Source organism: Salmo trutta, chromosome 33 (genome assembly GCF_901001165.1).
Source record: "Salmo trutta chromosome 33, fSalTru1.1, whole genome shotgun sequence".
In the NCBI taxonomy this organism is placed as follows: Eukaryota; Metazoa; Chordata; class Actinopteri; order Salmoniformes; family Salmonidae; genus Salmo; species Salmo trutta.
Genome location: NC_042989.1, coordinates 17,761,645 through 17,830,363, shown reverse-complemented (window position 1 = coordinate 17,830,363; position 68,719 = coordinate 17,761,645). Strand labels below are relative to the sequence as shown.

The window sequence follows — 68,719 nt, the reverse complement described above, 5'->3', positions numbered from 1 at the left end:
ATCACTCCAGTGTTTAATTGGTATATTGTAATCACTTTGCCATCATGGCCTATTTATTGCCTTACCTCCCTTATCTTACCTCATTTGTACACACTGTATATATATATATATTTTTTTTATTTCACCTTTATTTAACCAAGTAGCCTAGTTGAGAACAAGTTCTTGTCACGTCCTGGCCAGTATAAGGTTAATTGGTATTGTAGTTTGGTCAGGACGTGGCAGAGGGTATTCGTTTTATGTGGTTCGGGGTGGTGTGTTTGTTGAAGGGGCATTTGATTTAAGTATTCCGGGGTTTTTGGGCACTGTTTGGTTTTCATGTATTCTATGGTTAGTCTAGTGTGTGTGTTTCTATGTTGAGTTAATTGGGGTTGGACTTCCAATTGAAGGCAGCTGTTTGGTGTTGCCTTTGATTGGAAGTCCTATATTAGTTGGGTGTGTTTGTCTTGTATTTTGTGGGAGATTGTTCTGTGTTGAGCCTTATGCTTTGCCAGACTGTTTGTTTGTTTGTTTGTTTGTTTGTTTGTTTGTTTGTTTGTTTGTTTGTTTGTTCATTTCGTTCGTTCGTTCTCGTGGTTTTGTTATTTTGATATTCATTTTGAAAGTAAATAAACATCAAGATGAGCATACACATACCTGCTGCGTTTTGGTCCTCCATTACAGACGACAACCGTGACAGAATCTCCCACCAACTAAGGACCAAGCAGCAGAGGAAAGGGGATTTTGAGTTGGACTGGCGGGAGAGATGGACCTGGTAGGAAGTTCTGGACGGGGCTGGACCTTGGCACCAGGCTGGGGAGTACCGTCGCCCTCGGGAGGAAATTGAGGCAGCCAAGGCAGAGAGGCGGAGGTACGAGGCCTTGGACGCGCTGAGGGTGAAGCACGAGAGGCACCCCCAATAATTTTTTGGGGGGGGGCACACGGGTAGTTTGGCTAGGCCTAGGAAGAGCCGGAGGCCAGCTACCCGTGGTTATATGGAGGAGCGTATGAGGTGGGGAGCGCCATGTTTCGCTGAGGAGCGCACTCTCTCACCCATACGCACGCACAGTCCGGTGCGTGTTATTCCAGCCCCTCGCAGGTGCCGTGCTGGAGCGGGCATCCAGCCTGGTAGGAGGATGCCTGCACAGCGCATCTGGTCGCCGGTACGCCTCCGAGGACCAGGCTACCCAACTCCCGCTCTACGCACGGCTACCATCAGGCCCCTGCACAGCCCAGTCCGCCCTGTACAAGCACCCCGCTCCTGCAGGGCTACTAGTTCCATCCAGCCAAGGCGGGTTGTGCAGGAGGTAAGATCAAGACCGACTGTGCGCCTCCATAGCCCTGGGTTTCCAGCTCCTGTCTCTCGTGCGAACCCGGAAGTGCGTCAACCCAGTCCGACTCATCCTGTTCCCGCTCCCCGCACTAGCCTGGAGGTGCGTGTTCACAATCTGGTAAGCCCAGTACCAGCACCACGCACCAGGCTTCAAGTGCGTAAACCCAGCCTCGCCAGTCAACAGTCACCAGAGCTGCCCGCCAGTCAACAGAGCTGCCCGCCAGTCAACAGTCACCGGAGCTGCCCGCCAGTCAACAGTCGTCGGAGCTGCCCGCCAGTCAACAGTCGTCGGAGCTGCCCGCCAGTCAACAGTCGTCGGAGCTGCCCGCCAGTCAACAGTCGTCGGAGCTGCCCGCCAGTCAACAGTCGTCGGAGCTGCCCGCCAGTCAACAGTCGTCGGAGCTGCCCGCCAGTCAACAGTCGTCGGAGCTGCCCGCCAGTCAACAGTCGTCGGAGCTGCCCGCCAGTCAACAGTCGCCGGAGTGGCCAGACTGCGCTGAACTGCCGGAGTGGCCAGACTGCGCTGAACTGCCGGAGTGGCCAGACTGAGCTGAACTGCCGGAGTGGCCAGACTGCCCCGAACTGCCGGAGTGGCCAGACTGCCCCGAACTGCCGGAGTGGCCAGACTGCCCCGAACTGCCGGAGTGGACAGACTGCCCCGAACTGCCGGAGTGGCCAGACTGCCCCGAACTGCCGGAGTGGCCAGACTGCCCCGAACTGCCGGAGTGGCCAGACTGCCCCGAGCCGCCGGACTGGCCAGACTGCCCCGAGCCGCCGGACTGGCCAGACTGCCCCGAGCCGCCGGACTGGCCAGACTGCCCCGAGCCGCCGGACTGGCCAGACTGCCCCGAGCCGCCGGACTGGCCAGACTGCCCCGAGCCGCCGGACTGGCCAGACTGCCCCGAGCCGCCAGACTGCCCCGAGCCGCCAGACTGGCCAGACTGCCCCGAGCCGCCAGACTGCCCAGACTGCCCCGAGCCACCAGACTGCCCCGAGCGGCCAGACTGCCCAGACTGCCCCGAGCTGCCAGAGTGGCCCGACTGCCTGGAACGGCCAGAACCGGAGCCACCTCCTGATATAGGTGGGTTGGGGAGGGGGGGTGTAGCACAGTGCCGTCGTTGACGGCAGCCACCCTCCCTTCCCTCCCTTTTAGTAGAGGGGAAATTTTGTTTTGTTGTTTGCGGTTGTGGTTTGTTTTTTGTTTTTTGTTTTTGTAAGGTGCTTCCGGGGTTAGCACCTTTAAGGGGGGGGGGGGGGTGCTGTCACGTCCTGGCCAGTATAAGGTTAATTGGTATTGTAGTTTGGTCAGGACGTGGCAGAGGGTATTAGTTTTATGTGGTTCGGGGTGGTGTGTTTGTTGAAGGGGCATTTGATTTAAGTATTCCGGGGGTTTTGGGCACTGTTTGGTTTTCATGTATTCTATGGTTAGTCTAGTGTGTGTGTTTCTATGTTGAGTTAATTGGGGTTGGACTTCCAATTGAAGGCAGCTGTTTGGTGTTACCTTTGATTGGAAGTCCTATATTAGTTGGGTGTGTTTGTCTTGTATTTTGTGGGAGATTGTTCTGTGTTGAGCCTTATGCTTTGCCAGACTGTTTGTTGTTGTTGTTATTCGTTCATTTCATTCGTTCTCGTGGTTTTGTTATTTTGATATTCATTTTGAAAGTAAATAAACATCAAGATGAGCATACCTGCGGCGTTTTGGTCCTCCATTACAGACGACAACCGTGACAGTTCTCATTTACAACTGCGACCTGGCCAAGATAAAGCAAAGCAGTGTGACACAGACAATTCCAGAGTTACACATGGAATAACATGGAATAAACAATAAACAAGCCAATAACACAATAAACAAGTCAATGACACAGTAGAAAGTAGAAGTCTATATACAGTGTGTGCAAAAGGCAAGACTTTTTTATAGACTTTTTTTCTACTGTATTATTGACTGTATGTTTGTTTATTCTATGTGTAACTCTGTGTTGTTGTATGTATTGAACTGCTTTGCTTTATCTTGGCCAGGTCGCAGTTGTAAATGAGAACTTGTTCTCAGCTAGCCTACCTGGTTAAATTAAGGTGAAAGATATATATATTTTTTTAAACTTTCATCTGTGATCTTTGTGATATGACTTTCTTTAAGCACGTACTGATGAAACTGTCACTTAATATTTTTTTCTTAAAGTCTACAAACGCTCTACTCTGTGATAGGGTTGGATCCTATTTGCTACTTTTATTATTGTCCTGTAAATGGTTCAGTGCCTATAATTTAGGCTGTGTGTAGAATGGGGCATAAAGGAAATTACCTCTATTAGATTATAGTGATAAGGAAATCAGCATACAATTTTGGCCTGTGTATTCATTTGCCTATAACTATTCAGAATTCCATTATGTTTACATAAAAAAAGAGAATACTTCAAAATGAGAAGATCCTGCCATGGAAAAGACGACTGGGTGGACATAAAGTGGAAAGGAGGGGAAATACCTCAAACCATGCAGCAGGACACCTTCAGTTGCGGGGTCTTTGTAGTGCAGGTTTGATAGTTATATTTTCAATAATTAATGGTTAGTTGTTATGTGACAATTTGGTCAAAAACTCTATTTTATTTTTTGGTGTAGATGGCCAAGGAAGTTGCACAGAACTTCGCCAACATCCCCCTCCCAAATTGATATAGAACCTTCACAAAAACACATGGAGCAACTGCGAAAATAAATGGCTAAGGATATACTAAAAATGTCTGGTATTTAATGACATTTAATTCAAAGTAAATGTAAATTATTTATTTTCATGTAGTTGTGTGGAACAGCCATATGTTCAGTTCATGCCTATGATTTCAGAGTTCAACAAAGCCAGCAACTGCTTCATTGTCACGTCCTGACCAGTAATAGGGGTTATTTGTTATTGTGGTTTGGTCAGGACGTGGCAGAGGGTATTTGTTTTATGTGGTTCGGGGTGGTGGTTTGTTTAGAAGGGTGTTTGATTTATTATTTCCGGGTTTTGGGTTTTGTTCTATGTTTTTGTATTTCTATGTTCTTTCTAGTTTAGTATTTCTATGTTTAGGTATTGGGTGTTGGACTCTCAATTGGAGGCAGGTGTTTTCTAGTTGCCTCTGATTGAGAGTCCTATAATTAGGTATGTGTTTGTAGTTTGTGGGAGATTGTGTTAGGTATAGCTTAGTTGCCTTACCAGCCTGTTTTGTGTACTTGTTTATTTTGGTTTCCCTTTTCCTAAATAAAGAAGATGAGTACACATGATCCCGCTGCGTTTTGGTCCGACAATGATTTTTCTTTATCGTCTGACGAAGAAGATTGTGACATTCATGTGTGCCACTGATAAAGAACCTGGATGTGGTCCAAAGACTGACTGGGTTAGTAACTTTATTTAACATGTTTATAATCTTTTGACAACAGTGACGGCATGTAAGACAATTTATGATATAACACAATGGATGGCTAATTCGTCATACTGCATTGATATTTGATATTATTTATAACGTCTTACGCTTTGTATTGTTTTTGAATGTTTTGCATGCCAACAGTGGTTCCATGTGCTGTGCCTAGGAACGAAGACAAACGAGTTCAAAGTGAAGAACACAAACTAGAAGTACTGTCTTTGTTGTTGAAAATGTATGCTATACCCCATCCACACTGAAGAGGCTCTGAATGTACATTAACCAGGGATAAAGAGAAAGTTAACACAGAAATGTTTTGCACTTATTTGAAGTCAAGTGTCTGACACGTTGGAAAAGATTAAAGGTCTACAATTTCTGTTTAATTTGTCAACATTCCATTTTTATTCATTGATTTTCGGGCCACCGTTACTGTGGTTATGTTCAGTATATGTATTGCCCAGCAAACTCACTGCAACCTACTTCACTAGCTCACTCTCCATCCCAGCTTTGGACAATTAATAACATGACTCTCGTACTTTGCCCTTTTCCTTTATGGTTGATATTAATGATGAAAGGAGATATTATCTATTGTTTACCGCTGTTAAATACTGTGGCAAAATAAAAAACAGGGAAAATAAGTACTGTTCAGCACAGATTCTAGTTTTGGGAACAGAAAACTGTATTGAGATCAAATGTTTTATTGATGAGAAAATGTGCAGAATGTCGGCCAAAATCCATCTCGTTACGTCTTCTCCCACTGCAGGCCAATTGGCTTTCTCTCACTACCATATTTGGGAGTGAGTGGAAACGCCAAGCGGATGCTTCACATTTATACGTCCAGTGAAATATCTATGTCACTGTTCTATTTGTGGCCAAATGCTCGCTGGCTTCCTTTGATTTCAATGCTACGGCTGCAACAATGTCATACTCGTTCGGACCAGACAGTATCAAATAGATGGCCTACACGCAGAGAGACAGAGGGGCACTGTTTCTCTCGCCCGGGTGCTTTCTCCTGTCAGATACTTTTAGCCTCTTGCGAATTGAAGGAACATTTTACAAACACAGAGAGATGAAAGATAAATTATTTAATGTTATTTTTGGGGGGTACATGTTTTGGGGAAGCCTGGCTTCCCTTAGCGTCTATGAATACAGGCCACTGCTTACAGTGTATCTATATTGAAAAACTCATCATACAATGATACCAGTGGCAACTGCCTGGAGTTCTTGATCATTAAGGGACTGGTGTTGATACCTGGCTTGGTCCCTAACAAAGTTGCCCATACTAAGGTAAAGTCAGTGTCTGCAAATATGAAGTGCACAAACTGTACAAGAAAGTGAAGTCATGCAACAATCCATATTCTTCTGGCTGGTGTGAAAATGTTATGAAAGACAGTCACAACACAAGAACGATGGTCATCTGCAGCCCTTGTGACCACTGAGCTTAAGAGAGGAAGAGGTGAAGAGAGAGACCCAACTCAGTGGAAAATCTGTCTCCCTCCAGCAGTTGGCATTTTTTGTTTTTAGGAGGTCATAAAACGTTTTGATAACTGTATAAATCTCTCTTGGACATAGTGACTTTTATCAATATTTGCCTGTATTTAACCCCAACAAGTTAAATGCTAATTAGCTACTAATGTGGCTATCATAAACAACTACAAAAATGCCATGATGATCTAGAGGAGGCTGCCATATTGAGGCAAAGGTAAAAAACTCTGGATTAACTAAATTGGCTAAAACATTTTTATATGTACCTGTTAACAAAGGTGGCAGCTGGAGAGGACATGGAGGGGTTTGTAGTCTTGCATGATGTCTACTTTGATGCTAATTAGTATTTTTGAATTTGAGACTAAATATTGCCTAATATATTGATAAGTCCCCTTGTCCAAGAGATTTACATGGTTATCAAAAGGTCATGCCAGGATAAGCCTACACGAAATACAGCCCTTTAAGTTTTCTAAAATCCTCTATGGGGAAAAACTATTGGAACCAATTAACTGTTTGATCACTTGGTTGTATGTGTATTATGACACCACTGTGGGGCTCTATGCTTAGGTTGTTAGGAGTGTACTGATATAAGTAGGACGTTGCATCCCCACAACTTTGAGATTTTTTAAATGTTTTATTTCAGAGTTGTTTCGAGATGGCTATGCATATTCAAGGTATGAGGCTAGTAACATAGCATCTTTTTCCTTTGAATACAGGCGGTTGACCCCAACAACCCTCATTGAATATTTAAAAACGGATTACAATAATGACATGTATAAGGCGGGAGCTAGACAGCCCGCAGTGCCGCTTTGTGGACATTGAACAACTACTCCTATTGTTGGGGCGGAGAGACATGTATCTTCTTGTTAGTTGTGTCGTGCATAAGAACACGACACAACTGGTGTGGCATATTGGCCATATTGGCCATATACCACATCCTCTCGGGCATTATTGCGTAAATAACGCATGGTATATTTGCACCATAGAATTTAATGGCTATCGTTCCTTTTTACATGTTTTCTTTGAGCTGTTTTTGAATGCAACATTTGATTTGAAAACAGCATTGGTATTGTTGAATTCAATTTTCATATTAGCAAGCTAGGACAGATGGTTTGGTTAGCTGTTTGGTTACCACGGCAACTACTGTAGCTATCTAGAAAACTTGCTGGCTACTTCAGTGGATGTTGAACACATTTCTAGTGGCTAATGTGTTAAATTATAGCCATGGTATAAAAGGGTTAACTCGGGGTTCTATGATTTCTATGGAAAATAATGCAACTCCGTGGACGGTCAGTTCCACTCTGTTGGCGCGTTATTCAGAACAATTGGGAACTGTGAACTCAAATCTCCGAGTTCCGACTTCAGTGCCTTCAAAACCACTGAGAACTCGACTGGGAAAAATCGATTTGAACGGTCATCCAACTCGGGAAATCGGCCCTCTTCTGGGGTTCCGACCTGACGTCATGATTCGACATTTTATTTTTCCGAGTTCCCAGTTGCTTTGAACGCGGCAGCAGCCCTCCTTGATTAGACAGTCTGCCGTGCCGCTTTGTTAACGACTCCCATTTTTAGGGCGGAGAGAAAAGTATATTATCAGTATATTCATAATATGTGGCTTTAGCAGAAAATAATTTCTCAATAACCCGGAAGCGACTATTAGAAATACAAAACACTTCTGGTTACATTTTACTCTTATAGAAAAAAATTATCTCGATTTTTAAAAAATAATTTTCAGTTTGAATAGACACGATTAATGCTGATATTTGGCGCACTGTGCCACTTTAATAGAGACGGAGAGTGATACAAATTGTGACTGAAATAAATGCATACTGAGAGCATTTTGAATCCAGCCCACAGATATTTCCATACTTAATGTATTGGCTTTATGTTAATATGCGTGCTCGCCTTTACAATGTTGAATCCATAGAATTAGGAATTAAAATACTAATAATAGCAGTAATGTGTGTAACTAGTAATTTAATAGGATCTATATGGTTGAATCAATGTATGGGCTTTTGTGTTGATTACCAACTGCCTCATAGGGATGATGTAATGCTTTCAAGCACGCAACCTGCAACATCCGGGTATTTTCTGAGTCCAGCGTTTGGTTTAGCTAGTTTGCAGGCTGTGTCAAATTCAAGTGAATAGGCTGGGGCTTGACACTAATTTGGCCATAACAGCTCCGGCCTAAAACTTCAAAGGAGGGACATTTTAATGATACTTTACGTCGCCAAATGATAAAGTAATGCATCCCTGGTTTAGTCAGAACAGGGAGTTCAGCACTTTCACAAATTGATGCACTGTGAGGTGATTGCTAGCTAGCTAACGTTACCAGCAAACTCCCTCCATCTCGTCGGTGTTTCTGTTTCGGTCACAGCACCTCTGCTCTGTTGCTGTCTTTACAACTTCAAAACAGGTCTTGCGGATTTCGGTAAGTCACGGTGGTTTGTGCCTGTAAGAAATCTCTCTCTGATTATCTACCAGGCTAGTCTGTTAGCATTACTGATTAGCTATACACAGCGGGTGTTTCGCGACGAGGATAGGCCGTGGGTCAGTGTAACTAAGGCCTGCCAAAGCTATGGAGCCAAGGCCCACAACGACGCAGCTGTTTGTTTATTTTGGTTTTCATATTATTGCGACGGGAGGATTTAAGCTAACTAGCTAGCTACCATAGCCAGCCAGCTAGTTAACGTTGTTGAAAAAAATGTTGTTCGTAATTTTGTGATCATCAAAAATGTGACTTGTTATGTAAATTTAAGTAGCCCTGGCTCTGTCATTGACTTAGTTGGACGATGTCTACAGTAACTACCTAGTTGGGATAGGAGGCTATTTGACGTAACTAGCATGAGTTAGGTAAGATTACCTACTAAGTTACTTCATTGATGGCTTACATCACTAAAACGCTAAACGAAATAGCTAACTACACTGTATTCTAGCTAGCTACAAAACAATAACACGTAGTTAGCTAACGTTGGCTTGGGCGTAAGGTAAGCGGAAAATAGCAAGCGGGAGGATCTTGTTTTGCAATTTGGGTAGTTAACGTTAACTATTTGCAGTGCTGACTTTATTGTTGAACTCACACAATCAATGGCCAACACCTACAAAATAGGTTGTTTAGCTAGCAGCTAACGTTAGTAATTCATTGATGGATGTTTCTAACTAACGTTAGCTAGTGTTTAAAATATGTATCTACAGTACTCACCTATTTTTAGACTAGAGGGTGCAACGTATGAGTGCAGCCCAAGGTGCTATCTAATCTTTTTGCCATAAAAGGATTGTATCTGTGTCATCTGCTTCGAAATCATCCATATCTTAACTAATTATATTTGGCAAATATTTTGGCGTTTAATTAGTAAACATGTAGCCGAGTTTAGCAGAATAACAAGTTAACATATTATATTATCCTTTGTTTTATTCCTGTTTTGAAGGTTTTAAGAGCTACAATGGGGGCGTTTTTGGACAAGCCAAAGATGGAGAAGCACAATGCTCATGGTGAGGGGAACAGTCTGACCTATGGCCTGAGCAGCATGCAGGGCTGGAGGGTGGAGATGGAGGATGCGCACACGGCAGTCATTGGCCTGCCTCATGGGCTTGACCCTTGGTCCTTCTTTGCTGTCTATGATGGGCATGCTGGCTCCCAGGTGGCCAAATACTGCTGTGAGCACCTGCTGGAGCACATCACCAGCAACCCAGACTTCCAGAGCGGTCTGGAGCCCAACGTAGAGAGTGTGAAGACCGGCATCCGCACAGGTTTCCTGCAGATTGACGAGCACATGCGGAACATCTCAGAGAAGAAGCACGGTGTGGACCGCAGTGGCTCAACTGCGGTGGGGGTCATGATTTCCCCAGGCCACATCTACTTCATCAACTGTGGAGACTCCCGGGGTCTTCTGAGCCGTGGAGGAGCTGTGCACTTCTTCACACAGGACCACAAGCCCAGCAACCCACTGGAGAAGGAGAGGATTCAAAACGCCGGAGGCTCTGTCATGATCCAGAGAGTGAACGGCTCTCTGGCTGTGTCCCGGGCCCTGGGAGACTTCGACTACAAGTGTGTGCATGGCAAGGGCCCCACGGAGCAGCTGGTTTCACCAGAGCCTGAGGTGTATGCCATTGAAAGGTCTGAGGTGGAAGATGAGTTTATTGTCCTAGCCTGCGATGGCATCTGGGATGTCATGGCCAATGAGGAACTGTGTGACTTTGTCAGGTCCAGACTAGAGGTGACCGATGACCTTGAGAGAGTCTGCAATGAAATTGTTGACACTTGCTTGTACAAGGTGAGACCTGTCAATTTATTGTTCACAGAATCAGTAACAGTTAAGCATTTGCATGTACCTGGATGTTACCACAGCATTTTGTCACATGAGTAGGCGTCATAGATGCCTTTTGGATTACTTGAATATGCTAAAGCAAATGTAAATGTTTTCCTTTTTAAGTGTCTGTATTGCTCTCGCTTTCTCCCTTTGAACAGGGGAGTCGGGACAATATGAGCGTTGTGCTGATCTGCCTCCCAGGGGCTCCAAAGGTGACTGCCGATGCCGTGAAAAGGGAAGCAGAGCTGGATAAGTACCTGGAGAGCAGAGTAGAAGGTGCAGCATCTAAATATGCCATATAGAAACCTAGATAATATAAGAGCATTGTCATGAATTTGATGTGGTTGAAGCTCACTTCACCCAGTGTGATATTGTTTTCTACTCACAGAGAATGTGGTTCTGCTATTCCCACAGAGATCATAAAGAAGCAGGGAAACGAAGGGGTTCCAGACTTGGTCCACGTGATGCGGACGTTAGCATCAGAGAGCATCCCTAACCTCCCTCCTGGGGGTGAACTGGCCAGCAAGTGAGTGCGCTCTTTTAACTGGACCTCAGCCAACTCAAAGTTTTTGAGGTCAATTAAGTACTACGGATAATAGTACCATGCTTTACAGGCTAAGGTTTAATGACTTTTCACTAAAGTGGTTTTGATAGTTTGGACTAGCGTGGAAGTTTGGGCTGTTAGTTGGGCAAATTGAATTTTGCCCTTCAATTCCAGCCTTGTATGCTCAGCATTTAGCTTTTCTGTAGAAACTTTTGTTTTTATTGGGCTTATATACATTGGTATTTTTATTGCTTGCTAAGCTAAACCTGCATGTTAACTTTTATGTGTCCTAGGCGAAACGTTGTTGAAGCAGTGTACAACAAACTCAACCCATACCGAAGTGACGACACAGTAAGTATCTCCTGACGACTGCTATCCACTCACAAAAGCTTGTTTATTTGAATGTATGTAGATACATGTTTGTATTATAGTGTGTTTGTGCTGATCCGTTTGTATTTCAAGGGCAAAATACAATTACATGAATATTTTTGTTCGTTTTCTAACTTTCATCAACTCAATTTGTAACATTCAACATATCAATAACTATATTTGTTTTTAAAGATTAATCAAGGGGAGGCAATATGGATTTCTGTATGTTTTAGTTTATTGTAGCATCATCCTTGTTTGTAATTCACTTTACTTGTTACCATAACATCACAAAACTCATTTAGTTCTTCCCACAGTTAACAGCTGTTTCATGATGTGTATGGTTTAGTTAACTCCTGAATTAACACTGCAGCCAATATCACAGAACAGTTAACACATCTAGGCTGTGTTTACACAGGCAGCACAATTCTGATCTTTTGCCTCTAATTGGTCTTTTGACCAATCAGATCAGGTCTTTTGCCAATGATTGGGCTGCCTGTGTAAACATGGCCAATTCAAATCGTCAATTTACTTGTTAAGATAGAACGTTACATTGTTGCTGGTCCCTTCAGATAACCTGACACAGGTTAGCCAAATGCTAACCTCACCAGCTGACAGTGAACATTTCCTGCAACAAATTCCACATCAGCCTATCAAAGATCTTTAAACTTTATCCACTAATCAATGGCATTTCTTAAAATACAGTACCAGTCAAAAGTTTGGACACATCTATACATTCCTTTGTTTTTCTTTATTTTTACTATTTTCTACATTGTAGAATAATAGTGAAAACTATGAAATAATACATATAGAATCATATAGTAACCAAAAAAGTGTTAAACAAATCAAAATATATTTTATATTTGAGATTCTTCAATGTAGCCACCTTTTTTGCCTTGATGGCAACTTTGAGACGCAGAGTCGGGAACCATCCACAACGGATGATTCTAAGAAGTGGCAAAGTGTGGCTCCGGCAGCTCTAACACCCCTGTATAGCAGTAGTCTCAGTCTGCAAGAGGGACTCCAATAAGCTACTCATTAAATATATTTGTAATCTTCATTTACAAGGTTTTGGCTATACCCTTCGCAACACACTAGCACAATAAATGTAATTATACATTTCCCAAAGGGAAAAACAATGTCACCTGGGATTTGAACTTACCATGAACCCCCCCCCCCCCCCCCCAAAAAAAAAACTGTCTCAATGCTGTGAGCTATATGTCCAATTGAACTTTTGTGCATGTTTTAGTAACTTTGATTAGAAGATGGTGCCATGTGACTTCTGTTCACCTGTTAAATGTAATGTCAAATTGTAGATTTCCACCTAAATAGACATACGCAAAAGTAATTATTTATCATGAGCGTCATAAACAATACCTAGTGGCGCTTATAAAATATTAAAATCTCACCTTTCTGTTTTAAAAAATATATATATATATTTGCTTAGGTATATTCGTAAAGTATTCAGACCCCTTGACTTTTTCCACATTTTGTTTAAGTTAGCCTTATTCTAAAATGGATTAAATAAAAATTTCCTCATCAATCTACACACTACCCCATAATGACAGTGAAAACAGGATTTGAACATTTGTAGCTAATTTATAAAAAATGAACAAACACCTTATTTACATAAGTATTCAGACCCTTTGCTATGAGACTCGAAATTGAGCTCAGGTGCATCCTGTTTCCATTTATCATCCTTGATGTTGCTACTACTTGATTGGAGTCCACCTGTGGTAAATTCAATTGATTGGACATGATTTGGAAAACACACACCTGTCTATATAAGTTGCCACAGTTGACAGTGTATGTCGGAGCAAAAACCAAGCCATGAGGTCGATGGAGCGCGCGACAGGATTGTGTCGAGTCACAGATCTGGGGAAGGGTACCAAAAATGTTCTGCAGCATTGAAGGACCCCAACAACACAGTGGCCTACATAATTCTTAAATGGAAGAAGTTTGGAACTACCAAGACTCTTCCTAGAGCTGGCCGTCCGGCCAAACTGAGCAATCGGGGGAGAAGGGCCTTGGTCAGGGATGTGACCAAAAACCAGATGGTCACTCTGACAGAGCTCCAGAGTTCCTCTGTGGAGATGGTTGTCCTTCTGGAAGGTTCTGCCATCTCTGCAGCACTCCACCAATCAGGCCTTGATGGCAGAGTGGCCAGACGGAAGCCACTCCCAAAAGGCATCTAAAGGACTCAGACCATGAGAAACAAGATTCTCTGGTCTGATGAAACCAAGAATGAACTCTTTGGCCTGAATGCCAAGCGTCACATCTGGAGGAAACCTGGCACCATCCCTACGGTGAAGCATGGTGGTGGCAGAAACATTCTGTGGGGATGTTTTTCAGCTGAAGGGACTGGGAGACTAGTCAGGATTGAGGGAAAGATGAACGGAGAAAAGTACAGAGGTCCTTGATTAATACCTGCTCCAGAGCACTCAGGACCTCAGACTGGGGTGAAGGTTCACCTTCCAAGAGGACACTGACCCTAAGCACACAGTCAAGACAACGCTGGAGTGGCCTCGGGACAAGTCTCTGAATGTCCTTCAGTGGCCCAGCCAGAGCCCGGACTTGAACCCGATCTAACATCTCCGGAGAGACCTGAAAATAGCTGTGCAGCGACTCTCCCCATCCAACCTGACAGAGCTTGAGAGGATCTGCAGAGAAGAATGGGAGAAACTCCTCAAATACAGGTGTGACAAGCATATAGCATCATACCCAAGAAGACTCAAGGCTGTAATCGCTGCCAAAGGTGCTTTAACAAAGTGTTGAGGAAAGGGTCTGAATATTTATGTAAATGTATATTTTGTTTATAAATTAACAAACATGTCTAAACCTGTTTTTGCTTTGTAATTGTTGTGTGTAGATTGAGGTGGGGGAAAAACAATTTAATCAATTTTAGAATAAGGCTGTAAGGTAAAAAATTTGTGAAAAGTCAAAGGGTCTGATTACTTTCCGAATGTACTGTAAACTCAAGTGTAATGAACATATGAAAAAAAAATGTTCTTTTTTTTCTTCTCCTATTCAACAAAAGTGGTGGAATAGGATTTGAAAGGCTTGTTATGTATATTACATATCAAATGATTATTTCACCTTTAACTGTAAAATAATTATCGTTCTCAGTGACAATACAAAATTGGTACCATTTCATATTAATGACAGCATTTTCTGCCCTGTGTCTTCTGAGCAACGCGCAGAATCCATTCAGATGTCTGCTGACTTGTACAACTTGAGCTGTAAGCACGGGTGATTTAATCTTGTTTCAATTCTACGGAATTATTTTTACATCCATCCATCTGACATCACAGCGAGATTAGACTGCGTTTGCTGCAATCGCTAGTCTCCCATTTCATATGCGTTATTTTAAGCGGAGCTGCAAATTTCAGACGGGAGTTCGATCCTTTGTCTGGATAAGCCAGAAAATGTGATGTGTCGCACCTTGTGCAAATTAGGTATCAGATTTTATATACTGCATCTCGGATGAGAGCGTAGAACGGCATGCGAAGAGGGACAACCAGAGCTGTTACGTAGTGCACAGCAATTGATGTTGCACCATTCACAGAGCGCTCTCTAAACAAAAATGTTGGTCGGAACCGGTCTAGAACCGCTCAGTCCCCTAAATGGGGGACTTAACTTTTAGGACGCTCTCAAGAAAAAGTGACGTCAACATTTTGTAATTGACTGATAGAGAATTTGTTACAGGAAATAATCACGTCCAGCTGGTTGTGTTAGCATAGGGGTAAGTATGCCAGGTTATCTGATGGGGAAAAGCTAACAAGTAGTGTTCTATCACGTGCAACCTCAACAATTTTAATTAGCTGATGCGGATTTTGAGACGGAGAAACAATTTTCATTTTAAACTGTTTCTGTTTCAAGTATCGCCCTCCCAGTGTTTGAAGGCCAAATATGCTTTCTGATCTATGCGGGCAGGATTGTAGTAGCAGTGACAGCTGGCAGAGCAATCTTAGACCCTTTTTTTAGGCTGCAATTATTTGATATAAATCTTGTGTACTTGCTCCCTAAAGTTCCATCAATGGGGGATAATATTCAAGTTTCTTCAAATGGGAGGATTTTACATAGTTTAATGACAAGCAATATATTAATTGAAGCAATCATTCATAACAACCATTCATAAAGCATTCGTTCATATACAAACATTCTCAGGATTATGTGAATGAGATGTTGTGCTTTATTCTGACATGGCTTTCTAGGCAGGAAAAATGAATTATCACAGAAAAAATAAGGGTGCTATTCAAACAAACCAGGAATAAAATGCTGTTCCTAATCTGTGAAAATACATTTTCTGGATTAGGAATAGCATCATTTGGGTTTGTTTGATCAGCCTAAAATTACCTTGTAACAGTATCACTATCAAATGGCATATGACAAATAAAATCCGCTTATTTTACAGTCCAAAACTGGGAAAAAATGTAATTGGTTAAAGTAAAGACTTCAAGATATTGCTGTTAATACCAGGGATCTCAATCTCAATTGCCGGAAAGCTCTGCTCACTTATCCGTACTCTTTCTTGAACAATTTCTTGGACTTTATTTACATTTATTCCTGTCCAAGTTCGTAACTAGTGTAGGACAAAATTAACCTCTTGGGTGGAAAGATCAGCCCTCTTGCACGTCTCCAGGAGTTGAAATCGAGACCCCTTGGATGTAGACCCAGTGTCTGAAGGGTTTTTCCTTCCTTCCCTCCTTCAAGGACTCAGCGTCCACAGACGACATGTGGTAACATAACTCCTACCACTAACACAGCACAGAGTTTACAACCCGCTACCCTCTCAAGACCCACAGCAGCTCCGTTCAGCAGTCTGTCTCCCCACCACTCTGAGCGTTACATTTTTAAGAAGGGAATATGATGGGAGGACGAGGAGGAGATGCAAACACACCTCTACACCCTGGATAGTGCAGCACCAATCCGCTCTGAAGTTCAGGATTCCCTCCATTTTGTTTCACCTTTTATTCCCCCCCTAACCTTACCCATAACTAGCTAGTCCAGCAGGTTCTTAAAAAAAAAAAAAATCAGCTGAAACAATTTATTTTTTTGCTGTAATTAGTTTGATTCACATTTCCTTGTGTGTTTTGTACATTTCTGTTTTTGTGAAGTGCAATTGTCGTGTACAAACAGCCTGTATTTAATGCAGCTTGAGTTCAAGTAAAACAATGAAAGAAGTGAGAAAGAGAACCTTTTATGCACTATCTGCCTTTTTCCTGCTCTTCTGGAGTTCCAACAAATGTCTATTCAGTGAATATTACTGTTTGTCCTCCAGGTGATATTATCCTCCTGCTCTTGTTCTTTTTTAGTTTAAGTCTTTGCTCATTAAAGAAACGGGTAAATTGTATAGGTTCACAGCACAGTAAGCTCTCTAAATCTAACCATATAAATCCTAATATTTACATGTTCAATTTTCATTTTCATATACTTTTCTTTATACGCTGTAGTAACTATGGTAAAGTGTTACACAGTCCTTCATTGTGTTCCTGTCTTTTGGAGAGAGAGGATCTTGTTGCTCTCCTGTAAACACAAAGCCGTTCCAAGATGCAAGTGAAGATTATCCCTCCTGACACCTCTTAACACTTGCTGTGTTGGATTCCGTGTATGTGTGTGTGTGCGTGCGTATACTGGCAAGCGTGCCTGGGTGCTTGTGTGTATGTGTAGAGGTAGGTCTATCTGCAGCACTGTAGCTACTAGCTAATGCTTGCTATGGTGGTGCTGATGGCAGAACCACATGGGCTGGAGGTTTAGACTCCATGACTCCTACATACCTCTTCTGCATCTCATCAGTCTTTCATATCAGCACAATACAATCTCACTACCCCTCACTCAGATAACACTTTATTTGACAGTGGAAGGATTAAGTTGACAAATTGCTATTTGAACTTCAAAACGACATCTGCCACAGCCACTTTGTAATTGTCAGTGAAGTCCGTGACACAATTAACCTGTCTAATGACATACATTGATTTCAAATATATATATATTATAGTCTGAACCTTGACTAGTTGACACATTTTCATCTGTCATGAGTGTTAGATTATTTACTTTGAATAAACCACATGAAGTTGGTGGCACCTTAATTGAGGAGGATGGGCTCATGGTACTGGCTGGAGTGGAAAAGTATCAAACGCATGTGTTTGATGCCATTCCATTTACTTCGTTCCAGACATTATAATGAGCCGTCCTCCCATCTGCAGCCTCCACTGGAATAAACATAATATGTGACAGATGCCCACCATGACAGGTGCCACGTGGTCTAGGATAGCATAGGTCAGCTTTATGACAGCCCATGCCAAGTGAAGTTTTCTTAGATTCAGAGAGGAGTTCAAATCACAACATGTATCTGATTTTACAAGTGTTTAAGTGCTGATTATTAGAAACCCTAGTTACCACCACCAGTCTAAGTGAACATTCAATCTTCTGTTTCCAATTTCCAAGTGGTGTTTTTTCTAAAGAAGCAATCTCCAGTTGTTCCATCCATTTTTGGACTTGTAAATGAATGGTATGTTCACATTTGTTTCTTGAAGAATATAACTTATAAATGCCTCGAGCTTAGTTAGGTCAACTGCCGTACCCCATCAGAACCCAAAATATATGCTTGTTTTACTCAAATTCTTGTAAACCAAGTAAATGTGATCAAACACTAGCCTAAAAATATGGATAAAACTATCATTTTGATATCATGGATGGTCAGTCTTTGCATGCATAGCTCTATGAATTTGATTGGTTACATTTCTCCAGCCTCAACCCTTAGCTTTTTACAGAAACAGGGGTGTTATAGTTTCAACTGCTGATTGCTGCTTTAAATGTTGCTATATTCTACTATACAACCAAGAACAAATCCACTAAATGCATTGAGCTCTCCTGGAGCACCTTGTATTTACTGTGTGGTTTGGGGTGCTCTTAGTGTAGAGACCTCAGCCACTGCACCAGGAGCTAGAGCACGGTATGCTGCTAAAGTGTATGATTGATTTGCAGTTAATTTTTCCCTTTTAAGAAAAAAGTGTATAGTATGTATTTCATGGAGAGATGGTTTTATTTAAATGTATTTTCTTCCATCGTTTAAAATGCATTGTTGCATATGTATGTATGTATGTATGTATATACAGTCAGCGGCCAGTTTATTAGGTACATCCATCTAGAACCGGGTCGGATCCCGCTTTGCCTCCAGAACAGCCTGAATTATTCAGGGCATTCTACACGGTGTCGGAAACATTCCACGGGGATGTTGGTTCATGTTGACGCGATGGCATCGTGCAGTTGCTGCAGATTAGACAGTGGTACATTCATTCTGCGAACAGCCCGTTCCATCTCATCCCAAAGATGTTCTATTGGGTTGAGGTCTGGGGACTACTCAGGCCACTCAAGTAAACTGAACTCTCTGTCATGTTCCAGGCGATGTGTTTCCACTCCTCTATTGTCCAGTGTTGGTGATCGCGTGCCCATTGCAGACGCTTCTTCTTGTTTTTAGCTGATAGGAGTGGAACCTGGTGTGGTCATCTGCTGCAATAGCCCATCCGTGACATGGATCGACGAGTTGTGCGTTCCGAGATGCTGTTCTGCACACCACAGTTGTACTGCACCGTTATTTGTCTGTTTGTGGCCCGCCTGGTAGCTTGCATGATTCTTGCCATTCTCATTCGACCTCTCTCATCAACAAGCTGTTTTCACCCACAGGACTGCCACTGATTGGATGTTTTATTGTTTGTCGCACCATTCTCAGTAAACCCTAGACACTGTCGTGCGTGAAAAGCCCAGGAGGGCGGCTGTTTCTGAAATACTGGATCCGGCGCGCCTGGCACTGACCATCATACCACGCTCAAAGTCTCTTTGGACACTCATTTTGCCCATTCTTACGTTCAATCAAACCGTAATTGAAGGCCTGTCTGCCTGCTTTATATAGCAAGCCATGGCCACGTGACTCACTGTCTGTAGGAGCGATCCATTTTCCTGAACGTGTGGTGTACCTAATAAACTGTCCAGAGTTTTATTTGGTTAGATAAGTGGTAAGCAAGATGCTCTTGTTTTGTTTGTGGATGTTTAATCAATTAGAATGGAGCACTGTAGGTTAAGGTGCCCTTCTAATCCCCGTGGGCTCTGCTCAGGGTTGGGACACTATCCTGTTTGTCTGACACACAGGGTAACATACTGAATTTGAAATTCTCTCTCTTTAACCAACTGACAATCTAATGATGTAGGCTAACTTCAGGCAACAAACTACCACGTTGTCTCCTGAATTTGACCCCTATATATCGTCCAACATTTTGGGGTCACTTAGAAATGTCCTTGTTTTTGAAAGAAAAGCAAAAAAAGGTTGTCCATTTTAAAATAACATCAAATTGATCAGAAATACAGTGTGGACATGACTATTGTAGCTGGAGACGGCTGATTTAAAAAAAAATGGAATATCTACATAGGCGTACAGAGGCCCATTATCAGAAACCCTCACTCCTGTGTTCCAATGGCACGTTGTGTTAGCTAATCCAAGTTTATCATTTTAAAAGGCTAATTGGTCATTAGAACACCCTTTTGCAACTATGTTAGCACAGCTGAAAATTGTTGTCCTGATTTAAAGAAGCAATAAATATGGCCTTTAGACTAGTTGAGTATCGGGAGCATCAGCATTTGTGGGTTCAATTACAGACTCAAAATGGCCAGAAACAAAGCACCTTCTGAAACTCATAAGTCTATTCTTGTTATGAGAAATGAAGGCTATTCAATGCGAGAAATTGCCAAGAAACTGAAGATCTCGTACAATGCTGTGTACTACTCCCTTCATAGAACAGCACAAACTGGCTCTAACCAGAATAGAAAGAGTGGGAGGCCCCAGTGCACAACTGAGCAAGAGGACAAGTACATTAGAGTGTCTAGTTTGAGAAACAGACACCTTACAAGTCCTCAACTGGCAGCTTCATTAAATAGTACCCGCAAAACACCAGTCTCAACGTCAACAGTGAAGAGGCTGTTCTTGTAGGCAGAGTTGCAAAGAAAAAGACATATCTCAGACTGGCCAATAAAAAGAAAAGATTAAGATGGGCAAAAGAATACAGACACTGGACAGAGGAACTCTGCCAAGAAGGCCAGCATCCCGGAGTCGCCTCTTCACTGTTGACGTTGAGACTCAGTTGTGCACTGGGGCCTCCCACTCATGATGATGCTGATGCTCCAGATACTCAACTAGTCTAAAGAAGACCAGTTGTATTGCTTCTTTAAATCAGGACAACAGTTTTCAGCTGTGCTAACATAATTTCAAAAGGGTTTTCTAATGCTCAATTAGCCTTTTAAAATGATAAACTTGGATTAGCTAACACAACGTGCCATTGGAACACAGGAGTAATGGTTGCTGATAATGGGCCTATGTAGATAATCCATAAAAAAATCAGCCATTTCCAGCTACAATAGTCATTTACAACATCAACAATGTCTACACTGTATTTCTGATCAAATTGATGTTATTTTAATGACTAAAAAAGTGCTTTTCTTTAAAAAACAAGGACATTTCTAAGTGACCCCAAACTTTTGAACGGTAGTGTCTGTGTATATAAAATATATTATATTACACACGCACACACAGTTTAGAGATGGTTTGATATGCCACCCTTTTGTTACTGTGTTTTATGCGTACCTGCAGTTGTTTAGAAAGTAAACCATTTAAAGTATGTCTCAGATTAACGCTTAAATATGTTTGTCCATGAATGAGGGACTTGGACCCAGGTTCTTTTTTGTTGTGAACTTGATATACGGACAGTTGATGTACCCTTAAACTGCTGAAATGTCAATCACACAAACACTTATTGTTCAATTGTATACTTAAGTCAAACAATGCCTTCATAATTATTACACAGCATTTGCGATCTTAGAAAAAACATTAAGTGACTGAATGAATCAGGTACCCAAGTCACTTTTTAAAAATGAGAAAGAAATGTGGTTGGATTGGTAAACGTTTAAAAAAAAAAAAAAAAAAATGTTAAAATGTAAAAAAATCCCCACTGTGGTTTTGTGGAAGGGAACTAAGTTTTAGGAGCACAGAGCCGTCAGCTGTAACACACAAGCCCTAGCTGTTTTAGCGCCTGCATAGGCGTTTGGATCTTCCCCTGAGGAGTGCAAACATTCATTGTCCTTATACTCAAGTATTTTCTCCAGAAATACTGCAGTGTGTATATATATAATTTTCAAGTACGTAAATGAAGTCCAAGGAAAATCTTAACCTGTTTTAAACTTGCAGGTTACTCATTTTACTGTCAATGTTTTTATAAGGCTAGACTGGAAATAAATACATTTTATTTCAGAAATGCATTACTTTTATCTTTAGGTTAGCTGCGTATTTTTCAGTCATCTGTACAGCTTGACACTGATTTTGTGGTGCGGCGCTTTTGTTTTGAAAGAGTTTTGGATAGTAGGTTAGTGTTCTGTTGTTGACACACCAGTTTGAATGCGGACTACTTGCATATATACTGTAGGACTTGCATAGTGACTAAGGCGTTAGAGACGGGGCCTTACATGAACATGTCATGTAATTATGTGAGCCTCATAAGGAACGTATGTACAGTGCCTTCAAAGTATCCATACCCTTTGACTTATTCCACATTGTTGTTACAGCCTGACTATAAAATGCAAAAAAATGTTTTTTTCCCTCACCCATCTACTACACACAATGACAAAATGAAAATATTTTCCAAATTTATTGAAAATTAAATCCAGATATAATTTACCTAAGTATTCACACCCACGGGTCAATACTTTTTAGAAGTACCTTTGGTGGCGATTACAGCTTTAAGTCGTCTTGGGTACGTCAGTATCAGCTTTGCACATCTAGATTTTGTGATTTCCACCCCCCCACCCCCCCCCCCCCCCCCCCCCGCCCCCATTCTTCCCTGCAGATTTTCTCAAGCTCTTAAATTAGATGGAGAGCGGTGGTGAACAGATATCTTCAAGTATTTCCACAGATTTAATGGGATTCAAGTCTGGGCTTTGGCTGGGACACTCAAGGACTTGCACATTCTTGTTCTGAAGCCATTCCAGCATTGCTTTGGCTTTATGCTTGAGGTCATTGTCCTTTTGGAAGGTAAATCTTTGCCTCAGTCTAAGGTCATTTGCACTCTGAAGCAGGTTCTCATCAAGGATTTGGCTCCATTCATTGTTCCCTCTATCCTTACCAGTCTCCCAGTCCCTGCCGCTGATGTTAGGGATGGTGTTAGATTGGTGATGAGCTGTGCCTCCAGACATAGCGCTTTGCATTCAGGCCAAAGAATTCAATTTTTGTCTCAGACCATAATCTTTTGCCTTATGCTTTGTCTTTCACGTGCCTTTTTGCAAGCTCCAGGTGTGCTGTCATATGCCTTTTTCTCAAGAGTTGCTTCCGTCTGGCCACTCTCCCATAAAGCCCAGATTGGTGAAGTGCTGTAGAGACCGTTGTCCTTCTGGCAGGTTCTCCCATCTCACCCAAGGAGTTCTGTCAGTGGTTATTGGGTTCTTAGTCACCTCCCTGATTTAAGGTCCTTCTTGCCCAGTTGCTCAGATTGGTCAGACGGCCAGCTCCAGGCAGAGTCTGGGTAGCTCCATTTTTTTAAATTAATTTTTTTCCAAAGTTCGAAACCACTGTGCTCTTGGAAACATTCAGGACTCTAGAAATTGTTTTATACCCTTCCCCAGGTCTATTCCTCGCCACAATTCTATCTTGGCGATCTATGGACAGTTCCTTAAACTTCATGGTATAGTTTCTGCTCTGACATGCACTGTCAACTGTGGGACCTTTTATATAGACAGGTGTATGTCTTTCTAAATCATGTCCAAACAATTGAATTGGCCACAGGTGGACTCCAAGTTGTAGTGACATCTCAAGGACGATCAAAGGAAATTGGATGCACCTGAGCTCAATTTGGAGTGTCTTAGCAAAAGGGTGTGAATATTATATAAATTAGATTTCTGTATTTCGTTGTGCTAAAATCTCAAAGTATGTTTTCACTGTAATTATGTGTGTGTGTGTGTGTGTGTGTGGCTGGCAAAGGAAAAAAATGTATTCAATCCATTTTGAATTCAGGCTGTAACGCAACAAAATGTGGAATACGTCAAGGTGTATGAATACTTTTCTGAAGGCACTTTTTGCAAAATTCAGAGGCCATATCCTGATCTTAGATCCATACACCATGCTTGAACCTTTATGTAAATCTTTCTTTGCCTCCCATTGAAATAGGATATGGCTTTAAAAGAACGCTCAATTAGGGTGTATTTTTTTGGTTTTCAATATTTGACTTTTGATCAATAATTGACCCGTCTGGTACCATGAAAGACTGACCTAATTGTTCAAAAGCGTAGCACTTACTAAGCATCCAATGTATTCTTTTTCTTATATACCATAAAACTACAGTACCTCATAAGTTGATAGAAAACATATTTGTCTAGTATTGGTTGTTGTTCTAGACCCCCTCTGTAGTTTTGCTTTGAAAACAGCCATCAGATGTTCTGATGGCTGTTCTGACTGTCAGAATCTGTGGAATGTCAGACTGAGTTGTCATGGAGTCGGGCAAACCCATTGTTAATGTATTTGACTGAAATGTGCAAATTTGAAATATTGATATCTATAATGTATCCACTGCAAATGCTAGTTTATTTTATTAACTAGTAAAATCATTGACCTTATACGAAAAAGAATGGCCTCAAACCCTTGCTTGTGTAATTTCACCAACTTGTTTCGCTTTTGTGATTCAACTAGTTCAGAGATCTAGAATTGTAACAATGTTCAGGGTTCTAGAAATGTAAGATGTGTGAGAGGTATTTGGTGTAATTAATGACAATGGTTAAATATGCACTGATCGTCTTTCTTATCAGCTTTTTCACAAAAAAATTGTTCTAGAAAAAACTATAAAGCTATTTACAGGTTGTCCCTTTGCTCCCCTGGAACTAGTTCTGTACAGTTCAGAGGTATACCTGGCTGGAGTAAAATAGATTTGAATGCTCGCTCCCATATTGTCCATATTGATGTACCTCAGTTGTGACGTTACTGTGTGACCCTTAGCAGTGGTGGGTTGTGTCCCCTTAAACAGGGGACCTGAACCCCATGTTGCTGACCTTTTCAGCTCACTAATAAGCTCACCGATTTGCCTTACCCAATCTAACCCTATCACTTAAGTACTTGTTTATTGGAACACTTCAAGGAGAGATGTAGACATTACTTTCTTGTAACTGAGAAATAAATCAAATCAAGTGTTTCCAAGTTAGGGTGCTTCTCTTCAAAGTGGCATACTATGTTGGTAGTCACACGGTACACATTTTCAACCATTTCTGGTTTGTATACATGTATTTTTTCTTCACGTTACCTTGTTGATTCTTGAAAGCTTATTTAATTGCTCACTCCTGCAGATGATGTAATACTTTAAGCAAATGCAAGTGTATAACAATTGGGTAACCTTGTAAGCATTAGAAATGTGCGTACATACATTCATGTCTGCTATATTTATGAATACATTCAAGAATGGCTTTAGACTGCTGTAGATAATAAGTATTGTCTATGTTAATTCAACTGCTTCTCAGAGGTCTCTGTGATTGACTTTGCAAAGTTCAATAACTGTATATTTTGTATTATGTCCCATCTCCAAAGGAAAGACCGAAAATAAAATGTTAAAAAGCTTTGTTCCCTGAACTAAATTGTACTACTTGTGTTGAGTCGATTGAACAAATTGCATTCCTTGCTTGTGAATTTGTGTTTTTTCTCCTCTTTCCCTGAATTTCCTCGCCGCCTTTCCGTCCTTATTTCTTTCATTTTTTTTAGCCTTTGAAGTTTGAAATAAAATGTATAGTTTGCAGAATGTATCACTAAATAAATGGGTTGTTACCTTGCATAGCTCTTCTCATTTCCTGTCTTGATCTGTTTAATTCATTGTCACATTTAAATAATTATATAGAAATTAACTCAATGTCAGATTCCTTCATAAAAGACCAATGTTTTCATTAACACAGTATACTGAAAGACCCACCAACACACTAAGTACTGATTCATGTTTTGCCGATACAAAAAGTGCATCCTCTCCCCCCCCCCCCCCTTTGGAATAAAGGTGGTCTCTAAAACTGGGGTACTTTAATACTATTTGAGAAGGTCCGGTTACACACACTTCCTAGGTGGCAAAGGTCTCCGGATGAATGTTATTTATCGGTGTAGTAAGAAACCCCTACCTCACAACCAATTCAACCCCCAAACTGTCCACACCCCTCTTGTTGGCAGAGAGAGAAATTAGCAGTTTTGTCGTATTTCCTTTAATTCTACACATTATGCCAGGGCGCTAAAGAAACATTTTGCAATTGAAAAGCACATTTCATTGCAATCCCACACATTTTCCATGTCTTATGTGTTCATATGATACCAGAAGTTCAATCCCAAACTGAATTTTAAAATAAATGAATTTGTATTTAAGTCGACCCGCAGTCTGTATTGACCCCCTTCTGTGTCCGTATCCGGCCTGCTGTCCGCCTGTTGAGTATGGCTGCTCTAAAAGATACATTGTAATTGATCCTAGCCAACAGATCTGACCTTTTTAGCAGTGAATCCTCTTTTGGACTGTGCTGTTGTATGCAGCAGTATAACATTATCCAGTCATGCATGGACAACAGAGGAGTGGAGTCAATGCCAAATGGGTGTAATTGTAGCATTGACAGCTTTGTGGGGTGTTTTACCCTGAGGTGGCGGATGTTGTAGTATTGTGTAGTACAGTAGACTGGTGATGACTTGTAGGGTTTATTTCTGCTTTTATTCAGTGCTACAAATTCACATGTACAGTTGAAGTTGGAAGTTTACATACACTTAGGTTGGGGTCATTAAAACTCGTTTTTCAACCACTCCACAAATTTCTTGTTAACAAACTATAGTTTTGGGAAGTCGGTTAGGACATCTACTTTGTGCATGACACAAGTAATTTTTCCAACAATTGTTTACAGACAGATTATTTCACTTATAATTCACTGTATCACAATTCCAGTGGGTCAAAGGTTTGCATACACTAAGTTGACTGTGCCTTTAAACAGCTTGGAAAATTTCAGAAAATGATGTCATGGCTTTAGAAGGTTCGGATAGGCTAATTGACATAAGTTGAGTCAATTGGAGGTGTACCTGTGGATGTATTTCAAGGCTTATCTTCCAACTCAGTGCCACTTTGCTTGACATCATGGGAAAATCAAAAGAAATCAGCCAAGACCTCAGAAATAAAATTGTAGACCTCCACAAGTCTGGTTCATCCTTGGGAGCAATTTCCAAATGCCTGAAAGTATCATGTTCATCTGTTCAAACAATAGTACGCAAGTACAAACACCATGGGACCACGCAGCCATCATACCACTCAGGAAGGAGACGCGTTCTGTCTTCTAGAGATGAACGTACTTTGGTGCGAAAAGTACAAATCAATCTCAGAACAACAGCAAACGACCTTGTGAAGATGCTGGAGGAAATTGGTACAAAGGTATCTATATCCACAGTAAAAGGAGTCCTATATCGACATAACCTGAAAGGCCGCTCGCCAAGGAAGAAGCCACTGCTCCAAAACCGCCATAAAAAAGCCAGACTACGGTTTGCAACTGCACATGGGGACAAAGATTGTACTTTTTGGAGAAATGTCCTCTGGTCTGATGAAACAGAAATAGAACTCTTTGTCCATAATGACCATAGTTATGTTAGGAGGAAAAGGGGAGGCTTGCAAGCCGAAGAACACCATCCCAACCGTGAAGCACGGGGGTGGCAGCATCATGTTGTGGGGGTGCTTTGCTGCAGGAGGGACTGGTGCACTTCACAAAATAGATGGCATCATGAGGGAGGAAAATTATGTGGATATATTGAAGCAACATCTCAAGACATCAGTCAGGAAGTTAAAGCTTGGTCGCAAATGGGTCTTCCAAATGGACAATGACCCCAAGCATACTTCCAAAGTTGTGGTAAAATGGCTTAAGGACAACAAAGTCAAGGTATTGGAGTGGCCATCACAAAGCCCTGACCTCAATCCTATAGAACATTTGTGGGCAGAACTGAAAAAGCGTGTGCGAGCAAGGAAGCCTACAAACCTGACTCAGTTACACCAGCTCTGTCAGGAGGAACGGGCCAAAATTCACCCAACTTATTGTGGGAAGCTTGTGGAAATCTACCCAAAACGTTTGACCCAAGTTAAACAATTTAAAGGCAATGCTATCAAATACGAACTGAGTGTATGTAAACTTCTGACCCACTGGGAATGTGATGAAAAGCTGAAATAAATCATTCTCTCTACTATTATTCTGACATTTCACATTCTTAAAATAAAGTGGTAATCCTAACTGACCTAAGACAGGGAATTTTTACTAGGATTAAATGTCAGGACTTGTGAAAAACTGAGTTTAAATGTATTTGGCTAAGGTGTATGTAAACTTCCAACTTCAACTGTATGTATGTATTCACATACACTGTGGTGTTCATACCCCTTGACCTATTCCACATTTTTGTTGTTGCAGCCTGAAATCAAAATTGATGAAGTAAAAAAAGAAATCTCACCCATCTACACACAATACCACATAATCACAGTGAAAATGTTTTTAGAAATTGTTGTAAATGTATTGAAAATTAAGTACAGAAATATCTAGTTTACATAAGTATTCACACCACACCACTGAGTTATGTTAGAATCTCCTTTGGCAGCAATTACAGTTGTGAATCTTTCTTCAAGCTCTGTCAGTTTGGTTGTTGATCATTGCTAGACAGCCATTTTCATGTTTTGCCATAGATTTTCTAGCTTATTTAAGTTAGAACTTTAAGTAGGCAACTCAGGAACATTAAATTTCATCTTGGTAAGCAACTCCAGTGTATATTTGGCCTTGTGTTTTAGGTGAATTTGTCTCCCAGTGTCTGTTGGAAAGCAGACTGAACCAGGTTTTTCTCTAGGATTTTGCCTGTGCTTGTCTATCTCTGTTCAGGTTCTTTTTATTCTACAAACAACTCCCTTGTCCTTGCCGATGACAATCATGCTCATAACATGATGTATCCTACACCATGTTTGAAAATATAAAGCGTTGTACTCTGCAATGTGTTGTGTTGGATTTGCCCCAAACATAACGCTTTGTATTCAGGACATACAGTTAAATTCTTTGCCACATTTTTTGCAGTATTACTTTAGTGTGTTGTTGCAAGCAAGATGCATGTTTTGGAATATTTTATTCTGTACGGACTTTCTTCTTTTCACTCTGTCATTTAGGTGAGTATTGGGGAGTAACTACAATGTTGTTGATCCATCCTCAGTTTTCTCCTATCACAGCCATTAAAATCTGTAATTGTTTTAAAGTCACCATTGGCCTCATGATGAAATCCCTGAGCGGTTTCCTTCCTTTCCGGCAACTGAGTTAGGAAGGACGCCTGTATCTTTGCAGTGACTGAGTGTATTGATACACCATCCAAAGTGTAATTAATAATGGCACCTTGCTCAAAGGGATATTCAATCTGTTTTTTGTTGTTGGTTTTTTTACCCATCTACCAATAAGCACCCTTCTTTGCTAGGCATTGGAAAATCTCCCTAGTCTTTGTGGTTGACTGTGTTTGCAATTCACTGCTCGACTGAGGGACCTTACAGATAATTGAATGTGTGGGGTACAGAGATGAGGCAGTCATTCAAAAATCATGTTAAACACTATTATTGCACACAGAGTGAGTCCATGCAACTTATTATGTGACTTGTTAAGCACATTTTTACTCCTGAACTCTTTTAGACTTACCATGACAAAGGGGTTGAATACTTATTGACTCAAGACATTTCAGCTTCTCATTTTAAATTAATTTATAAAAATATAGAAAAACGTATTTCAACTTTGACAGTATGGGGTATTGTGTGCAGGCCAGTGACACAAAATCTCAATTTAATAAATTTTAAATTCAGGCTTCAACACAACAACGTGGAAAAAGTCAAGGGGTGTGAATCATTTGGGAAGGCATTGTAGCTCAAATTAGGTTGAGAAGGTAGGGTGCAATATCCCTCTCTTTTACACAACAATGAACACATTTCATATTATACACCGATAATACACATGAACATTGATTCCCATGCCTGCATGTATGTCTGCATTTGTCCCATAACCCGAGTGTGGTTGCACATGTGGGCTCTAGCTTAGCGTGGAATCATTAGCCCTGCCATGGATATTGCTTGTCTCTGTCTGCCTGTCTGCATCCATGGCGTAGTTGCAGCTCAGGGGATGGTCCAGGGACATCTACGGCGACTGAGATTAGGAACCGTGGGAGGGATTACTTGAAATGTCAACATAATGTCATGAGCCGTGTTAAAAGGTCAAACGTTCAAACGGTGCTCAGTGCCAAGCCGTTGACAGATCAGGTATAATTTGGATTGTTATGATCTGCTGAATGGTCTGGTTGGGGGACGGGGAGCAGAGCAATGATCTTTTATCCCTGATTTAGTCAATAACTCAAATGTTATTTGTCACATGCGCCGAATACAACAGGTGTAGACCTTACAGTGAAATGCTTACTTAGAAGCCCTTAAACAACAATGCAGTGTTAAGAAAAATACCTCAAAAATAACAAATCAAAGTAACATAATTGAAGAGCAGCAGTCAAATAACAGTAGCGTGGCTATATACAGGGGATACCGGTACAGAGTCAGTGTGGAGGCTATATACAGGGGATACCGGTACAGAGTCAGTGTGGAGGCTATATACAGGGGATACCGGTACAGAGTCAGTGTGGAGGCTATATACAGGGGATACCGGTACAGAGTCAGTGTGGAGGCTATATACAGGGGATACCGGTACAGAGTCAGTGTGGAGGCTATATACAGGGGATACCGGTACAGAGTCAGTGTGGAGGCTATATACAGGGGATACCGGTACAGAGTCAATGTGGAGGCTATATACAGGGGATACCGGTACAGAGTCAATGTGGAGGCTATATACAGGGGGTACCGGTACAGAGTCAGTGTGGAGGCTATATACAGGGGGTACCGGTACAGAGTCAATGTGGAGGCTGTATACAGGGGGTACCGGTACAGAGTCAATGTGGAGGCTATATACAGGGGATACCGGTACAGAGTCAATGTGGAGGCTATATACAGGGGATACCGGTACAGAGTCAATGTGGAGGCTATATACAGGGGGTACCGGTACAGAGTCAATGTGGAGGCTATAAACAGGGGGTACCGGTACAGAGTCAATGTGGAGGCTATATACAGGGGATACCGGTACAGAGTCAATGTGGAGGCTATATACAGGGGATACCGGTACAGAGTCAATGTGGAGGCTATATACAGGGGATACCGGTACAGAGCCAATGTGGAGGCTATATACAGGGGATACCGGTACAGAGTCAATGTGGAGGCTATATACAGGGGGTACCGGTACAGAGTCAATGTGGAGGCTATATACAGGGGGTACCGGTACAGAGTCAATGTGGAGGCTGTATACAGGGGGTACCGGTACAGAGTCAGTGTGGAGGCTATATACAGGGTATACCGGTACAGAGTCAATGTGGAGGCTATATACAGGGGGTACCGGTACAGAGTCAATGTGGAGGCTGTATACAGGGGATACCGGTACAGAGTCAATGTGGAGCCTGTATACAGGGGGTACCGGTACAGAGTCAATGTGGAGGCTGTATACAGGGGGTACCGGTACAGAGTCAATGTGGAGGCTGTATACAGGGGGTACCGGTACAGAGTCAATGTGGAGGCTATATACAGGGGGTACCGGTACAGAGTCAATGTGGAGGCTATATACAGGGGATACCGGTACAGAGTCAGTGTGGAGGCTATATACAGGGGATACCGGTACAGAGTCAGTGTGGAGGCTATATACAGGGGATACCGGTACAGAGTCAGTGTGGAGGCTATATACAGGGGATACCGGTACAGAGTCAGTGTGGAGGCTATATACAGGGGATACCGGTACAGAGTCAGTGTGGAGGCTATATACAGGGGATACCGGTACAGAGTCAATGTGGAGGCTATATACAGGGGATACCGGTACAGAGTCAATGTGGAGGCTATATACAGGGGGTACCGGTACAGAGTCAGTGTGGAGGCTATATACAGGGGGTACCGGTACAGAGTCAATGTGGAGGCTGTATACAGGGGGTACCGGTACAGAGTCAATGTGGAGGCTATATACAGGGGATACCGGTACAGAGTCAATGTGGAGGCTATATACAGGGGATACCGGTACAGAGTCAATGTGGAGGCTATATACAGGGGGTACCGGTACAGAGTCAATGTGGAGGCTATAAACAGGGGGTACCGGTACAGAGTCAATGTGGAGGCTATATACAGGGGATACCGGTACAGAGTCAATGTGGAGGCTATATACAGGGGATACCGGTACAGAGTCAATGTGGAGGCTATATACAGGGGATACCGGTACAGAGCCAATGTGGAGGCTATATACAGGGGATACCGGTACAGAGTCAATGTGGAGGCTATATACAGGGGGTACCGGTACAGAGTCAATGTGGAGGCTATATACAGGGGGTACCGGTACAGAGTCAATGTGGAGGCTGTATACAGGGGGTACCGGTACAGAGTCAGTGTGGAGGCTATATACAGGGTATACCGGTACAGAGTCAATGTGGAGGCTATATACAGGGGGTACCGGTACAGAGTCAATGTGGAGGCTGTATACAGGGGATACCGGTACAGAGTCAATGTGGAGCCTGTATACAGGGGGTACCGGTACAGAGTCAATGTGGAGGCTGTATACAGGGGGTACCGGTACAGAGTCAATGTGGAGGCTGTATACAGGGGGTACCGGTACAGAGTCAATGTGGAGGCTATATACAGGGGGTACCGGTACAGAGTCAATGTGGAGGCTGTATACAGGGGGTACCGGTACAGAGTCAATGTGGAGGCTGTATACAGGGGGTACCGGTACAGAGTCAATGTGGAGGCTATATACAGGGGGTACCGGTACAGAGTCAATGTGGAGGCTGTATACAGGGGGTACCGGTACAGAGTCAATGTGGAGGCTGTATACAGGGGGTACCGGTACAGAGTCAATGTGGAGGCTATATACAGGGGGTACCGGTACAGAGTCAATGTGGAGGCTGTATACAGGGGGTACCGGTACAGAGTCAATGTGGAGGCTATATACAGGGGTACCGGTACAGAGTCAATGTGGAGGCTGTATACAGGGGGTACCGGTACAGAGTCAATGTGGAGGCTGTATACAGGGGGTACCGGTACAGAGTCAATGTGGAGGCTATAAACAGGGGGTACCGGTACAGAGTCAATGTGGAGGCTGTATACAGGGGGTACCGGTACAGAGTCAATGTGGAGGCTGTATACAGGGGGTACCGGTACAGAGTCAATGTGGAGGCTGTATACATGGGGTACCGGTACAGAGTCAAATTGGAGGCTATAAACAGGGGGTACCGGTACAGAGTCAATGTGGAGGCTGTATACAGGGGGTACCGGTACAGAATCTATGTTTTCAGAAGAATAGAGTAAGTGTATCCGATTCAAAGTAACATAATACTGTAAATGAATGAATAGTTTATTCCAATGATTTTTCGTGACGCTATTTGTCTGTTTCTTTAACAATCATCTGTAAATGGCACTGTAGTTATCCGTTTATAGACAGTCGTCCTATGTGCATCTCCGTTTCTGGAAATAAAATATTTTTCTTCAGCCCCCTCCTCCTTTTCCTGCATCTCCTCTTCCTATTCAGATCTGTGAATGTGACTGGAGGAATGAGCAAAGTCACAGTTACTGGTAGATCTGCATGGAGCCAGCTAGCCAGAGGGCGGCAGTGTTATTAACTGTGTCAATTAGAGTTGTGTGGAAACACATTCTCACTGACAAAACAGTAGTGGACAGTGAGCAGACAATCCACTAAAGTTATTGATCAGTGTTTTCAGAGTGGTGTCTGAATTATTTGATGATACAGTTCTCAAAGACCATGTCAAGTACATATTCCCATATTTTAGCTTTTGCTTAAATTCCAGATGACACCATAACTCACCATTGGGTGAATATATCAATGTTACATTTCCTGTAGTTATTTTCTATTTGCATTTTGAGATGTGTGTAATGTGGCTGACTCATTAGGTCTGCGGCCAGCTGCGTCTCATACTGATTTACGCTGCCCTGATATTTCTCCACATCAAAAGGTGTCCGCATCAGCGACGGCCATCATCAAATGGAGCTGGCCTGTCATCCGCCTGGCGTTGTTTAGTGCATGTCATGCTCTGTTTCTCATGGCAGAAACCCATTTGAGCCTTACTAATGCAGACACAGCAGAAAGAGGCGGGGGCGGCGGGGCTCAATGCATACTCTGCATTTGGTTTTTATAAACTGAGGTCACTGATTCCTGTAGTTGTTAGTTAGCTTTCTCTTGGTAGCCCAGTAAAAAAGTCCTGAAACTGAATGCCATCCCTTTAGAGGATAGGCGTTTCTCCTGGATGGTATATAGAGTGTTCATGAGCCTTAGCTCATTGATAATGATTGAAGTGGCCATACAGTAGCTCCTAGAAATGCAAGTTCAAAGCCAACAACACCTAATGGAAATATTGTGGTGAATCAACATTCAAACTTTTTGTGGACTTGCATCGCCTTTTTCTCTTGTTTGCTTCTAACCCTGTCTCTCTCATCTTGCTCTCTCTCACTCTTGCTCTGTCTACCTCACCGTCTCCTCTATCCGTGAGTGTACTTGTTGCCCGAGGTCAGTTTGTAACAGAGAGCCAAGCTTTTCTTTCTTGGTCACAGCAATTCAATGATGGGAGGGTACAAACAAGCGTATCAGGCAGGGATGACATCTAGCTGTTCTTTCCCCTCCTCTCGCCCTGTCCCCCTCTCACAGACACACTGTATCTCTCTCACATACTCACACTCTCTCTCCCTCCCTCCCTCTTTTTCTATCACACTCTCTCTCACACACATGCATTGTGGGAGTTTGTGTCCCCCTTTTGAGGTGGGTTACACAACCCCCTGCCCTGGGAATCCCAGCCCAGCTCATTATCCTGCACCCCTGAGACGCGGATCACTGTGAATTAGGACACCAAACGAGACGGCCTCATTAAGGGCTCACGGATGCACTCATTAGCATCAGCACCTTTCCTCGTTAGGCCCTGTATCAGCATTCTCTCTCTCTTTCTCCCACCAAATCGTGTGCTGTCATTCCTCCACACTGACTGGAAGGTTTAGGATTAATGTCAGATATGGCCCACAGGTCACTACTGTTGTTTTTGTCCAGTTATGGGACTGATTGATTTATGTCAGCTTGAAACTTTGATATGTGACCCCCAGCCGCCCTCCCTCCCTTCATCCTACAAATATCACTGCAGGGAAATAAATCCATTGTTAGGATCCCCCTTGTTTTGATATAGCATGACAGTCGAGTTGCGTCGGAGATTCATTATGTGATGGGGCATGGAAACCATCTTCTTGTCACCTCTCCTGTGTTCATTCAAAGTTCACAGCTTTTTTCTGTACAAAGCCTGGTCTTTAATTCCAACTTCATGCTTGCCTATTGTATCAAATGTATTATTTTGACTTTTACTTGATGTAAATTGCACCATTCAACCATCTGCTTATTACAACTTTAATAATATGCGATCACATTCTGCTTCCCTTCGACTGGAAACTGACCTTGCGTGTTCAGCATAATTTCAAGCTCTACCTGCTGATCTGTTCATTCCTTTCTCGCCCCAAGATCAAGTATACTATTTGTTCTTATTTAAATGTGTTGATGAATACATGGCTGTCTCCTTTTTCTCTGTAGCTGACTACTGAAGCACCTGCTCTAACTAAGCATGGTCCGTGTCTGTCTGTCAGCTTGTTCTTTCTGCTTTGTGGACTGTGCTGTAGTGAGGTGGAAGTGTTTATCTCCCTCTCTTTGAATGTTTTAATTGCCTCTGCCTCTGGCCTTCAGTCAGTGGTTGTTTTCTTTCTCGGAATGCAATGCAGAAGTCCGTTTTTTCCTTTGTACCTCTAAGAAGGTAGTGAGTCACTTTTCTGTCCCTCTGCATACAGACAGTTCTCAGCTTTTTGCATTTCTTGTTAGCATGTAGTCAGTAATGTTTGGTATCCATGACCCTGCATGCTGTTAGTTACTCTATTTCTCCATCCTTCACCTACATCCTCCCCTTTTCCTCCCCAGGACATCCTCTTCTTCCGGGGTTTCAGCTAAAACAGGAACTAAACCGATGATCTCCACCCACTTTTCCCCCTGAGTGTTTGCTGTTGTCTATTGTCAGATCTTGAAGTGTTTGAACTATTATTTTCTCACACATATTTTATGAATTTGAATACACCGGCCCCCTTCCTCCCAAAGAGGCTGAGAATAGTCTGAGAATCTATCAGTGATTATCTGCACCCTCTTTGCCAAAACGGAATATTTTTCCACACACCTCACCTGTCTGAGTCGATCACATAACATCATTCCAACCAAAGGTGCGGATCTGAGAGATAAACCGGTACCTCAAAGATGTGAAATCTCTTCCTATGACCACACAGTCTATGGGCTAGCACTTACTAGTCTAAATGGTTCTCTCTTTATGATGTACTGTATTTTGACAAGAGTGCTTTGAAAGTATATTTCATTTTGTTTGGGTAAAGGACATCAATGTAGAAAGAGATGAGGAAGAGGGCTTCCTCAGCCTTGGAACCACACACATAACACACTCAGTGATTTTCTGTTTGATGTTTAGTGCCCAACACCTTGTCAAGAGCGACATGAATAAAGACTTGTGAGCAGATGACGCTCTTTCTCCAAATCTCTTCTTGTGTGGTTGGTTGGTTTGTAGGTGTGTGGTTGGTTGGTTTGTAGGTGTGTGGTTGGTTGGTTTGTAGGTGTGTGGTTGGTCGTTGTGATACCCATGCTAACTTAGGCTAATTGGTATTCGTAGTGGGTAAGTATCTGGGGGGGGAAAGGGTCACTTTTCACCCTTTCACTGACACTGAGGGGTCAAGCGTCGTCATTGTGTAGGCTATACATTCACAAAGACACACAGACCAGTACACTATATTGAACCTCTGATTTGGTTGTTACAAGCGGTATGTACAGTTGAAGTTGGAAGTTTATATACACTTAGGTTGGAGTCATTAAAACTTGTTTTACAATCACTCCACAAATTTCTTGTTAACAAACTATAGTTTTGGGAAGGCGGTTATTTTGTGCATGACACAAGGAATTTTTCCAACAATTGTTTACAGACAGATTATTTAACTGTATCACAATTCCAGTGGGTCAGAAGTTTACATAGAGTGAGGGAAAAAAGTATTTGATCCCCTGCTGATTTTGTACGTTTGCCCACTGACAAAGAAATGATCAGTCTATAATTTTAATGGTAGGTTTATTTGAACAGTGAGAGACAGAATAACAACAAAGAAATCCAGAAAAACGCATGTCAAAAATGTTATAAATTGATTTGCATTTTAATGAGGGAAATAAGTATTTGACCCCCTCTCAATCAGAAAGATTTCTGGCTCCCAGGTGTCTTTTATACAGGTAACGAGCTGAGATTAGGAGCACACTCTTAAAGAGAGTGCTCCTAATCTCAGTTTGTTACCTGTATAAAAGACACCTGTCCACAGAAGCAATCAATCAGATTCCAATCTCTCCACCATGGCCAAGACCAAAGAGCCCTCCAACGATGTCAGGGACAAGATTGTAGACCTACACAAGGCTGGAATGGGCTACAAGACCATCGCCAAGCAGCTTGGTGGGAAGGTGACAAGTTGGTGCGATTATTCGCAAATGGAAGAAACACAAAAGAACTGTCAATCTCCCTCGGCCTGGGGCTCCATGCAAGATCTCACCTCGTGGAGTTGCAATGATCATGAGAACGGTGAGAATCATCCCAGAACTACACGGGAGGATCTTGTCAATGATCTCTCGGCCTGGGGCTCCATGCAAGATCTCACCTCGTGGAGTTGCAATGATCATGAGAACGGTGAGGAATCAGCCCAGAACTACACGGGAGGATCTTGTCAATGATCTCAAGGCAGCTGGGACCATAGTCACCAAGAAAACAATTGGCAGCGCCCGCAAGGTCCCCCTGCTCAAGAAAGCACATATACATGCCCGTCTGAAGTTTGCCAATGAACATCTGAATGATTCAGAGGACAACTGGGTGAAAGTGTTGTGGTCAGATGAGACCACAATGGAGCTCTTTGGCATCAACTCAACTCGCCGTGTTTGGAGGAGTAGGAATGCTGCCTATGACCCCAAGAACACCATCCCCATTGTCAAACATGGAGGTGGAAACATTATGCTTTGGGGGTGTTTTTCTGCTAAGGGGACAGGACAACTTCACCGCATCAAAGGGACGATGGACGGGGCCATGTACCGTCAAATCTTGGGTGAGAACCTCCTTCCCTCAGCCAGGGCATTGTAAATGGGTCGTGGATGGGTTTTCCAGCATGACAATGACCCAAAACACACGGCCAAGGCAACAAAGGAGTGGCTCAAGAAGAGGCACGTTAAGGTCTAGCCAGTCTCCAGACCTTAATCCCATAGAAAATCTGTGGAGGGAGCTGAAGGTTCGAGTTGCCAAACGTCAGCCTCGAAACCTTAATGACTTGGAGAAGATCTGCAAAGAGGACTGGGACAAAATCCCTCCTGAGATGTGTGCAAACCTGGTGGCCAACTACAAGAAACGTCTGACCTCTGTGAATGCCAACAAGGGTTTTGCCACCAAGTACTAAGTCATGTTTAGCAGAGGGGTCAAATACTTATTTCCCTCATTAAAACGCAAATCATTTTATAACATTTTTGACATGCGTTTTTCTGTATTTTTTTGTTGTTATTCTGTCTCTCACTGTTCAAATAAACCTACCATTAAAATTATAGACTGATCAGTTCAGTGAGCAAACATACAAAACCAGCAGGGGATCAAATACTTTTTCCCCTCACTGTACACTAAGTTGACTGTGCCTTTAAAAACCTTATAAAATTCCAGAAAATTATGTCATGGCTTTATAAGCTTCTGATAGGCTAATTGACATAATTTGAGTCAATTGGAGGTGTACCTGTGGATGTATTTCAAGGTCTGCCTTGAACTCAGTGCCTCTTTGCTTGACATCATGGGAAAATCAAAAGAAATCAGCCAAGACCGCAGATAAACAATTGTAGACCTCTGCAAGTCTGGGTCACCCTTGGGAGCAATTTTCAAACGCCTGAAGGTACCACGTTCATCTGTACAAATAATAGTACGCAAGTATAAACACCATGGGACCACGCAGCCATCATACCGCTCAGGAAGAAGACACGTTCTGTCTCCTATAGATGAACGTACTTTGGTGCGAAAAGTGCAAATCAATCCCAGAACAACAGCAAAGGACCTTGTGTAGATGCTGGAGGAAACCGGTACAAAAGTATCTATATCCACAGTAAAATTAGTCCTATATCGACATAACCTGAAAGGCCGCTCAGCAAGGAAGAAGCCACTGCTCCAAATCCGCCATAAAAAAGCCAGACTACGGTTTGCAACTGCACATGGAGACAAAGATTGTACTTTTTGGAGAAATGTCCTCTTGTCAGCGTGTGTAAAAGAGGCGAAGTCAGGTGCAGGAGAGTTGCGTGATGTAAACAGGTGCACTTTATTAAAGTTCCAAAACGAGAGCACAACATAAATCAAATGCGCTCAAAAACACGGAACATAACAAAAGTAAAGCGCGTAAAAAGACACCCCAGCAACATGAAACAATTACACACAAAACATGATGGGAAACAGAGGGTTAAATACAAGTAGCTTAATTGGGGAAATGAAAACCAGGTGTGTATGGAAACAAGACAAGACAAATGGATATATGAAAAATGGAGCGTCAATGGCTTGAAAGCCGGTGACGTCGATCGCCGAACGCCGCCCGAACAAGGAGAGGAGCCAACTTTCAGACCTCTGGTCTGATGAAACAAAAATATAACTGTTTGTCCATAATGCCCATCGTTATGTTAGGATGAGAAAGGGGGAGGCTTGCAAGCCGAAGAACACCATCCCAACCGTGAAGCACGGGGGTGGCAGCATCATGTTGTGGGGGTGCTTTGCTGCAGGAGGGACTGGTGCACTTCACAAAATAGATGGCATCATGAGTAAGAAAAATTATGTGGATATATTGAAGCAACATCTCAAGACATCAGTCAGGAAGTTAAAGCTTGGTCGCAAATGGGTCTTCCAAATGGACAATGTTCCAAAGCATACTTCCGAAGTTGTGGCAAAATGGCTTAAGGACAACAAAGTCAAGGTATTGGAGTGGCCATCACAAAGCCCTGACCTCAATCCTATAGAATATTTGTGTGCAAAACTGAAAAAGCTTGTGCGAGCAAGGAGGCCTACAAACCTGACTCAGTTACACCAGCTCTGTCAGGAGTAATGGGCCAAAATTCACCCAACTTATTGTGGGACGTTTCTGGAAGGCAACCTGAAACGTTTGACCCAAGTTAAACAACTTAAAGGCAATGCTACCAAATACGAATTGAGTGTATGTAAACTTCTGACCCACTGGGAATGTGATGAAAGAAATAAAAGCTTAAATAAATCATTCTCTCATCTATTATTCTGACATTTCACATTCTTAAAATATAGTGGTGATCCTAACTGACCTAAGACAATTTTTACAGAGGTTAAATGTCAGGAATGGTGAAAAACTGAGTTTAAATGTATTTGGCTAAGGTGTATGTAAACTTCCGACTTCAACTGTATACTGTATATGCAGTTTGTATACTGTATGTAGAAATATGATGAAGTGGCTAAGAAATCATGGATAGGAATCCAGTAGGAGTATCAACCCAACACTTTTTCACTGTTCTCCTATTTGTGCTATGTAATTACCAGGTCTGTGGCCATTTCCCTGTGACAGTGTAGTGTTCTGCGTGTCCTAGTCTAATTACATATCATACACACAAACCGTGATTAGGTGACAACCACCTTTAGCCTAAGTGTGATTATGAGAATTGGAGGTTGGAAGGTTACTTCCGTTTGCATTCATCATAACAGGCAGTTGTTGAGTATGAGGCAGTTATTTTGCTACATCCCCTGTAGTGTTCTCAGTATAGAACCGCTTCAAGTAAGATAAATGCATGAGCCCCTTTTTCAATACATACAACCACCCGTACAGTTTTGTAAGGTAATTGGTTAAACTGCCTGTCTGACTGAGGTCCCGTCATTATGACACACACACAGGCCTACAGTGTTTACAGAGAGAACCCATTTCAGAGCCAGGTGTGGGAGGAAATATATTTTTTTCTACATGAGGATGTGGGTTAAAAAGCCACAGTGACAAGAGAACAAAGGTCTTTTAAAATGGACATTCAGCTTCCCGATGGGGACTCCTCCGCTCTCCACTTTAGGAATGCTTGGGCAGCCTGGCAGAGTTAAGAGACAGTGTGTGAGAGAGAAAGATGGGGGGAGGCAGAAATCCTATATATTGAATTCTAACCTAAACAAGTGAAAATGATTGTAGAGAAGGGTGACATGGGTGAGTTAGAGTAGTGAGGAGGCCTGAACACATTGTCAAGGACATACATATTACCCATTAACAAAAGATACTGAAAAATGAATCATCAGTCTTTGTGGTTGTGTAAAATGTTGTGTATAAATTCGGTTCACTGTGAATGAGGAATGTCAAACTTGGTTGAAAGTTCAAAGCCAGCTCATCAAGGTCAACATTTCAATAAATAATACTTTCCCTTCATATTGAAGTGTGTATTTTGCTAAATGTAATATTTTGTATCCTGGAGGAAAAAATACATTCTGATAGATTATAGCCTTGGTGTTTTATCTTTGTGTTCTGTCTTTGTGAAGCATTATAATAGAAGACACTAGCTAGGTTTCCTTCCAATTGGCGATAGATTTTCATGAGAATATTCTAAAATCTGCATAATGTAAACGTGCCTTTTCCCACCAGTAGTGTGTTACACCAAAATTACTTGTTGCGGATAAAAGTCGGTGTGTGATGACGTAGTGCACACAATGTACTTTTTCGCTTAAGTTTTCATGTACCGAATAAAAATCTAAAGTTCAATGCGTTTTCATCACATTTTTAACTCTACCATAGTTTTGTCACAAAATCTGTTTCGTTAAATAGCAAATGTGCCTACTCTGGTCTTGGCACTAGCGCTCTAGCCAACGGCTTGCAGATAGGCCTAAAGTGCGAGTAGGCTGTGTGGGTTGCTGAGTCTACATGATGAGATTATTATGGATAAGAGCGAGAATATTTTTATTTGTCAAAAGGCTGTCCAGCAACGATCATCATGTCACCAGAATGAAACCCTCGATTTTTATTGGAAATGCGCATCAAGCTCATCACCATGCAGTTCACCCTCCTGTGAAGTTTATCATCATTGATTTCATCTGTAGCCTAATAAACTGCATGATTTCCCGAGTCATAGTGGGAAGACCAAACACCATATAATCGCGTGACTCCAAGTTTACTTATATGATGGTTATTATATAAATATTTGCCCATTAAGGCGTTTCCACCACCATTTCTCGCATAATAGTTTTTACCAACACAAAAAGATCCACCATGTCGAGAAAACAAACTCGGTCAGCATTTATACAATTTTACCGAAGCTACCTGTTTCCATCACAGCTGTCATATTTTATATATATAAATATGTGTGTGTATATATATTTTATGTGTATGTATATATATATATATTTTATATGTGTATATATATATATATATATATATATATTATGTGTGTGTGTTTGTGCGCATGTGTGTGTATATTTGTGTATCTGCATGTGTCTTGTGGTTTGGTGTGGAGTATGAGTTTGTGTCTCTGTATGTCTATGTATGTATATGTGCATATATATATATATATGTGTGTATATATATATATATATATGTGTGTGTGTGTGTATATATATATATATATACACACACACATATATATTTATATATATACACACATATATATTTATTTATATATATATATATATATATATATATATATATCCCCGTTGGTGTGCAAAATTCTTTATTTTCCCTAGGAATTTTTGGCAGGTTTTGAATTAACTTTTTTAAATGAAGTTATAAAGCAATGAAGTGCACATTACAATATAAAATACTGAGAACAAGGACTTGTTGAATGTGATTCTTGGTGAATGACCAATTATTTTTAAATTGGTTATTCTAAGATTTCATAAGTAAAATGAATCTTTACGTTTTGTAAATCATAGGCCATAATTAGGGAATATGCGTAGGTGAATTAATTACAGTAGGCTGGTTGTATCAATGTTGTGTGAATGAGATATTTGGAGATATCGAGATGTTTAATGTTACAACATTAGCCTAATTACAACGTGATGTATAGCCTACTTTTATTTGAAATAAAAGGACAACTTTTAAAGCTTTGTTTAGCGTATAACTGTTCAGGGGGGGGGGGGGGGGGGGGCTAAGTCTACAAGCTATACAAACCCAGGATATTTTAAACCGAATTTTCAAAACAGTACTTTTAACAAAACAAAAGAGAAAAGTTGATTGCAGACGGACAAAATGAAACTGATTATAGAATTGTATTAAGATTTGTATAAGCTTAATGTGTTCCCTCATGAAATTAGCCTAATTATGCACAGCGGACTGGAGCCGAGTTAACAATATAATTCAAAACAATAGCTAGGGTTCCATCCAATTGAAGACAGATTTTCATGGGAATATTGTAAAATAAAAACATTATGCTCATTTTGTTTCCATCAAACTGATTTGGTGTTGATAACATTCTATGCGTGATGATGTAGTACACATACAAAGAGAGAGATACATTTTATTTGTCAAACGGCAGCCAAGCGTCAATCATCATGTCACCTGAATAAGACCCTCGATATTTATTGGAAATGCCCATCACCATGCACTTCACCACCATGTGAAGTTTATCAGAATTGATTTCATCTGTAGCCTAATAAACGACATGCTTTCCGGAGTCAGAGGGAGGGCCGCACATCATATCGTCACATAATGATATGACAGTTATTATAGCCTATCAATATTTGCGCATAAAGGAGTTTCTACCGCCATTTCTTGCATAATACATTTTACCTACACTAAAAGATCCCACCTTGTCTAGTCATTTTTTGGTCAACATTTGGAAAGTTTACCGAAAAATGAGCTGTGTCCATCAGCCCTGTCATTCTTTCTTTTTTATTCGACATGTACTTTATCACATAAAAAGGTTGGATGGAAACCTGGTTAATGGCATACAAATTTACCCCCAATAAAACATTTAAAATGTCGGCCTACTTAACAATTCATTGCACAGCCAACAGGCCCATCCATTCCTTGCATTGGTTTTCACTACGATTGCACACATTTCATGATGTGGACAAACATGTGGTATATAAAATAACCAAATTAATGAAATTGAAAGTTCTGTCTTTTGTTTCCAAAATACTTGAGCCTTGTGAAATCCTTTTTTTCTCCTTCAGTTAACTAGGCCTACACCCCGCGATAGGCCTGTACTGGAAATGTGACTGTATAGGAGAACATTGCTCTTGTGAATGTTCATTCATGGTTTTCAGAGCATGGCAGACTCGAGTATCTTTACATTGTCCGTCAAGAAACTGGGGAGAAAATGCTGTCCTGGGTGGTCCAACTCATTAATACACTCCTTAGTGCTTGATTTACGGCTCGCAGTTCAACTGCTACCAATTAACGTGAAAACAGACAAAAAGAGAATTCTCATGATGGAGGGAGCCAGCTCTAATTTTTACTCTTTCTTATAAAAATGTAAGATTAATCATACACTCGACATAAAGGTAAGACACCATAAATCTTAACAGTTTGGCTGATACGTTGACGTTAATGTATTATATTTTAGGCTGTGTGATCCCGGAACAGCCTGTTGTTTCATCTTTCTTTTCAAAATGCCGTGGGCCAGTAGAAATGAATCTAGCATTTTGCCTATATGCTCACTTTGAAATTGGTGGCTATTGTGTTGGTTATAGGCTGAAATTAATGTTCATTATATTGTTCTACACTCCTAATAAATGTTGGTCCACAATATATCCGGCTATTGAATTAATGTACTTAGCCTCCTGATGTAAGTCATAGGACCAATTAAATACATGGTTTGGTTCTATGGCTGGCTGGTTCTAAATTAGGTGCCAAACTTTGAAGTATTCTATGTGTTATTCGTGTATTATTGTAAAAGTAAAACATTGCCAAGCAGCCTAACTTCATGCATTAGCCTATTACTAGCTTGAACTTGAACTGAAAGAGATGAGCCGCTCTGGTTTTCATACACGCGCCATTGTGAGACGAGATGACCTTGGATCTTTATCCTCCAGCGCTAGTCATGTTGAACTAGGCTACAGTAGACACGGAAAACGTTCACAATAACATAATAAACACATGCATGTAGCCTACAATAAGTCATCCCAACCAAAATGACACGTAGGCCTATGTCCATAACATGTAGTCTATATTCCACTAAACTTTTGATAGGCCTAATTGAACAACATGTGGGAAGACATGTTATGGTTAATTAAAACCGGTACAGTAAAGAGCACACATCTTGCACTAAACTATCCAATCAAAACCGGTTGGTTGGCCTGTCTGTCTGGCATAAGACAAATCATTATTATCCTTGTGTGAATGCGTGTTTGGAGTAATTCAATCTGTAAAAACAATTCTAAAATGGATATAAATTCAAATTAAAACAGGCTTTTGCACAGCACTGAAACTAACATTCTACTGCACATGTTTGTTTTATTTAGAACAAGCAGGTGTAGGGAGACATGTGGCCCATTCTGACCCTTTTCATAACAATGGGGATGTTCACAATCAGCATTCAAACATTTTCACCATCATCTTTCAAATGTTTTTTCCATCACATAATATGGCTAATATCGTATTCATTTCAGTTGGTCATAGTTGAAAACAGATCACCCTTTTCAGTTCTGTCTCTTTGTCTTTCATATTTGCAGGTGTGTCCTTTTGTCAGTGTTTTTCAGTTATATGCCAACCATAATTGGGTATTGGAGATTGCTAAATGCTGAGAGGAATAGTTAAATTGGCATTTGTGTCGCAAAGTAAATTTCTGTTAAGGTCATGCACTGTTGCATGACCCCATGACCTTGTCAAAAGCAATCACCGTAGTAACAGAGACGGTTATAGCTTTCCTCTTAGCTTAAGACATAATCTCTTTAATTGGTGTCAGAGTTGGGGTCTTGATGGTGAAAGAGTTCCAAAAACACCCACAGACCCACACTCCTGCTTGTTGCCACTTTTAAAAACAAATAAAACAGGCTCTGGTCAATGTGGTGGAACTCGTTAATTCCTTGAGAGTTGTCACCGCAAGCCCTCAAGCAACTCAAGTGTGACCAAGCCCCTGAGACCACTCACAACTGACCTCACAGACTATTAATTCTTACTTTATACACCAGTTGAACCCTAAATTAACTATAGTGTTACAGAGATTAGGGAAATTGACTATAGTTCTTAGGGATTGTATTTGTCTGAAATCCCACTGCGGTTGTGTCGATGAGAGAGACACTTATTAGTAAATACATGTCCTGTAAGAAGTGTCCTATTCAGTGTGTGTGTGTGTGGGGGGGGGGGGGGGGACGACGACAAGTCTCTGACATTAGTTTACGTAAGTCAAAATGTGGACACTATCAAAGACAACTGCTACATGTGTAGGAAAGCAACATAAAGGGTTAAAATAAGCCAGTGGCTCAGAGAAGAGCATAAGAAAACAGAATATCGATGTACGGGGGTCAGAAATACTGTCTCCTTTCCCCCGTCTCTTTGAAACGCCTCATGCTCACTCATTGATGTGCAGTGAAGGCAGGAGATAGGACCACATCCCAAAGCAATTAAGTAATTCAATAGCAATCCATATGAGGTGTGAGGAGAAACCTTGAGGAATACAACAACACATTTGCTCTTTGATGGCTGTAAGAGTAATTTAACATGTCATCAGTCATGACAAGACTGTGTGGCTGTACATTGGCGAAAAAGCTGCTGACCCCTTGGAGAGAGTGGAATGTTGTTGTTTTTTTACAAAATTCTTTCAAGCATAATACAACCCTTTCAAAGAACAATCAAATCGAGGGGTCTTGAAATGTGAGGGTTTTCTCTTTGTTTTTGAACTTTTCCTCTCTTGTACATTCACCTGTGTGTTTATTCACCACCTTTTCCATCCGTTAAGGTGGAGGAGAAAAGGAAGAAAACCAAGTGGATGTGGAATGTGGAAAAGTCCAGTTAATGAAACCAGGAAATTAGAGGATGAAGTGTGCAAATCACTAGTGGTTGTGAATGTGTCCATTGAGGCAGTGTTCTGGTGCTAGCCCGATGCTTCCCCTAATGGCCTGTTTATCTGAAGTAGCACAAGGAATGCTACCTCCTCAATACCTCCCAACTCACTGCAGGTTATAGAACCGCATAACAGAGCTATGTATGTGTGAGTGTGTGCACACCCTTTTCCACTCTGAAAACCCAAATTCCAGCATCCTGTCTTCCATCCTGTATTGAACCAGGTCTTCAGATTGATGTTGTTGTCGCTGAACACTTTAAACACAAGAAGGGTTATAGTAAAGAGAGGGTGGGCCTTTGGGCTTTTTTCAATATTTTCCCCCAGTGCCCCCACAGGGTGGGGGAGGGGGGCTTCTTTACAATAATCAGGTGACAAGAGGAAAATAGTGTGGCCTTAACAAGCCCAAATTTAAAAAGAACATCATTTTCATTACGCAGTCAAACACAATTACAAGCAAATGTTTTCTCTGTGGAGCTGGCCCTGCTTTCAGGGGCTTTGTCCCCAGCTCCTTAGTGTGTGCAGAGAAAGGCCCCGGTGGTCAATGGGCAGCTGAGTGGCGTGTTCAGCGGAGGCCCACGTCCTTAGCCCCCAGCACAGAATGCGTTTTGTCAGGAGAGCAGCCATACATTCTGAGCAGATTTGTTGAATTAGAGAGCACAGCGGGAGATAGGGAGGACTTGTTGCTAGGTGACTGACAGACAACTGCAGCATGCCAGTTCTCACTGCTTGGCACTTCTTTCTGTTTTCCTTTTTGTTTTGTTTTCTTCCTACCCGCCTCCCACCAATTTACTTGTCTGTCTTCCTCATTGATGAAGTGTTGACAATGAAGGTAAAGAGAGAGTGGCTAAAACAGGCAGGAGCTGTACTGTATATACCGAGCACTACTTAGTAACCCAATCATCATCTTTTAAACTATGTAGACACGCTGAGAGAGAAAACCTAAGTGTTGTGAGAAGTGCTTCAGAGATGAGGATGTGGAAGTGAATAGCTTCTTTTTTAATGCAAAGGTGAGTATACAATCTGACATTAAATATTAGCTTCATAGAGACACGTTTGCAGCATCAGCAGAAATCTGGTATTTTCCAGAGGCTGGTAAGTCACACACAAGAATATGCTGAATCCCACCCCATCACCCTCCTTCATAGCAGGGCTGCTGCCAGGGTGTATCAGTCCTCTCTCTGCTCTTTATTGTACACATATTTTTGTTACCAAGGAATGAATCTACACGGCAGTGACATATGTCTTATAAAGTATTCCTTCACTACCTATTCCTACAAACAGTAGACCTAAAGATATGCACAAACGGTTGTCTTTCTCAGTTTTGGTCAGCCATATTAACAAACCTATATACACAAAGAAGCTGTCTCTTTATTCTTCCTAATAGTTAACATTTCCTGTGTAGACGCTCTTCCCATCCTCTGTGTGCCTGACTCCAGCACTATCTGACTCAGCAGTCTGGCCACTCACCTTGTCGCCCCCCATTACAGCATGTCAAGCATGGCACCTCCACTGCACTGATAGCCTGCTCAGGGGCCTCTAGGGCGAGGGAGGGAGGGAGACTCCTGAGACAACTCATACACTGTAGCCATCATTGACGTAAGCTTCTGCAGATTGAAACAGCATGTGTACAACAGACTGTTTATTGAAACCTTTGAAGACTGTAGTAGGGTCTGCAGCTTGATCTTTTTATCTTTCACACAAGGAAGTGTGTGTGTGTGTGTGTGTGTGTGTGTGTGTGTGTGTGTGTGTGTGTGTGTGTGTGTGTGTGTGTGTGTGTGTGTGTGTGTGTGTGTGTGTGTGGTGGTTGGGGGGGTGTCTTCTTGCCCCTGACTGCATGAATATTAAGGATGTGTCTAAATGACTTTAAAATGCTGACACCACCCACTGAGACAGGGAGCATCTTAATAGCTTAGCTTCAGCCTGATGTGCCAAGGAGCACTGGGCCACGGTGGAAGGTTATGCTGTTTATTATGTGCATTTGTTAGTTTGGCAGAATTATGTGAATGTTTGTCATGGTGGAATTTTGGTACTGGTAGAGAATTTTCTCAGGTCTCTGTCTGAAAATATAACAAAACATTCAGAATTTGTATATTTTTTTAAAATACCATCTATCAACATCACGTATTCATCGTAGGCATGGTGCAGAAATTCAGGGCCATCACAATGTTTTGATTTATCTCTTAGTGTTGCATTTATTTGAAGCTCAGCTTGAAGGTCACAACCGAATAGACCGGAAAACACATTGTGGATATGCTTCTCCACCCGACTGTCCTCTTCCTCTCCACATCGAAAGCACCTTCCCTTCCTTTGTGCTGCCGGAGGCTGCTGAGATTATCAGGGCACACCTGTGCCCTAAGAAAAATTCCCCTGCTCACTCGAAAGCTGTGTATTAAGCACAAGGCCATGACAGGCAGTGTTTCTAAAAGCATTCGAGGTAGAAAATGGCGATGAGAGAAACTCTCTGGTTCTCAGTTATCCACAAAAGACACCACAACATTTTAAAAAAAATACAATTATCTCATCTGACACGCAATTTCTCTTGAATAAACGGCAGGCAACTCATCTGACAGTAACCCTTCTGATTTAAAGGTCCAATGCAGCCATTTTTATCTCGATATAAAATAATTTGTGGATAACAATTAAGTACCTTACTATAATTGTTTTCAATTAAAATGGTGAAAAATAAACAAAAATAGCATTTCTCAAGCAATCATTTTTCTAGGACTGTCTGGGAGTGGTCTGAGTGGGGAGGGGAAAACTGAAAACTAGCTGTTGTATGCAGAACGGTTTGGAACTCTCTTTCTTTTGGCCTCCAGAACAGCCTCAATTTGTCAGGGCATGGACTCTACAAGGTGTCGAAAGCATTCCAAACGGATGCTGGCCCATGTTCACTCCAATGATTCCCACAGTTGTGTCAAGTTAACTGGATAACCCTTGGGTGGTGGACCTTTCTTGATACACACGGGAAACTGTTGAGTGTGAAAAACCCAGCAGCGTTGCAGTTCTTGACACAAACCGGTGTGCCTGGCACGTACTACCATACCCGCTCAAAGGCACTTAAATCTTTTGTCTTGCCCATTCACCCTCTGAATGGCACACATGGACAATCCATGTCTCAATTGTCTCATAAATACATTTTTTACCTGTCCTCCACTTCATCTAGACTGATTGAAGTGGATTTAACAAGTGACATCAATAAGGGATCATACGTAGCTTTCACCTGGCCAGTCTGTCATGGAAAGAGCACATGTTCCTAATGTTTTGTACACTCAGTGTATATAAAACAGGAAAAACCTATTTTTGATTGCACTGAGCCTTTAACATTGTGACATATAGACAGTCTACATAGTGTATATATACATGGTCTAACCTCTCCCTTTGCATTGTGCAGTGAGACACAGTGTGAATATCCTTTGATATCATAACAAGATCCATTCATGTTGATATAATGAGATGGGACACGTATGGGCTTAGAGTGAATATAACTCAGGCATCTGTCATGGAGCTTTACTGACCTCATCAGTGTTAACCCTGTCTCATTGTTAAACCAATTAGTCTCTAGTAAGTCAATGGGCACAGCAATACAGCTATGTACTGTATACGTGGGGGGTTTGAAACATTTGTTCTGTGTAAAACAGTAAAGGTTTTCTCAAAATTAACATAATCCCCTCCTTATCCCATATCAACTGTCCCCACAACTCTTAATGAATTGAGTATTTTCCACTCTCTCTCTCTGTCTCGTCTATCTTTCCCTCGCTCAATGGCTGTCATCTTATACCAATATCCTCCATTGAATACTTCATAGAATACATTTATTTCCACATGAAAGGTTGTTGATCAGAAGAAAAAAAGTATTTTGTTCTCCTTAAAAAGTGACTCCACATCGAGCTAATTGCGTAAGGTAGAGAATGTGATACTGCACTTGAGTTTTTCTTTTTCACTTCCAATGGATCATCATTTCGGTATGAAAGCAAAGGCTTACGTGTAAAAGGGGATTGAAAGCCGATAGGTGTGTATGTGTGTGCAACGTAATGTTTTCTGAGAGGACACATACTGAGTTATTTGAGGCATTTTAGGATCACAACAGAGTCATTAAAGGACCAGTGCAGACTACATTGGAACCAGGAGATAGATGTGGATGGAGAGAGAATTCTTCAAAGATAGATGATATCTCAGCCCAAATACCAAAACCCAGGGATAAGTTCACAGGACAGTGTACACAGAACACTTTATGTTTATTGTTGTGAAAAGGTATGGATTTGTACCTTGGAGAAATTGAAATTACATGAGTTGTTTTTTGTAACAGTACTACTGGTGCTACTGTAGCAGGTTGGAGGGTGTGTGGTGTAGTAGCATATTGTGGTTGCATATTCAATCTGTGGTTTCTCAGAATTTTGCCATTGTAAGGAACTGTTAGAGAGGAGAGCAGGAATTATTGATTGGCTCAATTCAAAGCCTGGCTCAAAGCATATGGGCTTGTCTGTTAGCTGATTGGATTAACATCCCCTTTGGCCACCCTGCATACCGCTAAAGGACTAAGATGTACCAGGGAGAGCCTCTCTAAGCTACGAGGGCTTTATCACTGCCAAGGATTTGACTTATCTGTGTGTCTCTGTCTCTGTTGTGGGCTACAGTAATGTACCCCTTGACTTATTCCACATTTTGTAGGTTTACAGCTGGAATTCAAAATGGATTCAATTGTTTTCTTTTTACACACAATACCCCATAAAGACAACGTGAAAACACGTTTTTATAAATTTAAGCAAATGTATTGAAAATTAAATACAGAAATATCAAATTTACATAAATATTTATACCCCTGAGTCAGTACTTTGTAGAAGCACCTTTGGCAGTGATTACAGCTGTGAGTCTTTCTGGGTAAGTCTCTAAGTACTTTTCACACCTGGATTGTGCAACATTTACCCATTTATTTATTTCAAAATTCTTGATGCTCTGTCAAATTGGTTGTTGATCATTGCTAGACAACCATTTTCAGGTCTTACCATCGATTTTCATGTAGATTTAAATCAAAACTGTAACTCTTCCACTCAGGAACATTCACTGTCTTCTTGGTAAGCAACTCCAGTGTAGATTTGGCCTTGTGTTTTAGGTTATTGTCCTGCTGAACGGTGAATTCATCTCCCATTGTTTGCCTGTGCTTAGCTCTATTCCATTTATTTTCTATCCTGAAAAACTCCCCAGTTCTTAACGATTACCCATAACAAGATGCAGCCACCACTATGCTTGAAAATATGGAGAGTGGTACTCAGTAATATGTTAGCACATTTTTTGCAGTATTACTTTATTGCCTTGTTCCAAACAGGATGCGTGTTGTGGAATATTTTTATTTGGTACAGGCTTCCTTCTTTTGACTCTGAATTAGGTTAGTATTGTGGAGTAATTACAATGTTGTTGATCCATCCTCAGTTTTCTCCTATCACAGCCATTAAACTCTAATTGTTTTAAAGTCACCATTGGCCTCATGGTGAAATTCCTGAGAGGTTTCCTTCCTCTCCGGCAACTGAGTTAGGAAGGACTCCTGTATCTTTGTAGTGACTGGGTGTATTGATACACCATCCAAAGTGTAATGAATAACTTCACCATGCTCAAAGGTATATTCAAGTATATTTATTTTTACCCACCTTCTTTGAAAGGCTTTGGAAAACTTCCCTGGTCTTTGTGGTTGAATCTGTGTTTGAAATTCACTTATCGACAGTTAATTGAATGTGTGGGGTACAGAGATGAGGTAGTCATTCAAAAATCATGTTAAACACTATTATTGCACACAGAGTGAGTCCATGCAACTTATTATGTGACTTGTTAAGCACATTTTTACTCCTGAACTCTTTTAGACTTACCATGACAAAGGGGTTGAATACTTATTGACTCAAGACATTTCAGCTTCTAATTTTAAATTAATTTATAAAAATATAGAAAAACTTAATTCAACTTTGACGTTATGGGGTATTGTGTGCAGGCCAGTGACCAAAAATCTAAATGTAATCAATTTTAAATTCAGGCTGTAGCACAACAAAGTGTGGAAAAAGTCAAGGGATGTAAATATTTTCTGAAACCACTGTATAATGTTAGCTGAATTTCTATTAAATTGAATGGTAGCATTATGCTCCTATGTTTGATCAAGGTTACCTAGTTGGGATGAATTATACTTCAATTCAGTGAAATTAATTAAATAATTGTTCAGGTTCATTTAATCAAGGATTTGTTTTGAATTGACTACAATTTAGATTAAAAAGACTTCAGCCAAGGAAGGTAAACCCATGTGATTAATTTACACTTTGAACATATGCAGCCACGTGCAAGGATTTTTATCATGCATTTTGATGTCATCTTTATGCCCCCTTTTGTACAGTTATCTAGGCAACTGCTGACTTTGGCGTCCCACAGTTTGCTCATTTACATTGACCCTAATCCTGAGAATGTGTATTAAATATGATGATTTAATCTTCTCTGACAGTGTACCCCTCTGCTTGCCCTCCAAACATCCATTTTTAATCAGCATATTAGAAAACTACCTTAAGATGTCAGATAACAGTCTGGTCTCATAGCCCTCGCCATTAGCCATAGCAGATGTGCTTTACACTATTTACAGTGGCATTGGACCTCCTCCGCCAACAGCAATACAATAATCAGTGTGTTTGCTGAATCTGTTAGTGTAATGAGGGGTTCTTTTTATTTACCGCATCATTGTGTAAACATGTTGTAATGTGATGCTGAAGGGATAGCGTGTACTTTGCTTATGCACCAAGTGTTTCCTAGTTATGAGAGTGTGAGGAAAGCCATTTTCATGCTGTAGGATGTATTTTGGTATGGTTGAGACTGATTATGAGAGGATCAATGTGAAGTCGTTTCACTCACTCAGTTGGATACCTCTGCAGTGCCTTGTCCTCCCAGTGCCTTGTCCTCCCAGTGCCTTGTCCTCCCAGTGCAGGACTGCTGATGTGAGGCACTGCACTGAGGAGGCTCTGCAGAGATAAATATTTGAATACGTGTAAGGGGCGAAAGGGAGACGACTCACAGCCTGTCAGTTGTGATTCGAGTCATGGCATCAAGCAGGAGACCTGCTCTGCAACACAGGGTGACTCAAGTAGTCACGCGGCCACACACACACACACACACACACACACACACACACACACACACACACACACACACACACACACAGACCTGTCAGCAAAGCCCTGTCAAACTCATCACCACATCAACCCCCTGGTACTAGTACAGCAGGGTTTGCACAGACAATGATGGGGCATCGCGACAGCTCTGTCTTCCCCTGCCTTCCCTCTACCTAGCAGAGCCCCTCAGCCTAATGAGCTCTGTCAGAATGGCATTTGACATAAGCCATCAATAAAGCACAGTTGACAGACATTAAGAATGTGGACATCCAGGAGATTCCTGGTCTCCTGAAGAGGAAAAACACACAACAGCAATGCTGACCTTGTAATCTGTCTGTAATCTGAACACGAGGCCCTCTCTGGATGTTCTGATCTATGGCACAGCTGACAGTTATCCATGTTACATCACTCAGATTGAAATCTGACTTCTGTGCTGCCTCACATATTACACAAATGTGCATCCTTTATGCATTCTCAGAAACGTTATGCCTATGCAATGCATACTTTGGCGATTGCAAGCTTAAACACTGCCTTCTATTGGTTATCACACTGGGAATGCTTTTGTTGCGCAGTGCTGCAACATTCTGCTATATGTTTTGTTGTAGTTTGAAAAAGAACAGTACCAGAGGAAGTGTATACACTACCGGTCAAAAGTTTTAGAATACCTACTCATTCAAGGATTCTTCTTTATTTTTACCATTTTCTACATTGTAGAATATTAGTGAAGACATCAAAACTATGAAATAACAGATATGGAATCATGTAGTAACCAAAAAAGTGTTAACAATATTTTATATTTGACATTATTCAAATAGCCACCCTTTGCCTTGATGACAGCTTTACACACTCTTGGCATTCTCTCAACCAGCTTCACCTGGAATTCTTTCCCAACAGTCTGAGCACTTGTTGGCTGCTTTTTCTTCACTCTGTGGTCCGACTCATCCCAAACCATCTCAATTTGGTTGAGGTCAGGGGATTGTGGAGGCTAGGTCATCTGATGCAGCACTCCATCACTCCCCTTCTTGGTAAAATAGCCCTTACACAACGTGGAGGTGTGTTGGGTCATTGTCCTGTTGAAAATTATAGTCTCACTAAGCGCAAACCAGATGGGATGGCGTATCTCTGCAGAATGCTGTGGTAGCCATGCTGGTTAAGTGTGCCTTGAATTCTAAATAAATCACAGACAGTGTCACCAGCAAAGCATCCCCTCACCATAACACCACCTCCTCAATGCTTTACGGTGGGAAATACACATGCGGAGATCATCCATTCACCCACACCGCATCTCACACAGACATCGTGGTTGGAACAAACAATCTCCAATTTGGTCTCCAGACCAAAGGACAAATTTCCACCGGTCTAATGTCCATTGCTCGTGTTTCTTGGCCCAAGCAAGTCTCTCTGTCATGCCCTGACCATAGAGAGCCCTCGGGGTTCTCTATGGTGTTTTAGGTTAGGGCGTGACTAGGGGGGTTTCTAGGTATTATATTTCTATGTTGGTGTGTGTGTATGGTTCCAAATTAGAGGCAGCTGAATATCATTACCTCTAATTGGGGATCATACTTAGTGGGTCCTTTTTCCCACCTGCTATGTGGGATATTGTTTTGTAAGAGTGCCTATGTGCGCTATGTATTTCACGATCGTTATATCTTTGTTGTTTTGTTTTCACTATCATTAAAATGTGGAACTCTACTCACGCTGCGCCTTGGTCCAATTATTCATACGACGGTCGTGACAGTATATCCCACCTTAACAGGACCAAGCAGCGTGCCCAGGAGGTGAAGGAGAGTTGGTCATGGGAAGAGATACTAGGTGGATGTGAGACTCTCCTTGGCGGGAGTCGTCAAGGAGTAAACGAGGACAGCGACGACGCCGGGGTCCGCGGCCACAAACAACCCAAGGTCAACCCCAAGATTTTTTTGGGGGGGGGCACAAGGGGTGGTCGGCCGAGCCGAGGAGAGAGCCAGAGACTGTCTGGGAGTCCATGGAGCAGTTTGAGGAGGGATATCGGAGAGAGATGTTGGCTAGGAGTATGCTGCATCTCAGGCGTTTTGAGGAGTGTGCCAGTGCGCCTCCCCAGCCCGGTACGTCCTGTGCCGGCTCCCCGCACTCGCCCTGAGGAGCGTGTCATCAGCCCGGTGCCATGGCCGGAGCCTTCGTCTGTGCCGGTCCTCAGTCCAGGCACGGCGTCCAGTCCCGCTCCATGGCCGGAGCCTTCCTCTGCACCGGTGCCCAGTCCGGCTCCATGGCCGGATCCACGGTCTGAGCGGGTGCTACGTCCCGCACCGGAGCCGCCACCGACGCTAGTTGCCCACCCTAACCCTCCCCATCTAGTTTCAGGTTTTGCGGTCGGAGTCCGCACCTTTGGGGGGGCGGGTACTGTCACGCCCTGACCATAGAGAGCCCTCGGGGTTCTCTATGGTGTTTTAGGTTAGGGCGTGACTAGGGGGGTTTCTAGGTTTTATATTTCTATGTTGGTGTGTGTGTATGGTTCCAAATTAGAGGCAGCTGAATATCATTACCTCTAATTGGGGATCATACTTAGTGGGTCCTTTTTCCCACCTGCTATGTGGGATATTGTTTTGTAAGAGTGCCTATGTGCGCTACGTATTTCACGATCGTTATATCTTTGTTATTTTGGAAGTTTCACTATCATTAAAATGTGGAACTCTACTCACGCTGCGCCTTGGTCCAATTATTCATACGACGGTCGTGACACTCTCCTTCTTATTAGTGTCCTTTAGTAATATTTTCTTTGCAGCAATTTGACCATGAAGGCCTGATTCACACAGTCTCCTCTGAACAGTTGATGTTGAGGTGTGTCTGTTACTTGAACTCTGTGAAGCATTTATTTGGGCTGCAATTTCTGAGGCTGCTAACTCTAATGAACTTATCCTCTGCAGCAGAGGTAACTCTGGGTTCTCCATTCCTGTGGTGGTCCTCATGAGAGCCAGTTTCATCATAGCACTTGATGTTTTATGCGACTGCACTTGAAGAAACGTTCAAAGTTCTTGACATTTTCCGTATTGACTGACCTTCATGTCTTAAAGTAATGATGGACTGTCGTTTCCCTTTGCTTATTTGAGCTGTTCTTGCCATAATATGGACTTGGTCTTTCACCAAATAGGGCTATCTTCTGTATACCCACTTACCTTGTCACAACACAACTGATTGGCTCAAATGCATTAAGAAGGAAAGAAATTCCACAAATTAACTTTTAACAAGGCACACCTGTTAATTGAAATGCATTCCAAGTGACTACCTCATGAAGCTGGTTGAGAGAATGCCAAGAGTGTGCAAAGCTGACATCAAGGCAAAGGGTGGCTATTTGAAGAATCTCAAATATAAAATATATTTTGATTTGTTTTTTGGTTACTACATGATTCCATATGTGTTATTTCATAGTTTTGATGTCTTCACTATTATTCTACAATGTAGAAAATTGTAAAAATAAAGAAAAACCCTTTATTGAGTAGGTGATCTAAAACTTTTGACCGGTAGTGTATTTCAGGGACTTTTCCCTGTAATACTAGAATAGTGGTGTCCAGGAATGTTCAGCATGTTCCAGACAGCTATTCCAAGACATGATCATCATGCTTTACTGTTAAGTAACATATTGGTGTCTGTAAGCTGCTCGCCGTGATATATGTAGCACTGCTTATGTTGCCTGGTGATGTTGCCCCTGCACTTTCTACGCAAAGCCCAAATACCCATTCCCGCTACAGAAGTTAATGGTGGGTGCCTGGTTGTATTACGGCTGATTCTATTGAAGGGCTTACTTCTAAATAGGAAACAGAACAGCGCTATTTTTAAGGAGACTAATCTAAGGGATCCTCATCATGGAAGTGGTGATGACGGAGTCTCCAGACCGAAGTGTAGCCTAACGATGAGTGTACTGTACTGTAACTCTGAGATCAGGATGAAGTCACTGTGCTACCAGGGACTTGTTATGAATCACCCAGCAGAGCTAATGGACAGACTTCAGGCTCTGTGCAGCTTTGTCCCATTGTCAGTCAGAGCAAGAAGGAAACATGGCGGAATTAATACCCTATTTGGAAGGGCTGGAGGCGTTTCAATCTAATGGTATCACTCCTCAATACTGATGAACTGGCCAGTGAATACACAGATTTTACTGCATTATCGTCCCTCCTCACACAGTTACACTACACAGACAGCACCATGTATCAAAATACACTAGCTAGTACCCCCGGATTGGGTGTCTAGAGGTTGTTATTGCCTAAAAGCTAAGGTCTGCAGACAATAAAAGAGCAAAGGCTGTGAGAGAGAGAGAGAGACAACACTGCAGCACCGTGACCTGTGCCCTGACTCGCGCATCATTTGGGTCCCTGGCCCCCTCACCATGATGAGTTTTGACTCCTGTCACCATTGGGTGACATCAAGACCCTTTGACATGTCCAGGACAGGAGAGACGCTCCCTCAGTCACAACGGTTCTGCAGGTGACCATCTCTCCTCTGGCACAGAGGATGAATCTGAACATTCAGTAAAGGTGAAAAACATTGTGCAAAAGCAAAACTCGATCTGATAATTTTACCCAATGTTCAGTGTACAAAACATTAAGAACAACTGCTTTTTCCATGACATAGACTGACCAGATGAAAGCTATGATCCTTTATTGATTTTTCTTGTTAAATCCACTTCAATCAGTGTCAGTGCCAACTTGACACAACTGTGGGAAGCATTGCAGTCAATATGTGCCAGCATTCTTGTGGAACGCTTTTGACACCCTATAGAGTCCATGCTGCAACCAATTGAGGCTGTTCTGAGTGGGGGGGGGGGTACACTCAGTTTATGTTAGCAACCTGAAATGCTACGATGTTAAGATTTTGGGGATATTCTTCAAAAGTATTCAACATTTTTGCATGGAAAACAAAACTTTGTGTTTCTGTTTTAAAGTGTAAGACACTGAAAGACTGGTATTTTGGAACAATAGATTTATCAGAAAAAATGATTGCTGTTGACACTTCCTTGCTGAACAGCAGGTTGCTAGCCTCCGACTGTGTTTTTGGCAGCGTAGCCTAGTGGTTTAGAGCATTGGACTAGTAACTGAAAGGTTGTAAGATCAAATCCCCGAGCTGACAAGGTAGAAATCTGTCGTTCTGCCCCTGAACAAGGCAGTTAACCCACTGTTCCTAGGCCGTCATTGAAAATAAGAATTTGTTCTTAACTGACTTGCCTAGTTAAATAAAGGTAAAATAAATGTAAAAATGTTTTAAAATAAGGGATACCACTGTAGCTATTTGTTCTCCTATACCTCCCATTAACTAAACTTAACAAGGTAAAGTACTGTAACACTATTCAATAAATATTCTGCTTAACCATTACAGATATTTTCTTCTGATTTATATTTTCAGGATTCATTTTTCTGTGAATATATCAGTCATATTTCAAGGATTTCTGTGTAAAGTAATTCCTGCTTGTACTGTATACCCAGTTCATCTACAACTTATTACACCATGGTTATTCATCATAATTCCAGAGTAAGCAGTTGAATGTGAGCATGTCCACATAGAAGGAAGTGAGAAGGCTTGTGGCAAGCATACTTATCTAAAAAACATACAGTACCAGTCAAAAGTCTGGACATACCTACTCATTCAAAGATTTTTCTTTATTTCTACTATTTTCTACATTGTAGAATAATAGTGAAGACATCAACACTATGAAAGAACACATATGGAATCATGCAGTAACCAAAAAACTGTTAACAATATTTTAGATTTTAGATTCTTCAAAGTAGCCTCCCTTTGCCTTGATGACAGCTTTGGACACTCTTGGCATTCTCTCAACCAGCTTCATGAGGTAGTCAACTGGAATTAATTTCAATTAACAGGTGTGCCTTGTTAAAGTTCATTTGTGGAATTTATTTCCTTAATGCGTTTGAGCCAATCAGTTGTGTTGTGACATGGTAGGGTTGTTATACAGAAGGTAGCCCTATTTGGTAAAAGACCAAGTCCATATTATGGCAAGAACAGTTCAAATAAGAGAGTAACGAGTAACGACAGTCCGTCATTACTTTAAGACATGAAGGTCAGTCAATCTGGTAAATGTCAAGAACTTTGAAAGTTTCTTTGTGTACTGTAGTTATAAAAACCATCAACTGCTATGATGAAACTGGCTCTTATGAGGACCGCCACAGGAACAAAAGACCAAGAGTTGCCTCTGCTGCAGAGGATAAGTTCGTTAGAGTTACCAGCCTCAGAAATCAGCAATTAACTGCACCTCAGATTGCAGCCCAAATAAATGCTTCACCTAGTTCAAGTAACAGACACATCTCAACATCAACTGTTCAGAGGAGACTGCGTGAATCAGGCCTTCATTGTCGAGTTGCTACAAAGAAACCACTAAAGGACACCAATAAGAAGAAGATACTTTTTGGGCCAAGAAACACGAGCAATGGACATTATACTGGTGGAAATCTGTCCTTTGGTCTGATGAGTCCAATTTTTATATTTTTGGTTCCAACCACTGTGTCTTTGTGAGACGCAGAGTAGGTGAACGGATGATCTCCATGTGTGGTTACCACCATGAAGCATGGAGGAGGTGTGATGGTGTGGGAGTGCTTTGCTGGTGACACTGTCAGTGATTTATTTAGAATTCAAGGCACACTTAACCAGCATGGCTAACACAGCATTCTGCCGCAATACGCCGTCCCACCTGGTTTATGCTTAGTGGGACTATCATTTATTTTTCAACAGGACAATCACCCAACACACACCTCCAGGCTGTGTAAGCGCTATTTTACCAAGAAGGAGAGTGCTGCATCAGATGACCTGGCCTCCACAATCCCCTGACCTCAACCAAATTGAGATGGTTTGGGATGAGTTGGACCGCAGAGTGAAGGAAAGGCTTTCAACAAGTCCTCAGCATATGTGGGAACTCCTTCAAGACTGTTGGAAAAGCATTCCAGGTGAAGCTGGTTGAGAGAATGCCAAGAGTGTGCAAAGCTGTCATTAAAGCAAGGGTGGCTACTTTGAATAATCTCAAATATAAAATACATTGATTTGTTGAACACTTTTTTGGTTACTAAATGATTCCATATGTGTTTATTGTAGAAAATAGTAAAAATACAGAAAAACCCTTGAATGAGTAGGTGTATCCAAACTTTTGACTGGTACTGTATATAAATAAAAATGTATGGCACACGAGACACCTGTCTTATTCGCTCCCATCTCAGCGGAGGCTGCCGGGATGTCACAGTCCAAGAAGAAGCCAGCAGCATACCACCCTGCATCCCGCTGCTGGCTGCCTCTCACGTTAAGCAGGGTTGGTCCTGGTCATTCCCTGGATTGGAGACCAGATGCTGCTGTAACTGGTGTTGGAGGGCTAGTAGGAGGCACTCCAGGGCAGTGATTGGGGACATTGCCCTGTGTAAGGTGCCGTCTTTCAGATGGGATGTTAAACGGGTGTCCTGACTCTCAGTGGGCACTAAAGATCCCATGGCACTTATTGTAAGAGCAGGGATGTTAACCCTGGTGTCCTGGCTAAATTACCAATTTGACCCTCATACCATCACGGTCACCTAATCATCCCCAGCTTACAATTGGCTCATTCATCCCCCTCCTCTCCCCTGTAACTATTCCCCAGGTCATTGCTGTAAATGAGAATGTGTTCTCAGTCAGTTTACCTGGTAAGATAAGGGTTTAAAAATAGAGGGGAATGCGCTCCAGAATGCGCTCTCTCCCGACAATTTGTGCACATTCATTGTTTCATGACTTAATTTGTTTGATTGTTAGTGTCTATCAATTCCCAATTACATATATCACCAGTAGTACATTTACCGTTAATTCATTTCTAATCTACAATATTTGTTCGGCTATGGTCATTTCTGTTAATGCGTTCAATATATTATTATTCCAGTCGTTTACCGTTCTCATTGTCGGAGTGGACACGTCTTTTGCAGAGCGCACAACCTATGCTACACAGTTTTGGTATATTTCATTCCATTTATGAGTTTTGTCAATTTAGGCATTGTCTTTTGTTTGGAGCGCTACTTTCAATGTTGAGTAATGATGCGCACCTGATTATGCATAGAAATAGACCTATAGGCTTCCTGGCCTGCGAGCAAATGTAGGCATATAAATATAGTATAGTATTTCTGATTGGCTTAACACACCACCACTGATGAGCTGTGGAGCTTCTCAAAGTAATGTTTTCTTCACCTCAAACTGCAAGCAGTCTGTTTTTACATCCATTGAGAATGACAATAGTTCCTCAATGCATTTGAAAAATATTTCCAGCGCTCTCCCTTTCGATAACCACTCAAAATGCCATGCTCTGATCCAGTGGAAACGTCATAAAATAGAGCTACCTGATTACTTCTTATCCCTTGTGCAAATAGCCTACAGCTGTGTCTGTCCCGAGCTCAGGGCCGCGGGAAACTCTGAGGGCCCAGAATATTTGATATAATGTTGCAAGCTTTGGCCCGGACTCTAGTTAAGTTCATTGTTTCAAGTTATGCAGACAGGCCATGCGTAGCCAATGTGAATGATAGGATATTTATTTTTATCATGATGTTTTCTACCTGCAGGCTGCAATGTTTTTATATTTTGGCTTTACAGACTATGTTTACATAGGCAATATAAGTTCGTTTTTAGGTTTGTATCATTTTCATTTAGATTTCGATAGGATTTTTGATTAACGACATGATAATGATTTTGAGATATGAAGACGTTATTATAAATGAAATGCAATGGTTACACGAAAATGTGCATATGAAAACTGGCACGCAGATCGGTAGAAATGGTAAGATAAATTGGCATTCCACATGAGAACCGTAGCCGACTCCTCCTGTAGCCTATTACTGGAAACTTCTGTAGAGTAACGGCAGAATCTGCGAAAGCCAGCGGGAGGAGGAGTATGGTCGGGTCTTTTTTTCAGGTTAGGTTTTTTATTCTGGTTATCTTGATCTCTGGCTCCCTCTATTTCATCAAACGGTGCGCTTAAAGCATCAGACAAGCTCAATGCATAAATAGTTGATTTTTATTCAAACAGGGTTTGACCCTATATGAAAAAAATACACGTTTTAAAATGTCGACCAAGCTATTCTTAAAAGAACAAATGACTTTCAGTTGACACCGCAAAATAATTGTAGGGGACACTCCTGATCATCTATCCATTTAACCTCTTTAGAAACTTTAGAAAAATGGACTGGGCACAAACATGGATTGGACACAGCGACTGCATGCGCTCTACCATGTGCTGTCAATGTGGTTCAAAAAGAACACCAGGTAGATTCCATGAAATTCCTAATTGCTTTCTGTTGTGTCCAGATACTATGTAGATAAAAACAGCGGTCTGCTCGGGCGTGTTTGTTAGCATTAAGCCAAATCTAGTTTTCTCATTTACTATTTGTCCTGAGAGGGAGATTCTATCGATCGTTTGATAAAACCTCTCTCCCCTCAGTCTCACAGCTGTATTCCATTAACTTGTATTAAATTCTATTTCAGAGCACAGATTGTGGAACAGCATATGAAGTACAAGGTGGATGTTCACGCAATGACAAATCTGTCAGTAAATCTGCTTTGCCTGATATAAAATTACACTGACTTTTGCACTCATTACCTGAGTCTATAAATACATGTAATTACACCATAGTAAATGAATAAAATGCACATGTCTTGGCATGTAACAACACCTGTAGTATACTGTACGTAATGGTTCTCATCTCACCAGTAACATAATCTAGACTCGTCCCAATTTAACTTAACATACACATACAATATTGTAAAAGAGTATTGTAAAACGTCATACAGATAACAGTTGTTCTGTTTTATCATGTGCTGATTACACCTGTATTGTGATGCCAATATGCTGTGTAATGTGTGTCTGTTGAGACAGTGTTGTGTGCAGTATCTGTGTCAGGCAGCAGGCCATGTGGGTACGTCCCCACCCTGGCGGGTGGCTGCACTAGCCATGGCCCTCCTCTATCCTTGTCAGCGGGGCTCTGTGACTGAGAGTCGGTGGATTATGCACACTGCAGGCCAATGGGTCACTGGATAAGAAGTCTTCTCTGTTACCGCAAATCCACAGATTAAACGCAGCGTGGAGAGCCTGTGCAACCCCGGGGGCAAATGGGACTGAAAACACGGCTCCGCTAGGTCTCCAGCGTTGGCTTAACCCTTCTGTCTGTGTAGTGATGAGTCAATGTATGGATGGAATGGCTTATTTTAAAGTCCTCTGTAGCGGAGTTAAATACATCCAGGGCATCAGAGGGTCATGGCCAGTGTTGTTTTTCATGATATCTTAATTTGAAAGTTAATCCCGTGGCAGCTGAGTAGTATGAGACTAGAGGGAAACAGTCGGTCATGCAGAATGAACTGAACACAATACTACTGAGACAAATCATTCTGTGAGCAATAATTAGACAGTAGTATTTGATATCTTCCTCAGTGTTTGTCAAGCCAGGGTGACTAACTCCATGCCCTAGGCAGCTCCAGGAAAACAGAGCATGGCTATGTGCTCCCCTGTATGCCTGCCAGGGAGATATATGTTGATGTTGTTAGGCTGCTTTAGAATACAGGGCTTACAGGGTACAGATCTTTAGACCGGTCGAAAGGTAGCATGGCGTCGTCGCATCAGGGTTATACGGAGCCTTCAGAAAATATTTCTACTCCTTTACTTATTCCACATTTTGTTGTGTTACAGCCTGAATTCAAAATGGATTTAACCATTTTTTTATACACACAATACCCCATAATGACCAAGTAAAAACATGTTTTTAGAAATGTTAGAATTTTTTGGGAAAATTAAATGCAGAAATATCTAATTTACATAAGTATTCACTCCCCTGTTAATACTTTGTAGAAGCACCTTTGGCAGTGGTGAGTTTTTCTGGGTAAGTCTCTAAGCACTTTCCACACCTGGCTTGTGCAACATTTGCCCATTTATTTATTTATTTATTTCAAAATCCTTCAAGCTCTGTCAAATTGGTTGTTGATAATTTCCAGACAAGCATTTTCAGGTCTTGCCATAGATTATCAAGTAGATTTAAGTCAAAACTGTAACTCGGCCACTCAGGAACATTCACTGTCTTCTTGGTAAGCAACTCCAGTGTATATTTGGCCTTGTGTTTTAGGTTATTGTCCTGCTGAACGGTGAATTCATCTCCCAGTGTGTGGTGGAACCAGGTTTTCCTCTAGGATTGTGAAAAGGATCCTGAAAACCTCCCCAGTCCTTAACGTCTACAAGCATACCCATAACATGATGCAGCCACCACTATGCTTGAAAATGTGGAGAGCGGTACTCACTAATATGTTTTATTAGATTTACCAAAAACATAATACTTTGTATTCAGGACAAAAAGTAAATTTCTTTGCCACATTTTTTACTGTATTACTTTAGTGCCTTGTTGCAAACAGGATGCATGTTTTGGAATATTTTGATTCCGTACAGGCTTCCTTCATTTCAATCTGTCAATTAGTTCAGTATTGTGGAGTAACTACAATGTTGTTGATCCATTCTCAGTTTTCTCCTATCACAACCTTTAAACTTTGTAATTGTTTTAAAGTCACCATTGGCCTCATGGTGAAATCCCATTGCGTTTTCCTTCCCCTCCGGCAACTGAGTTAGGAAGGACGCCTGTATCTTTGTAGTGACTGGGTGTATTGATACACCATCCAAAGAGTAATGAATAACTTCACCATGCTCAAAGGGATACTCAATGTCTGCTTTTTGTATTTTTACCCATCTACCAATAAGTGCCCTTCTTTACAAGGCATTGGAAAACCTCGCTGGTCTTTGTGGTTGAATCTGTGTTTGAAATTCCCTGCTCGAAAGATACTTGTAGGTGTGGGGTACAGAGATGAGGTAATCATTCAAAAATCATGTTAAACACTATTATTGCACACAGACTGAATCCATGCAACTTATTATGTGACTTGTTAAGTACATTTTTACTCCTGAACTTATTTAGGCTACCATAACAGAGGGGTTGAATACGGATTGACTCAAGACATTTCAGCTTTTCATTTTTAATTAATTAGTAAACATTTCGTGAAAACAAATATTCCACTTTGACGTTATGGGGTATTGTTTGTAGGCCAGTATCAACACATCTCTATTTAATCCATTTTCAATTCAGGCTGTAACACAACTAAATGTGGAAGAAGTCAACGTTATTATTCTAATATACGAGGGTGTGTGTGTTTAGGTTAGTGTGAGTAAATGTTACTATACAGTGTGCGTGTGTGCTTGTAAGTAGGTGTTTTTATTTTGCATGTGAGTCTGAAGGGGTACTAATAGTGTGGGGGTGAAGGGGTACTAATAGTGTGGGGGTGAAGGGGTACTAATAGTGTGGGGGTGAAGGGGTACTAATAGTGTGGGGGTGAAGGGGTACTAATAGTGTGGGGGTGAAGGGGTACTAATAGTGTGGGGGTGAAGGGGTACTAATAGTGTGGGGGTGAAGGGGTACTAATAGTGTGGGGGTGAAGGGGTACTAATAGTGTGGGGGTGAAGGGGTACTAATAGTGTGGGGGTGAAGGGGTACTAATAGTGTGGGGTATCGTTAGTAGTGGAAGGGAATGACGAAGGTGGTCAGAACGGGACAGTGGCAGGATGGCTGTTGGTGACAGGGCTCTTGTACCGTCTCGTCTGCTCGACTGATCCGAGGGAATCTGGGTCACTTCCAGCCCCTTCACATGCTACTGTGTGTTCCCATCTCCTTTCCTGTTCCCGCTCCTCTGCCCTGGGCACGCTACGACCCAGCTAACTCCATGCTGATGACTCAAAGAAAATGTACTTGTCTCTTATGGCAAATTGCGAGAAAAATGAACAGCATTAGTCTTTGTGGTTGCCTGCACTATCCCCCCTCTCTGCTGTCTCAGTCTTCTGTTCTGTCATTTATTCTAATATAAAGACATATCTAGTGGATAGTTATTGTTGAAAGCCTTATCTATCATGGCTTTCATGGCTGTCTATTTTTCTCTTCGTGTCTCTACTCTGCTCTCCATTTGTTGTTGAGAATGGGCACAATGGACAGGTACAGTACTAGTAAATCAAGCCAGCCAATGGAATGGTAGACTACCTCTCCACCTTTCCAAATAGCGCCATAGTCCGTGATGCTGTCCAGTCAAAAAAAAAGAAAGAATGAATCTTGATTGAAAACAAATTAATTAATCTCAACTGATCATGGCAAAGCTAATGAGAAACGCAATAAATTGTTACACAGATATATATTTTAATCCAGGCTTTACACGTCTGATACAGTGTCACTTGAGAATGTTATCTAGCGTTAGTGCCTGTGTATCTGATAGAATGGACATGTTACCAACAGCTCTAGAGTACAAACATTACCATAATGTTTTTGCCTTCATTATGTTAAATGTGAATGTAACCGAGTGCTTGTGACATCTGTTGTCTTGTGTAGCTGATCCTAATGATACAAGTAAGCCCCTTTGAACAGAGCGATAGAGATAGATGGAAATCTCCCTATAAGGTGGTTGGGTGATGTGATTAAGTCATTCATTCAATAATTTGATAAGCCATGAGGGAAGGCAAGCCACACACATATGGATTAGGAATGTTATGACCTACAATAGTGCAGTCATCCATCTTAAAATAGAGGTGGTCAACAAACAATACTGACCATGAGAGATGAGATTACTCTAAATCTGTTTGACTGAAGGCCTCTCATGTGGATGTATTAAACCATGCAGTTATTTCAAAATATATTAAGTAAAAAAAAACACCAAACCTAAATGCTGCTCTTAGCTTCTAATATATACCAGTAGGCCTATTAGTATTATAAACTATAATATCATCATAGGGTATAGAATTGTTTTCTCTATCTCTCTCTCTCTGTGTGTGCGCGTGTGTGTGTGCGCGCGCGTGTGTGTGCGCGCGTGCGTGTTTAGCAGAACATTGGAATTACTCGACAAATAGAATGGACGGTGTCCCGTCTCACAATTAAAATTTGCCATCTTAAATAACAGAACTTGTTTGGACAATCATTCCCACAATCAGTGCCGAGTTTGGTTGTGGATGGGGCTGTGCGGTCTATGACGAACAAAGCAATAGGCAGAACAGACGTCTTTGTATGAGATCCACTGTCTGTGTTTTGTGTGGTTGAGTTGGTGAATGTCAGTCCGGGGATATCGGTGTAAGGATACTGTCTTTTGGCACAGTTGTATATGCACTTGTAATAGGCTCACTGTAGGCTTGCCTACTTTTTAAAACTGTATATTCTACAATGAATAAGTAAGTACTCCAGACATGGATTGGCAATGTAGCCTAATTGTTTCTTTTTGTGTTAATCACCAACAAATATTCATGATTTCATATTTTGCCCCTGTTAAGCAATTAAAGGCCTATTTGAAAATGACAAATGCGCACATTATGCATGATTTGGAAAATGTGGTAGTATGAATACGCTATAGGCTACTTAAAACCATAGATTTAAACACAACCATATACGTAGTAATTATATATATATTTCAATTAGTTACAGTATTTTGGTTTTAGCTTAGCCTATGTGTGTCTATTTGCCCCTCAAGAAATGTCCGATTTTAATTTCTAAAAACGTGAATGCAGTGTTATCATAGGTCTAGGCTGAGTAAAAGAGTAACAAGCTACTGTTAATTACTATGTTTCCATATGAAATCAAAATGTACTTCGCAATATAGTGTGACTGTAAGCTTGGACAGAGAGTAAAGGTTTCTGTTATGTTTGCGCGCTGTTCTACAGTCGTGCATAGCCAACTAGTTTATTGACAGACCTCCGTTTATGATATCGAACATTTTACCATCTTTTATTGATGCGCTCTTCATAGAAAAAGAAAGTGTCCTTGTAAATTTAGGTTAGGATTACAGCATGAAATATTCAAAGGCATCTAAATATTTCAAACCTACACCTTGTCACTCATCTTCACAATTACTTTTCCCTTGTGTCTGTGTCCGGTCTGGCGTCCTTATCCTTTCTTTACGCTTGTTCTCGGATCGGTGCTAAACCTATAATAATATGCTATGGTTTTATG

At 41.7% G+C, this 68,719-nt stretch overlaps 1 protein-coding gene across 2 annotated transcripts; it reads left to right on the top strand.

Annotated features, from left to right (window-relative positions):
- The first annotated feature begins 8,254 nt into the window (after positions 1 to 8,254).
- LOC115172536 (protein phosphatase 1A) lies at positions 8,255 to 36,115 on the top strand. Of its 2 annotated transcripts, none has more exons than XM_029730080.1 (6): positions 8,255 to 8,608; positions 9,606 to 10,451; positions 10,646 to 10,763; positions 10,902 to 11,013; positions 11,325 to 11,382; positions 35,500 to 36,115. In XM_029730080.1, the coding sequence occupies exons 2-6, from the start codon at positions 9,621 to 9,623 to the stop codon at positions 35,527 to 35,529; spliced, it is 1,149 nt and encodes a 382-aa protein (XP_029585940.1). In that variant the 5' UTR covers positions 8,255 to 8,608; positions 9,606 to 9,620; the 3' UTR covers positions 35,530 to 36,115. The 2 variants fall into 2 exon arrangements, with proteins under 2 accessions (XP_029585940.1, XP_029585939.1); XM_029730079.1 differs by lacking the exon at positions 35,500 to 36,115 and adding an exon at positions 16,111 to 16,604.
- The last annotated feature ends 32,604 nt before the right edge of the window (positions 36,116 to 68,719 follow it).

Excerpts from the sequence above, each read along its gene's own strand:
- LOC115172536 (XM_029730080.1), top strand. The coding sequence starts at position 9,621 with ATGGGGGCGTTTTTGGACAAGCCAAAGATGGAGAAGCACAATGCTCAT. Across the intron at positions 10,764-10,901 it reads CCTGGAGAGCAGAGTAGAAG|AGATCATAAAGAAGCAGGGA; the intron begins GTGCAGCATCTA and ends CTATTCCCACAG. Across the intron at positions 11,014-11,324 it reads GGGGGTGAACTGGCCAGCAA|GCGAAACGTTGTTGAAGCAG; the intron begins GTGAGTGCGCTC and ends TATGTGTCCTAG.